General features: G+C 45.6%; 1 long non-coding RNA gene across 1 annotated transcript; it reads left to right on the top strand.

Moving 5' to 3' along the window:
* Nucleotides 1–5846: 5846 nt before the first annotated feature.
* On the top strand, nucleotides 5847–29077 carry LOC144492399 (uncharacterized). The gene is made up of 3 exons (XR_013497587.1): nucleotides 5847–5969; nucleotides 22262–22410; nucleotides 28318–29077. It is a non-coding gene; the product is annotated as an uncharacterized LOC144492399 (long non-coding RNA).
* The last annotated feature ends 36148 nt before the right edge of the window (nucleotides 29078–65225 follow it).

Raw genomic sequence — 65225 nt, 5'->3', positions numbered from 1 at the left:
ACCAGTATGGTAGCTTGCCACTGCCTCCACCACCACCAATCCCTTCCCCTCCCCACACCACCTCTATTACAGGGTAATAGCCACCTATTAAGTCTAACACCCAAATGGAATGCTACAATTCATTATTGAAAGGAAGGGAGAGTTTTGATCTTCGCAGCTATGATCCACCTATCACTGCAAGTCCTGTGATTTGTATTGATGACTGGAAGCGGTTACAGAAACGGTACAGATAAATGGAACCAATTAAGACTCTGTAATGTGAGCCTATTTATGGCTGGTTGCGACTGCCTCATGTGCAGTCTAATTAAGTCTGCTCTCATAAAATGCCCCACATGAGTGAATGGTGGTTGCTTCATGTGGTCTCAGTCATTCCAGTCAGAATGTGCCCTGGGGGGTTGAGATGTATTCGGTTACAAAGCCCCCCTCGTTCGTCAGGACTGAGGAAACACTTTTTTTTTCACTCAGAGGGTCTGTTAAAAGTTATATGTCGACGTCTGAACGGCTAACTTTTTGCTTTGTGAGCCGACTAAGTTTCTCTCAAAAAGGCGCAAAGTCAAGTGTGCAAAGTGTAAAAGTGAGAGCGACCTGTCCTTCCCAGGCATCTCACACTTGAGAATTATTCAGTGGCTACAGTAATGCTGCCAGATCTCATTTACTCAAAGCGACCCAGCTGGAGGAAGGTTAGCCTGATCAAACTTCTTCAATTTGCCAAAATGTGTATCAGTATCACCGTTGGATAGTCAGATAGAAAAGTCAAATATTAGGGGACATAGGTTTAAGGTGCGTGGGGAAAAGTTTAGAGGAGATGCGTGAGGCAAATTTTTTTACACAGAGGGTTGTGAATGTCTGGAACACGTTGCCCGGGGAGGTGGTGGGAGCAGGTACGATAGCGGCACTTAAGAGGCATCTAGGCGAATACATGAATAAGATGGGAATGGAAGGATACGGATCCCGAAGTGCATACGGTTTTAGTTTAGGCAGATATCAATATTGGCGCAGGCTTGGAGGGCTGAAGGGCCTGTTCCTGTGCTGTACTGTTCTTTGTTTCCATTAAACGTGTGACTGGCTGCGCGTAATGATTGCTGTTGGCGTTTGCTCATGAACATTTCACCCATTTGTACCACATTCCCTTCCTCCTTTGCTTTGGCTTTGGCCGTGAAGATGGGTAAAATAAACAGGCTTTTGACTGAACAACACAGGGGGAATTTAGTACAATTGCGTAAAGAGTTTGTTCAAGGACATTCACCTACAGTGACTTCTACTCTTGTGCCCACTAACACATTCATTAATTCAAGTTTTTTTTAATGTTGTTATCGGAACAGGAGAAAGCCATTCAGCCCCTTGATCATGTTGCACTTCTCTGTGAGATCTTGCCTGAACTCCATTCACCCGCTGTGGTTCCATCTCTTATACCTCTGGCTAGCAAAAATCTACCAATCTCAGATTTTAAAGATTGGGTTGGATGGAATCTACTTCATTTTTGGGACAGCGTTCCAAGCTTCTATCCTGCTTTGGCATGAGGAAGTGTTTCCTGACTTTGTCCTGAACATCCGAGCTCTGATTTCAAGATCATGTCCACTTCACCTGGGCATCCCCCAGCAGTTGAAAACATTTCTCTCTATCTACCCCATCAATTCCTTTCAATATCCCAAAATCCACACATACATCATCTTTTAAACTCCTGGGAATACAAACCTAGTGCAGATAATCCCTCCTGGTGATCATTCCATAACAGGGAATTGGATAACTTTTGAAGGAGAAGAGATTAAGGGGAAATGGGGAAAGAATAGGGAAATGGGACTAACTGGGCTTGCTCACTTTCATTCTAAATTCCATAATGCAGTATTCAATCATTCTTGATTCTGTGATAAATCAAACAGTTAGAACCCTGGTGGATCTGCACCATACTCCTTCCTAAGCCAATATAGGAACATAGGAGTAGTTGTAGGCCATTTGGCCCCTTGAGCCTATGTCACCATTGAACTACATCATGGCTAATCTTCTACCTCAACACCATTTTCCTGCACTATCCCTCTATCCTCTAACGTTATTGGTATCTAGCAATCTATTGACCTCTGCTTTGAACATACTCAGTGATTGAGCCTCCCACAGCCCTCTCTGATAGAGAATTCCAAAGACTCAACACCCTCTGAGTGAAAGAATTCCTCCTCATCTCAGTCCTAAATGGCCTACCTCTCATTCTGAGACTGTGTCCCCTGGTTTTAGACTCGCAAACCAGAGGAAACATCCTTCCTGCCTCAACCCTGTCCAGCCCTGTAAGAAATTGCTATGCTTCAATGCGATCAACTTCTCATTCTTCGAAACACTTGAGCATACAGACCCACAGCTCCAGGGACCTGGGTTCGATTCCAGGCTTGGGTCACTGTCTGTGTGGAGTTTGCACATTCTCCTCATGTCTGCGTGGGTTTCCTCCGGGTGCTCCGGTTTCCTCCCACAGTCCAAAGATGTGCGGGTTAGGTTGATTGGCCATGCTAAAAAATTGCCCCTTAGTGTCCTGGGATGCGTAGATTAGAGGGATTAGCGGGTAAAATATGTAGGGATATGGGGGTGGGGCCTGGTTGGGATTGTGGTCGGTGCAGACTCGATGGGCCAAATGGCCTCTTTCTGTACTGTAGGGTTTCTATGATTTCTATAAGATACCGCAATCTTTCCTCGTAGGAGAATCCCCCCATCCCCTTATATCCTTTTTCAAGTGTGGCACCCAGAATACACAGTACTTCAGTGGATAGAATCATAGGGACAATACTAAAACTATACAATAGGTTATACCTATTAAGACCGACTAAACAGGCTGGGCCTCAGTTTTCTAGAAAAGAAAGGGCCAAGGGGTGGATGAGTGGAGATCTTTAAGTTATTGTTAGGTTGATTTAGGGAAGGTTTTCCACTTGTGGGGGAGGCCAAGTGCAGAGGCCATGAATGTAAGATAGTAATAAATCCAATCAGAATTCAAAAGATAGCTCTTTACTCAGAGACTGGTTAGAATATGAAACACGGAGTTGTTGAGGTGAATAATATAGATACATTCATCAAAACTAGTAGCAGGAGTAGGCCATTCAGCCCTTCGAGATTGCTCCATTATTCATTATGATCATCAAGTTCAATATCCTGATCCCGCCTTCCTCTCATATCCCTTGATCCCTTTAGCCCGTAGAGCTATATCTAATTTCTTCTTGAAATCACACAATGTTTTGGCCTCAACTACTTTCTGCGGTAATAAATTCCACACATTCACCACTCTCTGAGTGAAGAAATTTCTCCTCACCTCAGTTCTAAAAGGTTTTCCCCTCATCCTCAAACTATGACCCCTAGTTCTGGACTCCCCCACATTGGGGAACATTCTTTCTGAATCTACCCTGTCTAACTTTGTTGGAATTTTATAAGTTTCTATGAGATCCCCTCTCACCCTTCTAAAGTTCAATGAATGCAATCCTAAGTGACTTAGTCTCTCCTTATATGACAGACCTGCTATCCCAGGAATCAGTGATTCATTCCCTCATTCGAGAGAAGCTAGATAAACACAAGGGGGGAATAAAGGAATTGAAGGAAAGGATGAGATGAAGAGAGTGCAAGGAGGCTCATGTCGCACACTACAGTGGCTTAGACCAATTTGGTTGAAAAGCCAGTAAATATTCAGCTTGTAAATTTGAAGCAAGAAGAATCTGAGTAATTAGCATGTGCTCGTGAGAATGATGTGATTTGTTTAAATTGGTGCCCGGGTTGTATTAAGCAAAAGATTGGTCTTTTATCTTATGATTTCCTTATTGTCCATTACAACAGCTCACATATAATAAATTACACGTTCGGCTTTAGTCATTGCATCTTGGCTCCATAAAATGATTCAAACCTGCAAAGTTGCCTCACGGAAAACAGAATCAAGCCATGTCCTGTTAATAATCTGGGGGAAACCTGGCACACATCATTCCTTTTCAAGAAAATTGTGTTCAAGCAGTTTCCTCATCATTATGGAATCTCAGATGTCAAGCAAGTCATATCACGGTTCTTTCTTACATGTTTTATGGCCATTTTTAACTCCCCCTACTTCTCTCATAACCATGTCGGAATGTATGTTTCCAATTAGCACGAAAAATGATGGCTTCTCTAGATAACAAAACAAACGGACTTTTTGGCAATCTCGGCCGTTAGACCAAGTTGTACCTCTTCCTTAACCTAAAATATCAGTTAGGGAGGCCAAATAGTGCGAAAAACAAAGATGTCTTTGATAGAATCAGCCTGGGGCTCAATGTCCACTTATATTAGATTAAGCTACCCTTAGCACTATTATTGTTTGATGCACACGTCAGATTTTCTAACAATTTTAATGCCCAACTTGACCTGTTAAAGGCCCCTTTAAGTTATGTTAATGTTCCTTTCAGAGAGTGAAGCAGTTTGGGATTTTTATTTCATTTGCATCCTTCGAATGCAGAATGTTGCTTCTTGTAAAAAAAAAAATCACTCCATCCTTAAAGTTACAAAACCTGCTCAGAGTGGACCAGGCAAACTCAAATCCACTTCTTGCTTGTTCCAAAAACCAAATTCAAATTCTAAATGATGGTTCTCACAAGAGAGACAAACAAGATCCAAGTTGATAAGTCATTTTTTGCCTGTCCACTAATTGTCCTGAGAATATTTGGTGCGACTGAGTCACTTGCTGGGTCACTTCAGAAGGAGGTTAAGAGTCAGTTAAAGTTAAAGTTTAGTTATTAGTCACAAGTAAGGCTTACATTAACACAGCAATGAAGTTACTGTGAAATTCCCCTAGTCGCCACACTCCGACACCTGTTCGGGTCAGAATGTGGGAGGAAACCGGAGCACCCGGAGGAAACCCATGCAGACATGGAGAGAATGTGCAAACTCCGCACAGACAGTGACCCAAGCCGGGAATCAAACCCCGGTCCCTGGTGCTGTGAAGCAGCAGTGCTAACCACTGTGCCACCATGCTGCTCCATTCAGCCACCTTCATGTGGGACTGGAGCTACATATAGGGCCAGACCGGGATCAAGATTTTACAGCATCTCCCAACTCCTTTTATCCCACCGCTCCCGCCAAGCATGCTTTCGGCTAAGGGGCAGTAAGGGAGGGGGTCACATAAAATGCAAAGGACGGCAAGCCCACTGCCTTACCACCCACCCCCAACCCGGTCGTCATTATACAGCACATGGACAGAGACTGACACTAACAGCAATAAGCCCCTCGTGAAATTTAGCCCTCGGTAATGATGGCAGATTTCCTTCCCTAAAGGACATTAATGGTCCAGTTGTTTTGTTTTTGTTCTTTTTAACTGATGCCAGCTTTTTGTTTCTAAATTTGTAAAGTGATGTCAAATTCTCAGAATGGAATTTGGAGACATGGGATCAAGGGTTTCTAGTCTCGCCCACCACCAGAATCATAGCAGGGGGCGGGGGGCACAGATTATTCGGTGGACCATTTAGAGGTCCATTGACCTTGGGCAGGAAGTTTCAATTTTGGGCACGCATGGCCAGAAAATCCCACTCATGGTCCCATGAATAGTAGTCCAGCAACAGAGCTACTACAATCCCATATTCTTATAATGGTTTTACTGTGTAGATATGCAGGATCATGGAATGGAATCGTATAATGGCAACTTCACGGAAAGAGGCCTTTGGGCCCATCACATCCATGCCAGCTCACTTCAATTTCCCTGTCTTTCACTGTAACTCTCCAATTTGTTTCCCTTCAAATGCTTATCCAATTCCCTCTTGAGAGTCATGACTGAATCAGCCTCTACCACTTCTACAGGTCATCACATTGGCTGCATTAAAAAGATTTTCCACTTGTCACATTTGGTTTGTTTGTGATTTTCATAGGCATGGTGGCTGCCTCACTACGCCAGAGACCCAAGTTCAATTCCAGCCCATTTGTGTGGAGTTTTCATGTTCCCCCTGTATCTGCACAGGTTTCCTCCTTGCAGATTAGGTGGATTGGCCATGGTAAGTGTATGGGGATTGGGTGGAGGGGGTGGGGTTGGGATGGGCCTGTGGGCCAGATGTTCTTCTGGGGAGTCGGTGCAGACTCAAACGGCCAGATACACTGTCGGGATTCTATGGTCCCAATTTTTATTCAGTCGTCACTACAGACCCAACAAATCAATTTTACCAACTGTGGTTGGGTTGGAATGGGGGTAGGCGGGGGTAGGTCTGTTTCAAGGAGAATAATTTGATTTGCGGTGAGGGAGGTGGGGAATCTTGGCTGGATCAATTTTCTGTTTGAGAAGGAAAGGAATTATCCAAAATGTTATTTCTGTCACTAAGAATGAAGGGTTAGTTAAATCACAGGGGAAATTTGACGAACATCAATGGTTTACTGAATAATAAAATCCAACTCATGAGATTTCACTTTTCTAGCAAGTGCAGATTGAGTTTTGTACATGACTTGTAATAGTCATGGGTTTCTGGGGACTATTAGACAGTTTCATTGTTCGAAATTGTGCCAAGATTTACAATCTTGAAGGTGCCAGAAGATACTTATTCAAAAACAACAACAACTCGTATTTAACTCATGAAATGTCCCAAGGCCCTTCACAGGAAGGTTATTCAAACAAAATGTGGCACCACCTACATGAGGAAATATTAGGACAGATAACCAAAAGCTCGGTCGAAGAAATAAGAAGTGTCTTAAAGGAGAGTTACGATGGTGAAGTTTATAAAATTCATATGTTTTAGGTCAGTACCTTTTGAATTGAAAGGAGGGGGCGGGTTACAGTTTTGGACGATAAGTGGGATTTTCCAGTCCCGTCCACCAATAGGATCGCCCAGTCCCGGCTGGGCTGCCGAATCTCCCACAATGGCTCCCGTTACGACGGGGCTGGAAAATCCTAGCCTTGATCTTTTAATTTAGAGTAAATGAAGGGGATCGTATGATCTGTGCAGGAGGCTCCCTGACTGAAACCACTGGGTGGCAATTAATAAAAATCAAAGGGAAGACTCAAACTGGAAGGGAGGAGATGGATATTTAGCTTTGAGGACACTCACAGCTGTTGCTATGTCAATAATCACAAGACTTCAAGTCTCCTAAAACCCATAAAGATGTAAGTGGCATCAGGATCATGAATACAGAACCAAAGTATTGTGGATGTTTGAAATCTGTAATAATAAACAAAAAACGCTCACGAAACTCATAGCAAGCAGTATCTGTGGATAGAAACAGAGGGGGCGATCTTCCCAGAATTTGGCTGAGTATCGGTTCCAGCGAGGAAAGTGGAATGAATCCAACCATAATTTCTGACCACACCTTGAGGCTCATGAACAGACTTTCTATGGCCACATGAGTCACACCACACTTACATGGAAACATAGCAAATAGGAGCAGGAGGAAGATTTGGCCCTGCCATTCATTGCGATCATGCTTGATCATCCAATTCAGTAGCCTGATCCTGCCTTTCTGCCATATCCTTTGATCCCCTTCACCTCAAGTGCTCTATTGAGCTTCTTCTTGAAGCCATTCAATGTTTTGGCCTCAACTACTTTCTTTGATAGGTCTGGTGACCTCCTCTTGCTTCTTTCTTGTGTTCTTGTGTAAAGGGCATCTGTCACCTCCCTAATACATTTGTAAGTGGCAGCCAGAGAGATGGCACACTTTCCTCCATGTGCTGCTCTGGAACAAACCACTAGCATAAAGGTTTAGAACGGCTGTAACATTAAAGGTCACAGGCACGGGTTCTCCTCCAGTCCCATGTGGTTTCAGCTCACGCAGTATGTGGCAGTGGCAAAGGTGGTCCCCCGGGACAGGCGCAGTCATGTTCGTTACTGCAGCTCAGACAATTGAAGGTAGGAACATCAATGCTGGAAGATCCTTGCCCACCACTGTCTCTGACGTTGTTCCTCCATGTGTGTTCCTGTTCCCTGGGCAGCTACAGGCCGCTGGTCCTGGCCACACACAGAGCACATTGTTAGCTCTGTTGCTGGTCTATCCTGATCAGTGGAATTGCCACTGATACAAGCTTGTTATCGTTCACTGTGTAGAGTGTGGATAGGAGCTTGCGATAGGTTTGGAGACAATGGCCGTGATTCTCCCATCCCGACCCACAGCTATTCTGACGGGTCGGGGTGGGAGATGCGCATCGATGGCCTTGTTCCGTAACTTGCGCATGCGCCGGGAACACATGCGCATCTCCACGAGTTGGAGAACAGTTGAAGGCCAGACCACACTGGTGACCGGGGGGGGGGGGGGGGGGGGGGGGGTGGGCAGGTAAGTAATTTGAATCTTCTTTTAATATGTTTTAAATGTTCTTTAAATTTAATCATTGGGATCTTACCAGTCCCAATTGAACCTCCCACTCCACCAGGAGTACTTCATTCTGACGGGGTTTAGAGTAGCTCCCCACATTCGGGGAACTAGCAGGAGACCCTGCCGGGATGAAGGGGGGGGCAATCAGGGCCCCCCAGTGGGTCAGGCAGCAGGGAGGGTGGTGCCCCCTGGGCAGGGGCACACTGGCAGTGCCAGCTTGTGCCCCCTGGAACTGCACAAGGGGCAAAGTGCCCATGCCCAGGGGGCACCTTAGCACTGCCCACCCGGCATCGGGCAGTGCCAAGAAGGCAGGGCCTATTGCCAGCGGGGCCTAGGGGTGATCAGTGGGGATGGGCGGTCTCGCTGCCATCTGCAGACAGGATCGGTCTGGGATGGAGGGAGGACAGCGATTGGAGTGGGCTGGGAAGAGGGGGGGAAGAGATGTGGTCTGCCGGGAGAGGTCTGCCTATTGGGGGGTGGGGTCTGACCCTGGGGGGGTGTCAGTGGGGGGATTTCTGCCAGGACGAGAGGGGTGGGGGGGATCGCCACTGATTGAGGAGGGGGGGGTATGCTGGACATCGGGGTGCTCCAGAATAGGGGGGTTCAGGGCTGGCCTGGGAATTGTTGTGGGGGCTGTGATTGGACCATGGGGGGAGCTAGAGGGGCAGCACTGCGGGGGTGCTAGGCTGGCCAGCGATCGAGCTGGACAGCAAATGAGGAGACTGATAGATCGGGGCCACTGAGCATGTACAGAATTCCAGAACTGTCAGACTCCGGCGTAAATAGGCCCGGCCCCCCTGGGTTTTTAATGAGATTTATGATTGGGACCTCTGCAGTGCACAGAGTGGGAAGATTCGAGTGAAAAGTTGAACTGACAAAACAGTTGGGATCTAGAACAGCTTTCCTGCCAATTCAGCGCCTTTGGGAGAATCACGGCCAATGTTTGTGAGGGGACAAAAAGACTGAAAGATTTGCCTAGTTTGGAGCGAGGAAGAAATCTAAAGTTACCCTCATGGTGAAAGGCAGTTACCCTGGGAGCATACTGGGAGCAAGCAGTCAATGTCTGTTCAAAGCCAGGACAAGGAGCAGAGAGCTATTAGAAAGGTAAGGGTTTTCTGATTTTTAAAAAAATCACTAGGCAAAAAATCACTGGGCAAATGAGGCCCAAGCTTGAGCTGAGGAGTTCACACACATGTCATCATAAATAAACATTGAAGCATTGCTTATTCAAAAGCTAATAGAAGAATTTCATGAAATCTTGGACCTCGGGGAATAGCTGGAACAATGAGCAGAAATCAAAGTGAATTCCAGAGAGCTGTGGCACAGCTTCAATTTGTTTTCAAAAATAAGTGAATGAAGCCTCAAGATCTTATGATGTGTAATGAATTAGGAAGCAAAAGGAGGGACTGGATTTATACTCTCAGTCAAGTATAATGTGAAGTCAGCAGTTGCTGCTTTGCTTAATTTCTTTTGTATATTCAGTAAAGTCAGTCTTTGTTAAAATTTGAAATCTTGTGGCATAGTTCTTTCATTTGAACACTGGGTGTTCGAATTTTTCTTCAAGCATTAACATTCTCCATGAAGATTACAACTGTTGGGAGAAAGAAAAGAGTGGAAAGGCAAGGAAAGGAATTCTGGGGCTTAAAGCCTTGGCAACTGGAGGATTTTTCTGACCGTGGTTTCATGGTCATCAGCAGATTCCTAATTCCGGATTTTTTAAAATTGAAATTAAGTTCCACCATCTGCAGGGGTGGGATTAGAACTCAGGCCCCCAGAACATCAGTTGACTTTCTGGATTCATAGTCCAGTGATGATACCACTAGGCTATCACCTGCCCTTCAGGCAGGCTGTCACTCAGAGGTTATTCTTGTCAGCAGATTATGCCTATTCCAGTCATCAAGAAATGAATGTATTGCTGTAAGATTGCAAAGATTTAGGTGGATTTGGTTCGGTCGAATTGCCTATGTGGGAAATCTGAAATTAACCAGATCCTGCCAAAGAGTTATTGACCTGAAAACTTTAAAAATTGTTCCTCTCCCTCACAGAAGCTGCCAGCCTTCTGAGTATTTCTAACATATTGGCCAGAATTCTCAAGCCATTTATGCCGGCAGGATTTTCCGGATCCGCTGACAGCTCCACCACGGATTTTCCGGTGGCATGGGGTTCAGACAATGGGAATCCCATTGACAGCGGCAGGGCCGGAAGATCCCCATGCCAACGAATGGTGCGCCACCTCCCACCGCTGAGAAACACGCTGTGGGGAGGCCAGAGAATCCTGTCCTCTGTTTTTATTCAGATATCGGAATTGCCAGGCTCAAGACCGTCTCCAATAAACGAGAAACTATCCATCCACCTTAGATACTGAATGGCAAAATAACAGCATCAAAGCACTCACCAACCGCATTCCCGAGGTCACCATTGAACAGAAACTGAACTGGATCAGCCACTGTGGCTGTCAGAGAATGCCAGAGGCTGGTAATTCTGCAGTGAGTAACTCAGTTGCTGAATTGCCAAAGCCTGTCCACCATCTACAAGGCACAAGTCAGGAGTGTGATGGAATACTTCCCACTTTCCTGGATGGGTGCAGCTCCAACAACACCCAAGAAGCTCAACATCATCCAGGACAAACCAGCTTGCTGGTTTGATACCTCATCCACCACCTGTAACATTCACTCCCCACAGCACTGCCGCACAGTGGTAGCAGTATCTACCATTTAAATGATGCACTGCAGCAAACTGTGAAGGTACTTTGATAGCACATTCCAAACCGGCAACCTCTACCTCCTAGAAGGACATGGGCAGCAAATGCATGAGATCACCTGTAAATTCCCCTCCAAGCTCGCACCATCCTGACTTGGAAATATATTGGCCGTTCCTTCACTGTCGCTGGGTCAAAATCCTGGAACTCCCTTCCTATCAGCACTGTGGGTGTACCTACACCACATGGACTGCAGCTGTTCAAGAAGGCAACTCACTACCACCTTCCCAAGAGCAAATAGAGATGGGGAAACAAATGGTGGCCTAGCCAGCCATGCCCACATCCCATGAAAGCATTTTAAAAATCCTGAGATCTGGTGTTGTGGTATGGACCCGTAAGTTTTCGACAGAAGTACCTTACTCCCTTTTGATGGTTACTATTGAACCCACCTTGTTAGGCAGTGCACTCTGTGGGAAAAAATAATTCTCATTCCCCCCCCCCCCCGCACCATACTTTTCTGTTAATCAACTTATATCTATGTTCGGAACAATTTTTGATTTAATTTGATTTGATTTATTATTGTCACATGTATTAGCATACAGTGAAAAATATTGTTTCTTGCGTGCTATACAGACAAAGCATACCATTCATAGAGAAGGAAACGAGAGATGCAGAATGTAGTGTTATAGCATAGCTAGCGTGTAGAGAAAGATCAATTTAGTGCAAGGTAGGCCCATTCAAAAGTTTGACAGCAGCAGGGAAGAAGTTGTTCTTGAGTCGGTTGGTACGTGACCTCAGACTTTTGTATCTTTTTCCCAATGGAAGATTTGATTTGATTTGATTTGATTTATTATTGTCACATGTATTTACAGACAGTGAAAAGTATTGTTTCTTGCGCACTATACGGACAAAGCATTTTGTTCATAGAGAAGGAAATGAGAGAGTGCCAATGTCGTGTTACAGTTATAGCTAGGGTGCAGAGAAAGATCAACTTGATGCAAGGTAAGTCCATTCAAAAGTCTGACAGCAGCAGGGAAGAAGCTGTTCTTGAGTCGGTTGGTACGTGACCTCAGATTTTTGTATCTTTTTCCCAACGGAAGAAAGTGGAAGAGATAATGTCTGGGGTGGGTAGGGTCCTTAATTATGCTGGCTGCTTTTCCAAATCAGCGGGATGGGTAGACAGAATTAATGGATGGGAAGCTGGTTTGCATGATGGATTGGGCTACATTCATGACCTTTTTTAGTCCCTTGCAGTCTTGGGCAGAGCAGGAACCTATCAAGCTGTGATACAACCAGAAAGAATGCTTTCTATGGTGCATTTGTAAAAGTTGGCGAGAGTCAAAGCGGACATGCCAAATTTCCTTAGTCTTCTGAGAAAGTAGAGGCGTTGGTGGGCTTTCTTAACTATAGTGTCGGCATGGGGGGGACCAGGACAGGTTGTTGGTGATCTGGACACCTAAAAACATGAAGCTCTTCACCCTTTCTACTTCATGGAAGAGAGAATGTCTGGGGTCCTTAATTATGCCAGCTTCTTTTCCGAGGCAGCGGGAAGTGTAGACAGAGTCAATGGATGGGAGGTTGGTTTGCGTGATGGACTGGGCTTCATTCATGACCCTTTGTAGTTTCTTGTGGTCTTGGGCAGAGCAGGACACATACCAGGCTGTGATACAACCGGAAAGAATGCTTTCTGTGATGCATCTATAAAGGTTGGCAAGGGTCGTAGCGGAGAAGGCCACTCAGCCCACCAAGTCTGCTCCTCCATTCAAACAGACCCATGTTCTCTGCTTACCAACTCTCCTGCAAGCGGAAATAGTTTCTTCTTATTTACTCAATCAAAACTTTTCATAATTTGCACTAAAAGAAAACACAATTCACAGCCTCAGGGCATCCCAGATCTCTTACAGCCAATGAAGTACTTTTCAAAGTGCCATTCTTGATGTAATGTTGGTAGCTGGAAATAAATGATCAATCTATATGCCACCACAGATTAAAATGTTCCCATTTTAAAAGCAGGAATGTAATCACGGTCTGGCTAATTTGTTTAATGTTAATACAGCACTAAACAATTAATGGGGCCCTGTGATTTTAAACTGATGACAACAAATGCATGAAGACAGGTTTTGTAGTCTGCCTCATATCTTAAACAGAATGGCCATGAACTCTCAACTTGGTGATCTGTGTGTTGACTCCAGATGCCCTTTGCAGGGGCCTTTTGACCTTTTGTCCACTTGAGCTAAAAAAAATCAAAGAGTCATGACTGTCCCTCCAACTTTCCCAATACTTGAGTACATCTCCTGGTGAGTTGCAGACACTAAATTGGAACATGCAAAATCAGAGCAAGAGTAGGCCATAAGGCACTAGGAGTCTTCTCTACTGTTGAATAAGATCATGGCTGAAGTTCTGTCTTTGTTTAAGAAGGGTAGCAAGAATAATCCAGGTAATTACAGGCCGGTGAGCCTTGCGTCAGTGGTAGAGAAATTATTGGGAGAGGATTCTTCGAGACAGGATTTACTCCAATTGGAAATAAGTGAACGTATTAGTGAGAAGCAATATAGTTTTGTGAAGGGGAGGTTGTGTCTCACTAACTTGATGGAGTTTTTTGAGGAAGTGACAAAGATAATTGATGAGGGTAGAGCAGTGAATGTTGTCTACATGGACTTCAGTAAGACCTTTGACAAGGTAGATAAATCTGCGGGACCTGATGAGGTCTATCCCAGGATGTTGTGGGAGGCTAGGGAGGAAATTGCGGGTCCCCTAGCCGAGATATTTGAATCATCTATAGTCACGGATGAGGTGCCTGAAGATTGGAGAGTGGTAAATGTTGTGCCTTTGTTTAAAAAGGGCTGCAGGGAAAAGCCTGGGAACTACAGGCCAGTGAGCCTCACATCTGTGGTGGGTAAATTGTTGGAAGGTATTTTGAGAGACAGGATCTACAGGCATTTAGAGATGCAAGGACTGATTAGGGACAGTCAGCATGGCTTTGTGAGTGGAAAATCATGTCTCACAAATTTGATTGAGTTTTTTGAAGGGGTAACCAAGAAGGTAGATGAGGGCAGTGCAGTTGATGTTGACTACATGGACTTTAGCAAGGCCTTTGACAAGGTACCGCATGGTAGGTTGTTGCATAAAGTTAAATCTCACGGGATCCAGGGTGAGGTATCTAAATGGATACAAAATTGGCTTCTTGACAGAAGCCAGAGGGTGGTTGTAGAGAGTTGTTTTCAAACTGGAGGCCTGTGACCAGCGGAGTGCCTCAGGGATCAGTGCTGGGCCCACTGTTATTTGTCATTTATATTAATGATTTGGATGAGAATATAGGGGGCATGGTTAGTAAGTTTGCAAATGACACCAAGATTGGTGGCATGGTGGACAGTGAGGAAGGTTATCTCCAATTGCAGCGGGATCTTGATCAATTGGGCCAGTGGGCTGACGAATGGCAGATGGAGTTTAATTTCGACAAATGCGAGGTAATGCATTTTGGTAGATTGAATCAGGGCAGGGCTTACTCAGTTAATGGTCAGGCATTGGGGAAAGTTACAGAACAAAGAGATCGAGGGGTACATGTTCATAGCTCCTTGAAATTGGAGTCACAGGTGGACAGAGTGGTGAAGAAGGCATTTGGCATGCTTGGTTTCTTCGGTCAGAACATTGAATACAGGAGTTGGGATGTCTTGCTGAAGTTATACAAGACATTGGTAAGGCCACACTTGGAATACTGTGTGCAATTCTGTCACTCTATTATAGAAAGGATATTATTAAACTAGAAAGAGTGCAGAAAAGATTTACTAGGATGCTACCGGGATTTGATGGATTGAGTTATAAGGAGAGGCTGAATAGACTGGGACTTTTTTCTCTGGAGCGTTGGAGGCTGAGGGGTGACCTTATAGAGGTCTATAAAATAATGAGGGGCAGAGACAAGGTAGATAGTCAATATCTTTTCCCAAAGGTAGGGGAGTCTAAAACTAGAGGGCATAGGTTTAAGGTGAGAGGGGAGAGATACAAAAGTGTCCAGAGGGGCAATTTTTTCACACAGTGGGTGGTGAGTGTCTGGAACAAGCTGCCAGAGGTAGTAGTAGAAGCAGGTACAATTTTATATTTTAAAAAGCATTTAGATAGTTACATGGGTACGATGGGTATAGAGGGATATGGGCCAAATGCGGGCAATTGGGATTAGCTTAGGGGTTTAAAAAAAAAAGGGCGACATGGACAACCCGAAGGGCCTGTTTCCATGCTGTAAACCTCCATGACTCTATGACCCTGATGGTAGACTGGTGCAGAAGGTGAAGTCGCATGGGATCAGAAGTAAGCTGGTATGGTGGATACAAACTGGCACGGACAAAGAAGACAGAGGGTAGCAGTGGAAGGGTGTGTTTCTGAATGGAGGGCTGTGACAAATGGCGTTCCTCAGGTCTCAGTGCTGGGATCTTTGCTGTTTGTAGTATATATACATGATTTGGAGGAAAATGTAACTGGTTTGACTAGTAGGTTTGTGGATGACACAAAGGTTGGTGGATTTGCGGATAGTGATGAGGACCATCAGAGGATACAGCAGGATATAGATTGGTTGGAGACTTGGGCGGAGAGGTGGCAGATGGAGTTTAATCCGGACAAATGTGAGGTAATGCATTTTGGAAGGTCTAATACAGATAGGAAATATACAGTAAATGGCAGAGCCCTTAAGAGTATTGATAGGCAGAGGGATCTGGGTGTACAGGTACAGAGGTCACTGAAAGTGCAACGCAGGTGGAGAAGATAGTCAAGAAGACATATGGCATGCTTGCCTTCATCGGCTGGGGCATGGAGTTTAAAAATTAGCAAGCCATGTTGCAGCTTTATAGAATCTTAGTTAGGCCGCACTTGGAATATAGTGTTCAATTCTGGTCGCCACACGACCAGAAGGATGTGGAGGTTTTGGAGAGAGTACAGAAGAGATTTACTAGGATGTTGCCAGGTATGGAGGGCATCAGCTATGAGGAGAGTTTGGAGGAACTTGGTTTGTTCTCACTGGAATGATGGAGGTTGAGGGGCAAATTGATAAAAGTTTACAAGATTATGAGGGGCAAGGACAGAGTGGATAGTCAGAAGCTTTTTCCCAGGGTGGAAGAGTCAATTACTAGAGGGCATAGGTTTAAGGTGCGGGGGCAAAGTTTAAAGGAGATACACGAGGCAGCTTTTTTACATAGAGGGTGGTAGGTGCCTGGAACTCGCTGTCGGGGGAGGTTGTGGAAGCGGATATGGTAGTGACTTTTAAGGGTCTTCTTGACAAATACATGAATAGGATGGAAATGGAGGGATATGGTCCCCGGAAGGGTCGGGGGTTTTAGTTCAGTCAGGCAGCATGGTCAGTGCAGGCTTGTAGGACCGAAGGGCCTGTTCCTGTGCTGTAATTTTCTTTGTTTGTTCTTTGAACTTTTCTGCCCTTTCCTCATATCCCTTGAATTTCTTTGTGTTGAAAAACCTATCAATCTCAATCTGCAAACGTACACATTCACTGAACAGCCACAGCTCTCTGGCGGTTGGAGACAACTTCCAAACCTCCCACAATCATCTGAGTGGAGGTTGATGGCCTAGTGGTATTATCACTAGAGTATTAATCCAGAAACTCAGCTCATGTTCCGGGGACCTAGGTTTGATTTCTGTCACAGCATATGGTGGAATTTGAATTCAATAAAAATTTTTTGGAACTAAGAATCTACTGATGCCCATGAAACCATTGTCGATTGTCAGAAAAAACCATCTGGTTCACTAATGTCCTTACCTGGTTTGGCCTACATATGATTCCAGAGCCACAGCAATATGGTGGACTCTCAACTGCCCTCGGGCAACTAGGGATGGGCAATAAATTCTGGCCAGCCAGCGATGCCCATGTGCAATGAACATTTAAAAATGTGAAGAAAATTCCCCACCTCTCACTCCTAAATGGCTGACCCTTATTCTTAGAAAGGAGTCTCACAACACCAGGTTAAAGTCCAGCAGATTTATTTGGAATCACGAGCTTTCGGAGCGCTGCTCCTTCATCAGGACTCAGCTGATGAAGGAGCAACGCTCTGAAAGCTTGTGATTCCAAATAGACCTGTAGGACTTCAACCTGGTGTTGTGAGGCTTCTTAATGTGCCCACCGCCACCCCAGTCCAACGCCTTATTCTTAGAATGTGACCTTTCGCTCTAGACTTTCCAGCCTCGGGAAATAGCATCTCGGCATTAACTTTACCAAGCATTCTAAGAATTCTCTAAATTCTTTCTGAACCCCAGAGATTATAGGCCTATTTTATTCAGTTTCCCCGAGATCTACCCCGGGGAGATGCTCCGTGTGGTGTAGAGTGTTTCATTGGTACATAAACAGTGAAACTTGGAAGATATATAATCTATAAAAATGCTGCAAAGCTAATTTAAACCTTGTAACGCGATGATAATGATCATCGCTCACAAGAGTGAAAACCCCACCAATCTTCCTTCTGTCGCCTTAGGGCACCATTGTCTATTTCCATCTGTGATATTCACTTGGACCACAGAGTTGCAAGTTCTGAGCAGAGAGGAACTGTCTTGCTAGAACCGGGTAGGATGTTAAAGCAACATTGTCTGCCTGGTCTTACCTGGTATGGAAAATTAACCTTAGCACCAAAAACCCACAACTTCCTCAACTAAATGGTTTCAGCTCGAGAAGCAAAGCAGCAATCAGTGGGGTTTATTTTTGCAGTTGGAGGGCCAGCGGTAAACATATATCAGATATCACATGAATCTCGCCACAGCTTCCTTCTACTCTGAATCAGCTGCGTTCTGTCGGATTTGAGCATCTGCTATTTTATTATCTCACTCTCTGCCTTACACTAAGAATATTGTCTGTAACTTGACGCTTTCTTGGCTCTTAGTTTTGACTTTATGGTTGTAATAAGAGTCAGGCTGTTGCCTCTGTTTTTTTTATGGTGTTGTTTCAAGAGTCTCTTCAGCACAGTAGGGGACCAACTGTTCTGACACACGGGAACAGAATCAGGAGGGTGCACCACCAGAACAAAGATAATTCACTCTTTCAAGTCTTTATAAATCATTGATAAATGTAAAAGTGGAGGCAGGTTGCCCGTGGCTCCAATCGCACGTTCAAGTTGCACACCGTAGAGGGAGGGTTAACACTGCACATGGCAAACTTCAGCCTGCTGTGGATTTGAGGAAATGGGGTGCACCCGTTCTTCCCAACCTGTTCTCATCCACTCCCAACAGAAGAAAGTTTTATCATTTGATGTTTGGGCATCCGTAGCTCTCTGGGGTAGAGAATTCCAAATATGCACCACCCTGCAGGTGAAGGAATGTCTCCTCATCTCTTTCCGAAATGGCCAGCTCCTTAATCGTAGATCATAGAATCCCTACAGTGCAGAAGGAGGCCATTCGGCCCATCGAGTCTACACCGACCACAATCCCACCCAGGCCCTATCTCCATAACCCCATGCATTTACCCTAGCTAGTCCCCCTGACTCTATGGGGGAATTTAGCATGGCCAATCCACCTAACCCACACATATTTGGAGTGTGGGAGGAAACTGAAGCACCCGGAGGAAACCCGCGGAGACACGGGAAGAACGTGTTGATTCTGCACAGACAGTGACCCTAGCCAAGAATCGAACCTGGGTCCCTGGCGCTGTGAGACAGCAGTGCTCACCACTGTGCCACCCTGCTGCCCTCGGACTGTCACTCCTAGTTCTGGGCTCTCTAACCCAGGGAAACAGTCCTTCAACAGCTACCCTGTCAAGACCTCATATGTTTCAAAGAGATCATCTCTCACTCTTTTAAAGTCCAGAGAATATGGAGACATTCTACGCAATCTATCCTCACAGGACTACCCTCTGCTCCCAGCGATCTTCCCCAAAGAGATGCCTGAAGTGATACATTGTGTTTAACAGATACTTAAACAATGAAACTAGGAAAAATATGGTAATCTATTTAAACAATTGGAAGCCAATTTAAAATTGTAACACGGTGGCACTGATTCTCATGGTGATTAGCAAGATAAATAAAGCAGTAGGTCTGTCCAACACTCGGTGCATTGGTCTTGTACTGGGTGCATTGCTTTTGATTTTGCAACGCTCTCTAGATCCTAGAGCAGTCTCCATGTATTGGAAGGTACAAGAGCGATGCTGTTCAATAAAGGAGAGAGGTGATACAGGAAACTGTAGGCCAGTGAACCTGACATCAGTCATAGGGAAGGTGCTCAAATCTATTACTATGTGGTAACAGGGAATTAAGGAAATAATAACATAATTGGGCAGGGTCAGTGTAGATTTCTAAAGGTAACATGTGTTTGCCAGCTCTGTTCATGTTTATTAAGGTTCTAACTAGTAGGGTACACAAGGACAGACTAGGATGTAGAGTATTTGGATTTTTGAAACGCACTTGGTGAAGTGCCACACAAAATTTATTACACAAAATTAAGACTCATGGGATTAGGGATAATATATCTTGCAGGAGTTGAGGATTGGCTAATGGACAGAAAACAGTAGGAATAAATAGGTAATTTTTGAATTGGCAGGTTGCAACTTGGGGGGCGATGCAAGGATCAGTGTTTGGACCTCAGCTATTTACAAGCTAGATTTACAATCGCTAGTGTTCAATTGTTCTGTGTTTGATTATGTGAGTTTTGTATCTGATCCATGTTCACTGTACTAGATTGATTAAGCCTGGATGTGGATTCAGAGCTGAAGTAAACGGCCATCACATCACGGAAGCTACACGAAGCTAAGGTTTAAGCAGATGTTTTATTGACTGCAGGGATATTTTAAGACTCAAGTAAACTTGCTGCATACTTGGAAACTGATGTCATCTCTGCACTGCTCTGAGATATAGGAAATATTTTAACACAATCTACCTCAATAACATCAGGTGTATAGTATGCAACTTTACTGGGAATCAAAGCTGCACAGGGGCTGCAAAAATAATTTGCAGGTATAGCAAGCAATTATAAGGCAAATATTATAAATATAACAAAGGGATTGAAGTATAAGATTAAAGAATTCTTCCTACAATTCTTCCTACAAGCAGCCAGGCACTCGGGTTTGATTCCCGGTTTGGGTGACTGTCTGTGTGGAGTTTGCACGTTCTCCCTGTGTCTGCGTGGGTTTCCTCCGGGTGCTTCGGTTTCCTCCCACAGTCCAAAGATTTGCAGGTTCGGTTGATTGGCCATGCTAAATTGCCCCTTAGTGTCAGGGGTTAGTAGTGTAAATAACGAGGGCCTGGGTGGGATTGTAATTGGTGCAGACTCGATGGGCCAAATGGGCTCCTTCTGTGCTGTGAGGATTCTATGATTCTAAAAGATCAACCATGATGTTAATGAATGGTGAAACAGCCTTGAGGAGCAGCATGGCCTACTTCTGTTCGCGTTTCTGATGTTTTTCTGTTCCAGCCTGTTCAGACATTCAGTTTGATCATGGCTGGTAGGTAGCTGAACTTCATTTATCTGCCTGGTTAATATCCCTTAATACTGACATCTACCAACAATTGATCAATCTCAATCGTGAAACTTCAATTTGACCACTCGTCTTAACAACTGTACCCTCTTGTTCTTGACCAGAGAAAATTGTTCTCACTGTCTACACTATCAAATCCCATAATCACCTGAAGCATCCATATTAAAAACCCATATTTGCATCCTGACCTCATAATCCAATCTGCGGGGATCTGCATGTTGGGTTTAAGGTTCAATCCTGACTTTAATCGACATTTAGAAGTTTAAAGTTTATTCATTAGTGTCACAAGTAGGCTTACATTAACACTGCAATGAAATTATTGTGAAAATTCTCGAGTCGCCACACTCCAGCGCCTGTTCGGGCACACTGAAGGAGAATTTAGCACGGCCAATGCATCCAACCCGCATGTCTTTCGGACTGTGGGAGGAAACCGGAGCACCCGGAGGAAACCCACACAGACATGGAAGAACATGCAGATTCCACACAGACAGTGACCCAAGCTGGGAATCGAACCCGTGTCCCTGGCACTTTGGGGCGGCAATGCTAACCACTGTGCCACCGTGCTGCCCAAATTGGCCAACCCATGGAAGAATGGGTCACCTATGTGTGATTGACAAAAAAGGTCTTGAAACACACTGATCGGGCAATACAATTCATCATAGAATAGAATCATAGAATCATAAAATCCCTACAGTGCAGAAAGTGGTCTACACCAACCACAATCCCACTGAGGCGCTCTCCCCATAATCCCACTTATTTAACCTACTAGTCCCCCTAACACAAAGGGCAATTTACTATGACCAATCAACCTAACCCGCACATGTTCGGACTGTGAGAGGAAATCGGAGCACCCGAAGGAAACCCACACAAACACGGGGAGAATGTACAAACTCCACACAGACCCCACGCACCCTGGACATTCTCTCTTCCACCTTCTTCCTTCGGGAAAAAGAGACAAAGTCTGAGGTCACGTACCAACCAACGCAAGAACAGCTTCTTCCCTGCTGCTGTCAGATTTTTGAATGGACTTCCTTGCATTAAGTTGGTCTTTCTCTATACCCTAGCTGTGACTGTAACACTACATTCTGCACTCTCTCATTTCCTTCTCTATGAACGGTATGCTTTGTATATCGCGCAAGAAACAATACTTTTCACTGTATGTTAATACATGTGACAATAATAAATCAAATCAAATCAGTCACTCGAGACAGTGCTAACCACTGTACCTCAAATTATGCTTTCCTCCAATGTGTGTCATCACTGACTACCGTCCATCTTTCAGACGGGACATTGAATCAAGTCCCCATGTGCGCTGTCAGGTGGAAGGAATCCACCTGGATTCTACATGGCATATCTCGGTGGAGAGCACACACTGGTGAACAGAAAAAGTGAACGCAAACTATGCAGGAATGATCTAAAAAAAAAATCTAATTGGATTAAATCACGCAGGGAAATTATTACAAAGCAGTGGATTTTCCCCAAGGAGACAGGATTGTTGTTGGCAGCCTGTAGAGTTCTCCAAGTCTGGATTACCTCATGTTGGTGGCATCTTCCATTACTCTGTGGGATGAAGATCTAATGATAGTTTATAATGTTGGCTCCTATTGAAATTCTTGTTCCACAGTCTGAATACAACCCTAATATTTAGACCTTTATAACTATTCCTATAGTCCCTTTGGCATTGCAATCAGTCTATGAAATAGATTACAGTCTTGAATCTACCTAAGAAAACATGGAACAAGCAAAGGTCATTTGGCCTCTCAAGTCTGTTCTTTGTGAGACCCTGTGCATGATGCAACCTGGATTTTCTCTAACTTCTGTGATTTTTCTTTTTGTTGCCTATGCAGATATGTGTGACTCAACCCCCTGCCAATCTTCAAAGGAGAATCGGGGAAACTCTCTCGGTGTCCTGGCCAACATTTCTTCCACAACTCACCATCACCAAACTAAAATACCGCAGATGCTGCTAATCCGAAATAAAGACCAGAAAATGCAGGTGATACGCAGAAATTCAGGCAGCATCTGTGGAGAGAGAAAAGCAGAGTTCACTTCTCAGGTTGATGGTCTTTTGTCAGAAATTATGGAGAGCACCAAAAAGCTGCTATGTTAATGCAAGTTGTTGTTGAGGACCAATGCAAATCACCTTCATGCATTCCTATGGGCAGCACAGTGGTTAGCACTGCTCCCTCAGAATGCCAGGAATCTGGGTTCAATTCTGGGTTACTGTCTGTGTGGAGTTTGTACATTCTCCCCGTGTCTACGTGGGTTTCCTCTGAGTGCTCTGGTTTCCTCCCGCCCTCCAAAGATGTGCAGTTTAGAGGGATTGACCATGCTAAATTGCCCCTTAGTGTTCAAAGATGCGTGGGTTAGGGGGATTGGCCGTGCTAAATTGCCCCTTAGTGTTCAAAGATGCGTGGGTTAGGGGGATTGGCCATGCTAAATTGCACCTTAGGGTCCAAAGCTGTGTAGGTTAGGTGGATTGGCCGTGCTAAATTGCCCCTTAGTGTTCAAAGATGCGTAGGTTAGGGGGATTGGCCATTCTAAATTGCCCCTTAGTGTCCAAAGATATGCAGGTGAGGTGGTTTGGCCATGGTAAATGTACAAGGTTATGGGAATAGGGTGGATGGGGAGGACCTGAGTAGGAAGCTCTTTTGGAGAGTCGGTGGAGATGTGATGGGCCGGATGGCCTCTTTCTGCACTGTTGGGATTCTGTGGTTCTATGGAAATGAGGTAATTTAATAAAACATGCACCTGACCCTGGGCCTCACACACTGGAACCTCACATACCACAGATTTAGGTTCACACTCAACCTCTCCATCATGCAGTGTTGCAGAATGCAAATTGAAATGAAGAATTCCCCATTTAATTTTGTTTTCTGTTACGTTAGGCAAAGTTCCAGAAACAGCAAGTTTGAATTGGATTTTGATACCCCAGCCCATCCTCAGCTGCAAGCCTTGTTGGAGAATGTTTTAGTGGTTACCAACTATTCACTGGCAGAGATTTTGTGTAAAGTCACCAAAGATAACTTCTTCCTGCCAAGATGTTCACCCAGAATTGAACCAGAGGGAATGGCTCATAGGATCAACAGTTCTGTTTTGAATCGACTGCTTCACCTTCAATGATTTAAAGTTAAAGTTTATTTATTAGTCACAAGTAAGGCTTACATTAACACTGCAATGAAGTTACTGTGAAATTCCCCTAGTCGCCACACTCCGGCACCTGTTCGGGTCAATGCACCTAACCAGCACATCTTTCAGAATGTGGGAGGAAACCGGAGCACCCGGAGGAAACTCATGCAGACACGGGGAGAACATACAGATTCCACACAGAGAGTGACCCAAGCCGGGAATCGAACCCGGTTCCCTGGCGCTGTGAGGCAGCAGTGCTAACCACTGTGCCACCAATGGTGTTAGCACGTTAGCAGATGCATTGGGTATAATGTGCAGAGTTATTTATTTATTCTTTATTTCTTGCTATTAGTGTCAAAGTAAGCTCACATTAACATTCATGGGAGGCAGTGACGCAGTGGTGTTGTGGTTGGACGAGTAATCCAGAGACCCAGGGTAATGTTCTGGGGACCCAGGTTCAAATCCCACCATGGCAGATGGTGAAATTTGAATTCAATAAAAAATCTGGAATTAAAAGTCTAATGATGACCGTTAAGTCATTGCCGGTTGTCTGAAAAACCCATCTGGTTCATGAATGTCCTTTAGGGAAGGAAATCTGCCATCTTTACCCAGTCTGACCTGCATGTGACTCCATACCCATAGCAATATGGTTGACTCTTATATACCCTCAGGAATGGGCAATTAATGCTGGTACACTGAGGGAGAATTTAGCATGGCCAATGCACCTAACAGTTACAGTGCACAAGGAGGCCATTTGGCCCATTGAGTCTGCACCAACTCTCCTAAAGAGCATCCCACTCATGTCCTCCCCCTCCACTCTATCCCTGTAACCCTGCACATTTTGTGGAGATGCCGGCGTTGGACTGGGGTACACACAGTAAGGAGTTTAACAACACCAGGTTAAAGTCCAACAAGTTTATTTGGTAGCAAACCTCACTAGCTTTCGGAGCACTGCTCCTTCGTCAGGTGAGTGGGAGATCGGCTCATAAACAGCAAACAGGGCATATAAAGACACAAACTCAATTTACAGAATAATGAATAATGATTGGAATGCGAGTCTTTACATGGTGAGTCTGCTGGTGGGATGGAACTTGTTGATGACATCATATAGTTGTTTCAGTGATTGTTCACCATGAGTCCAAAGGAAGAAAATGTCATTGATGTATCTAGTGTATAGCATCGGTTGAAGATCCTGTGCGGTGAAGAAGTCTTGTTCGAACCTCTGCATGAAGATGTTGGCATATTGAGGTGCGAATTTGGTCCCCATGGCTGTTCCGTGTGTCTGGATGTCTTCATCATGGACTGCTCTACGGAATCGGTTGCATTCTTGGACACGCATCTCCATTAAGGACGATCACCTCAGCACCTCACTGTACCGCAAGGCTACGGATAACCTCACGATGCTCCACTTCTCCAGCTTCCACCCTAAACACGTTAAAGAAGCCATCCCCGACGGACAAGCCCTCCGTATACACAGGATCTGCTCGGATGAGGAGGATCACAACAGACACCTCCAGACGCTGAAAGATGCCCTCATAAGAACAGGATATGGCGCTCGACTCATCGATCGACAGTTCCGACACGCCACAGCGAAAAACCGCACCAACTTCCTCAGAAGACAAACACGGGACACGGTGGACAGAATACCCTTCGTCGTCCAGTACTTCCCTGGAGCGGAGAAGCTACGACATCTCCTCCAGAGCCTTCAACATGTCATTGATGAAGACGAACATCTCGCCAAGGCCATCCCCACACCCCCACTTCTTGCCTTCAAACAACCGCACAACCTCAAACAGATCATTGTCCGCAGCAAACTACCCAGCCTTCAAGAGAACAGTGACCACGACACCACACAACCCTGCCACAGCAACCGCTGCAAGACATGCCGGATCATCGACACGGATGCCATCATCTCACGTGAGAACACCATCCACGGTACATACTCTTGCAACTCGGCCAACATTGTCTACCTGATACGCTGCAGGAAAGGATGTCCCGAGGCATGGTACATTGGGGAAATCACGCAGACGCTATGACAACAGACGAATGAACACCGCTCGACAATCACCAGGCAAGACTGTTCTCTTCCTGTTGGGGAGCACTTCAGCGGTCACGGGCATTCGGCCTCTGATATTCGGGTAAGCATTCTCCAAGGCGGCCTTCACAACACACGACAGCGCAGAGTCGCTGAGCAGAGACTGATAGCCAAGTTCCGCACACATGAGGATGGCTTCAACCGGGATCTTGGGTTCATGTCACACTATCTGTAACTTCCACAACTTGCCTGGACTTGCAAAGTCTCACTGGCTGTCCTGTCTGGAGATAATACACATCTCTTTAACCTGTGCTAATGCTCTCTCCAGTTGCATTGTCTGTACCTTTAAGACTTGATTAGCTGTAAAGACTCGCATTCCAATCATTATTCATTATTCTGTAAATTGAGTTTGTGTCTTTATATGCCCTGTTTGTGAACAGAACTCCCACTCACCTGACGAAGGAGCAGCGCTCCGAAAGCTGGTGGCGTTTGCTACCAAATAAACCTGTTGGACTTTAACCTGGTGTCGTTAGACACCCTGCACATTTACCATGACTAATCCACCTAACCTGTGCATTTTGGGACACTAAGGGGCATTGCCAATCCACTGATCCTGCACATCTGATGTCATATACATGGATTTTAGTAAGGCGTTTGATAAGGTCCCCCATGGTCGGCTTATGATGAAAGGAATGAGGTGTGGGATAGTGGGAAAGTTGGCCGATTGGATAGGTAACTGGCTATCTGATCGAAGACAGAGGGTGGTGGTGGATGGAAAATTTTCGGACTGGAGGCAGGTTGCTAGCGGAGTGCCACAGGGATCAGTGCTTGGTTCTCTGCTCTTTGTGATTTTTATTAATGACTTAGAGGAGGGGGCTGAAGGGTGGATCAGTAAATTTGCTGATGACACCAAGATTGGTGGAGTAGTGGATGAGGTGGAGGGCTGTTGTAGGCTGCAAAGAGACATAGATAGGATGCAAAGCTGGGCTGAAAAATGGCAAATGGAGTTTAACCCTGATAAATGTGAGGTGATTCATTTTGGTAGGACTAATTTAAATGTGGATTACAGGGTCAAAGGTAGGGTTCTGAAGACTGTGGAGGAACAGAGAGATCTTGGGGTCCATCTCCATATCTCTAAAGGTTGCTACTCAAGTGGATAGAGCTGTGAAGAAGGCCTATAGTGTGTTAGCTTTTATTAACAGGGGGTTGGAGTTTAAGAGCCGTGGGGTTATGCTGCAACTGTACAGGACCTTGGTGAGATCACATTTGGAATATTGTGTGCAGTTCTGGTCACCTCACTATAAGAAGGATGTGGAAGCGCTGGAAAGAGTGCAGAGGAGCTTTACCAGGATGCTGCCTGGTTTGGAGGGTGGGTCTTATGAGGAAAGGTTGAGGGAGCTAGGGCTGTTCTCTCTGGAGCGGAGGAGGCTGAGGGGAGACTTAATAGAGGTTTATAAAATGATGAAGGGGATAGATAGAGTGAACGTTCAAAGACTATTTCCTCGGGTGGATGGAGCTATTACAAGGGGGCATAACTATAGGGTTCGTGGTGGGAGATACAGGAAGGATATCAGAGGTAGGGTGTTTACGCAGAGAGCGGTTGGGGTGTGGAATGGACTGCCTGCAGTGATAGTGGAGTCAGACACTTTAGGAACATTTAAGTGGTTATTGGATAGGCACATGGAGCACACCAGGATGATAGGGAGTGGGATAGATTGATCTTGGTTTCAGATAAAGCTCGGCACAACATCGTGGGCTGAAGGGCCTGTTCTGTGCTGTACTGTTCTATGTTCTATGTTCTATCTTTGGTTGCATGTGTGGAGTCAGCTGCCAGAGGAGGTGGTAGAGGCGGGTAGAATTATAACATTTATATTCCATTTGGACTGGTACATGGATGGGAAAGGTTTAGAAGGATATGGGCCAAATGCAGGCAAATAGGATTAGTTCAGTTTGGGAAACCAGGTCGACATAGACGAGTCGGGCTGAAGAGCCTGTTTCTGTGTTGTATGACTCAATGATACCTATTCATAAAGTGAGATATTAGGCTAGTGTGTGATGTATATATATATATAAAATGTAGTATTTTGGGGTTTGGGGTGTGGACTGTCCTTTAAAGAGTATGTGTCAGCTGACCCCTGGGCTATTAGCTCTGTAAGAGTTTTAACAACACCAGGTTAAAGTCCAACAGGTTTATTTGGTAGCAAATACCATTAGCTTTCGGAGCGCTGCTCCTTCGTTAGATGGAGTGGAAATGTGCTCTCAAACAGGGCACAGAGACACAAAATCAAGTTACAGTTCGAATGCAAATCTCTACAGCCAACCAGATCTTAAAGATACAGACAATGTGGGTGGAGGGAGCATTAAGCACAGGTTACAGAGATGTGTATTGTCTCCAGACAGGATAGCCCACAAGTCCAGGAGGCAAGCTGTGGGGGTTACTGATAATGTGACATAACTCCAACATCCCGGTTTAGGCCGTCCTCATGTGTGGACCCCCCGCAACCGTGCCCCCCCCCCCTACCCACCCCCCCCGCCGGCCACCTCATTCATAGTCCCGTCCCCTCCCAACCTTCACTGTTATGTCCTCAAGGATTGCAACAGTCAAAACGCATTGTTCAAATGTTCTGAACCTCCTACATTTTCGCCAGGTTTGTTTGAAATGTCGGAACGTTCAAATATTTTCAATAATAACACATCCATTCATTTGGTCTTAGCTACTTTCTATTTATTTCTTCATAGCCTGTTGTAAAACCTGTGCAACATCATGTGGCACCTACTATTCTGTATGTACGTGGAGTCTCCCATGGTAAGTCGAAGCATGAACTGCTTTGTAAAGACAGGAATATTCTGCCACATAAAATGAAATGTAGCCTTTCCTCTGTTCTAAGGTTGGATTGTGCAATCACCGTACATTCTTGAAATGAATGTTGGGCTCATTTAAGGATCAAGTTGCAGATGAGAACTCTGGCTTTGTTTGACTGACAGATCAATTAAGAATTTATAGACACAGTGGAATTGTTCAGTTGCCAGAAAGAGTGAGAGAGAGACCTGAATCACAGAGCATGTGAAAATTGTCTTGAATCAGGAAGAAGGACTTTATGGGATGTGCAAAGCACACGCTATCTGAATTGCAAGAATCATTGCTGGTAAAACCGGAATCTCCGACGTTCATACAAAACTTGTCCCATATTTTTCATTTTAACTTTCTTCTTTGTGACATGTTCCAATTCCTGGGGGAGTACGAGTGAGGACCCTGGGAAGCAGGGCAAAGCTTCATTCCTGTGGGACAATGACACAATCAAGGATGATAGTAAAAACATTTTAAAGAGTGTAGCACTGTCCCATAATACCATAACATCATGACAGTGCAGAAGGAGGCCCTTTGGCCCATTGAGTCTGCACTCACTCTTTGAAAGACCATCTTGCCACAGCATGAAACTGATTCCTGGGCCTCCCGCTATATTCTGCGCTCCACCCCCCCACCCACCCCCACCCCTCCACCCCCATGCTTTCCATCAAACCTACTGGGCTTGGGAGAAATCCCCCCATTGTTCCAGTTATAATTTGACACCAGAAGTTGGCCATGTTATCTAAATGGGTTGAACCACACAGGGAGTGAGCTAATACAGTGAATTAACAAGTCATATTTTAGGGCTTCAATTTACATTCACTCCCGTTCTTGCTCTCTGCTAAATGTAAGAATCGTAAATGAAATGAGAACTCTGAACCAATTTTTACGAAATGTTTATGAAAAAAAACACTCAAAAATTGGTTCTTTACTTCAAGGTTGTATTTGTAAACATGGGGACTGTGAGCTCAGAATTCCAGCAGTTTTATACAGGTACTTACTCAGCCTGTACACTAGATGGTGGTGTTCAATGAATCTTTGGGCTGAATTTAGCCACCCAAAATTGGGTGGGTTTGGGGCTGTGTAAGAGGTTGAAAAGTAAATAAATCCTGAATCTGAATCTTCTTTGAACCCACCCACCATTGTCCTTAATGGACAAGGGGCCTATTGCATTGTGGGAAATGAGTTTGGAATAAGGCCGCAAGCCTTTAATTTAACATTGATTCTATTTATCAGCACAAAATGCTGGGATTCCGGGACTCGAAAAACCCAACAGGGAAAAAAGGTAAAAAAACCTTGGCCCATAGCCGGGGCCATAGATGTAGAGTAATCGGTATGCGTTATAAAGGGGAAAATGTTTGATCCTGGGGCAAGTGGAGGTCTGAAACTCGCTGCTTGAAAGGATGGCAGAGACAGAAATGCCACTGTTGTTAAAGGGATTTCCCATTGATTCCACCTCCCCACCCCCGTGGCCTTCCTAGCAAAGATGGTGAAGGGGGATGTCATCATTGACAGGACCAGAAGATCCCGTCAGTGAGAAGAATCGGAACATTGCTCAATGTTTAAAATGCACTTGGATGTGAACTTGAAGTGCCATATGTTGCAGGCGACGGACCAAGATCTGGAATGTGGGTTTAGGTTGGTGTGGACACAATGAGCTGAATGGTCTCCTTCCATGCTGATTTGATTTATTATTGTCACGTTCTATGGTTCTCTTGTCTCAATACATGAAGTAAGGGTCATCACCCTATGGCTTGTGGGCCAGGAGGATCATGTGTTCTTCCCCCTGGCCCAACAGGTTACCTGATAAACTGACCCTCTTCCCTTCAACTTCATCCCCTTGCCCCACCCCAAGAAAAGTCTTCCCACTCCGATCTATCTATGACCATCTGCTTTCTTCACCGCCATCCAACCCTGCTAGCCATCATTAACACTGCCTGCTTATGTTTGGGACACCATTGTCCATTGGTCTCTATGCTTTACAAACCAACATTGTTGCCCCCCACCCCCCCCCCCCCCCCCCCGCCCCCCACCGACCCCACCATCACCCCTGTCTCCAGGAATTGGGACTCCAATGTGCCCATCAGCGATTAGGGACCCACGGCTATCCAAAGCCTGACTCATGATCCTGACCCCTCAACACAATTGGGATCATCCTTGCTAATGGGGTCCTCCTCTTCACACTCTCTGGAGTCACACCCCCACCCCCCTCCCCAGTAAAACCACCTGTCCCCATAGGCATAGGTTTTCCTCAAACAGAGGAGGTTGAGGGATGACCTAATTATGGTGTACAAAATTGAGGAGCCTACACAGGGTAGACAGGAATGATTGTTTCCCTTAGCTGAGGGGGTATAGATTTAAGGTGGTTGGTAGAATTTGACTTGATTTATTATTGTCGCATGTATTGGTTTCCAGTGAAAAGTATTGTTTCGGGATGTATAGAGAGTGTCAATGTGTGGGAGGTTGGTTTGAGTGATGGATTGGGCTACATTCACGACCTTTTGTAGTTCCTTGCAGCCTTGGGCAGAGCAGGAGCCATACCAAGCTGTGATACAACCAGAAAGAATGCTTTCTATGGTGCATCTGTAAACGTTGGTGAGAATAACAGTGGAAATACCAAATTTCCTTAGTTTTCCGAGAAAGTAGAGGCGTTGGTGGGCTTTCTTAACTATAATGTCGGCATGGGGGGACCAGGACAGGTTGTTGGTGATCTGGACACCTAAAACCTTGAAGCTCTCGACCATTTCTACTTCGTCCCCATTGATGTAGACAGGGGCATGTCCTCCACTATGCTTCCTGAAGTCGTTGACTATTTCCTTCGTTTGCGGGGGGGGCATGAGGAAAAATCTTTTTATTCAGAAGGTGGTGGGTGTTTGGAATGCACTGCCTAAATTGATGGTTAATTAATGCAGCAACACATTTACAAGGTATCTGGATCTGCAGCTGAAGGGTTGGAACCTGCAAGGCTACAGACCAGGTGTTGGAAGGTGGGATTAAAATGAACGACTAGTTTCTTTTTCTCTCTCTTTTGGCTGGCGCAGACACGATGGGCTGAATGACCTCTTTCTCTGCCGTAACATTTCTATGGTTCTATGGTGAACCTTGACGTCGTGAAATAGGTTTCCCATCGGAGATGCCTCCACCCTGTCATTCAGACTCTGGTGAGAAGGAATCCCAAATGGAAAAATGTTCAGCAGCCCTGCAGTTAAATTCTACAGGACATTTAGAAAAATCTTCTTCAGGGTTTTCCATTCTGTCAAATGCCCCTCACTTCAACTCCTGCATGGAACCTATCTCCAGGCTGAAGGCCTGCCCTGTATCTCAGTTAGTAATTTCTTCTTTAATCCAATCCACTATTGGCATCAAAGAAGATGAGCGGGATTTTCCGGCCAAGCTCGCCCCAAAACCAGAACATCTCTCCCGAGGTCAACAAACCTTTCCATTGTCTGTCCGTCATCCGCTACAATTCCCGTGGCAGGTGGGATGGGAAAATTCCCCAGATGTCTCTTAGATGACTGGATGTGGATTCAGTTCCAGTTTAGATCTAGGGATGAAGTTCTCAGTTCCTGCGAATACACATTGGTACTTTTTCTTTATTCATTCATGGGACAAGAGCGTCACTGGCTGGTCAACATTTATTGCCCATCCTGAGTTGCTCTTGTCCAGAGGGCAGTTGAGAGTCAACAACGTGGCTCTGGAGTTACATGTAGGCCAGACCAGGTAAGGACGGTAGATTTCCTCCCCTGAAGAACATTAGTGAACCAGATGGGTTTTTCCAACAATCGACAATGGTTTCATGGTCATCAGTAGATTCTTAATTCCAGATATTTTTTATTGAATTCAAATTCCACCACCTGCTGTGGCAGGATTCGAACCCGGGTCGCCAGAATATTAGCTGAGCTTCTGGATTAATAGTCTAGCGATAATACCACTAGGCCATCGCCTCTCCGTCACTTCTTCACTTTGAAAGGACCAAATGTACTTTTTATTATCAAGTTGTCAGTGATGGAGATTTTGCTTTAATCGGACAATGGAGTGGCTCTGATTTGTAAAATAGAACAGAGGTGGCTCTGATGTGACCACTCTTGCCTCTAGGTTTGAGTCCTGTTCCATAATATAGGCTTCTAACCAATGCTTAACTCTGGGCTGCATGTGTTGAAGGAGAGACTCTGGAATTTTTGAGCGCTTCCCATATCTCTACAGCCACCTCTCTCAAAAGGCCACCATTAGATCAACTGCATCTGCTCAGCCTTCTACCAAATGATGGCAGCGAGTGTTTAATGACAAAGACCTCCGCAAGTCAAGAAAATCCTAGTGTATAGAGCAGTTGGCGTCACCACAGTCCTCTACTACAGTGAGACCTGGACTGTGTATCATTGATACAGAAGAGCACTAGAGAAATTCCATCAGGAATGCCTCTGCCACATCCTCTGGATACAATGTGAGGACACCCGATCAAATACTAGTGTTCTTATTGAAGCCAGTTCCTTGCTATAGAGGGAGTGCAGCGAAGGTTTACCAGCCTGATTCCTGGGATGGCAGGTCTATCCTGTGAGGAGAGATTAAGTCGGTTAGGATGATATTCACTGGGGTTTAGAAGAGCGAGAGGGGATCTCATAGAAATGTATAAAATTCGACCAGGATTAGACAGGGTAGATTCAGAAAGAATGTTCCCAATGGCGGGGGAGCCTAGAACTAAGGGTCATAGTTTCAGGATAAGGGGAATACCTTTTAGAACTGAGGTGAGGAGAATGTTTTTCACTCAGAGGGTGGTGAATGTGTGGAATTCACTACCACAGTAAGTAGTTGAGGCCAAAATATTGTCTGATTTCAAGATGAAACTAGATATAGCTCTTGAGACTAAACAGATCAAGAGATATGGGGGGAGGGGGGATCAGGATATTGAATTTGATGATCAGCCATGATCAAAATGAATGGCGGAGCAGAACTGAAGGGCCAAATGGCCTAATCCTGCTTCTAGTTTCTATGTAAACGTTTAAACAAAGCTCCTGCAAAATCAACTTTGGACAGAACACTATTGGCGGGGTTTTATGGCCTCGGTCGGGCGAGACCGGAAATTCCTGCCCAAGGACAAATGAGAGTTCTGTTATCGGACCCTTGTCGGCACCGATTCCGTGGTGGGTGAAGTGGTAGAGTTCCGCACTATGTCTGGATGCCTGGAAAATGTCTCCCTTACCAGGTCCATTTTTCAAATCTCAAATGACCACTGTTCCATGTGAGGTCAAAGAAAATGCTTCAAAGGCACTCTGAAGGTCTTTTTGAAGTGTGGCAGCATTGACATTAATGACTGGGAAGAGCTTGTCACCAATCACTCAAAATGTCAACAACTTGCCCATCAACTACATCTTGCTGTCATGAGTCATGACGTCTTAATGATGAAGCAGGGCAGTGGCAGAGAAGGAAAGAAAAGGAAACAAATCCTGTTCTTCGGATCCCACTACCTTGCCCAATGCATCCAACTATGTGGGCTAAGAACTGACCTATCCAGTCACATGAAAACCAACGGCAAAAGTTCATGACCCTGAGTAGATGTCAGCCACAGTGCAATAGGTCAAAAGGTGACATTGTTGGTCACCTTTTCAATAAGGTGTTAAGCCATCTTGCTTCATTCAGGGATAGAATGGATGATCAAATGGCACAATTCAAACACAGTGCACAACTTTTGTCCATTAACAAAAACAACTTGTATTTATGTTGCAACGTTAACTGAGGAAAACCTACCAAGGTGCTTTGCAGCTGTGTTTTCAGTTCGAATTTGACACATGAGGAGATATTGTACATGTGACCAAAGGTTCATCATGGAGTTTGATCTTAGGAGCATCAGGGCAGCATTGTGGCACAGTGGTTGGCACTGCTACCTCAGAGTGCCATGGTTCGATTCCCGGCTTGGGTCACTGTCTGTGCGGAGTCTGCACGTTCTCCCCGTGTCTGCGTGGGTTTCCTCCAGGCGCTCTGGTTTCCTCCCACAGTCCGAAAGACGTGCTGGTTAGGTGCATTGGCCAGTGTACCTGAAATGACGCCAGAGTGTGGCGTCTAGGGGATTTTCACATAGACTTCATTGCAGTCAGCCTACTTGTGATATGAATAAACTTTTTAAAAATCTTAAAGAAGTGAGCGAGATAGCAAAGCAGAGAGATTTAGAGAGAAAATTTCAGAACTTAGGGACCAGACAGCTAATGACACACACAGCAATGATGGAGCGCAGGAAATTGAGGATATGTAAGAATCAGAGGAGCATAGAGATCCTAAAGGAAGAGATGACTGGTCCTCTGTCTCATTTATTTGATGTGGGATCTTGCTGTAAAGATGTTGATCATTGCATTTGTTAGGGACCAGATCAGAAACTCCAAGATATTTCATGAAGTTAGCCTAGACCATAACTTTTAAGTTTGATCTTGGCATTAGGGTGAGCATAAGGAGTTTCACTCCAGGTATGATTCAAGTGACCCATTAGGGAGCTTTTATCAAAACAAACTTTATTTAAGAAAACAGTTACAATATAACAAAAATAATTAGCATAACTTTTACCAATTAAAATACTTAAACATGACAAAGTATAATTCTTAACAGCTAGCTATCTCTATTGTTCCAATTTAGCAGTATCCTCCATAGACATAAATCCCTTCTTTAGAACCAGTTAGCATAGAAACCAAATATGCTTATCTGGTTACTAGATTTCTAGCCTTTTGACAGTTCTGGGGAGTGATCCAGACAGACACTTGTCTTCTAATTCTCACGCAGCAACTTCCAGAGAAAGCTCCACAATAGGGAATCTCAGATTCCAGGCCTCAGAGAGAGTAAGAGATGCAGACAAAGCAACCTCTCTTTAAAGATTCCTAAAAGCAGACTGATTTGTGTCCTCTGTGAAAGCCTAGCCTCACCCAGTCATATGACCTTACCCGTCAATCAACCTAATCAAGCACAACCCAGGGAAAAACACAAAATAACAGAACCCTGCATTAGTTCAGAATAAAACAAATAGGGTAGCAATTAAGATCAATTATGTTGCTGCAGTAACAATACAGTGCTGCTAGATCCAGACAAAATGGCTCCGGTAAAATGGAAGGGACTAGTAAAAACATTCAGCACAGAAAAATGACTAAAATATATTTCTTAACGGTATAGTATCATCACACATTTGCCATTAAAACTTTATTGGCAATTAAGAGCACTGAGCCTTCCTGAGAATTTGAGAGGTGATATAAAAATGCAAGTTTTCTTCAGGACATCTCATTCAGTTGTTAACATATATTGCAGCTGGCACCTAATAAGAACAACGTGAACGGTTTATGAAGACATGGAAGTGTGAAACTCAAAATAAAATTTTGAGATAGCAACCAGAAAGTAACATCCAATTATGCTCATGATGGTAACAGTGAATGTTAGAGACAGGTCCAACATGTGCTGTTCTGAAATTTACTGACTCTATCAAACATGTTATTCACGTAAAGTTTATTAATTTGCATTATGTACATTTGTCATTATGTATGTTCATGTTCCACAACTCTGCAGACGGAAAATCCACAAACAGCAGCGAAATGTGGAAGCGCTGGAAAGAGTGCAGAGGAGATTTATCAGGATGCTGCCTGGTTTGGAGGGTAGGTCTTATGAGGAAAGGTTGAGGGAGCTAGGGCTGTTCTCTCTGGAGCGGAGGAGGCTGAGGGGAGACTTAATAGAGGTTTATAAAATGATGAAGGGGATAGATAGAGTGAACGTTCAAAGACTATTTCCTCGGGTGGTTGGAGCTATTACAAGGGGGCATAACTATAGGGTTTATGGTGGGAGATATAGGAAGGATATCAGAGGTAGGTTCTTTACGCAGAGAGTGGTTGGGGTTTGGAATGGACTGCCTGCATTGATAGTGGAGTCAGGCACTTTAGGAACATTTAAGTGGTTATTGGATAGGCACATGGAGCACACCAGGATGATAGTGAGTGGGATAGCTTGATCTTGGTTTCAGATAAAGCTCGGCACAACATCAAAGAACAAAGAACAATACAGCACAGGAACAGGCCCTTCGGCCCTCCAAGCCTGCGCCGCTCCCTGGTCCAAACTAGACCATTCTTTTGTATCCCTCCATTCCCACTCCCTTCATATGGCTGTCGAGATAAGTAAAAAGAATCGTGAGCCGAAGGGCCTGTTCTGTGCTGTACTGTTCTATGTTCTATGTTCTATGAAATGAATGATCACCTGTTCTGCACTGGCTGGCTCAGCTCGAGGGAGCAAATGTTTTTTTTATTTGTTCATGGGACATGGGCATCGCTGGCTGGCCAGCATTTATTCCTCGTTGCCCGAGGACAGTTGAGAGTCAACCACATCACTGTGGCTCTGGAGTCACATGTAGGCCAGGCTAGGTAAGCACGGCAGATTTCCTCCCTTAAAGGGCACCAATGAACCAGATGGGTTTTTCTGACATTCACCAATGGTTTCATCAGTAGATTCTTAATTCCAGATATTTTTTATTGAATTCAAATTCCACCACCTGCCACGGTGGGATTCGAACCCGAGTCTCCAGAATATTAGCTGAGCTCCTGGATTAATAGTCCAGCGATAATACCACTGGACCATCGCCTCCCCTACTTTAAACCCAAGAGCTATATCTAACTTCTTGAAAACATACAATATTTTGGCTTCAGCTGCTTTCCATGGTAGAGAATTCCACAGGCTGACCACTCTCTGTGTGAAGAAATTTCTCCTCATCTCGGTCCTAAATGGTCTCCAACCATTATCTTGTAATTGAGTTTGTGTCTATATATGCCCTGTTTGTGAACCAAATCCTGCACTCACCTGATGAAGGGGCAGTGCTCTGAAAGTCCGTGCTACCAAATAAACCTGTTGGACTTTAATCTGGTGTTGTAAGACTTCTTACTGTGTCTACCCCAGTCCAACGCTGGCATCTCCACATGAGTCCTAAAAGGTTTAGCCTGTAGCCTTAGACTGTGACCTTTACCCTGTAGCCTTAGACTCTGCCACCACTGAGAACATCCTTCCTGCATCTACTCTGCCTAGTCCTGTGAGAATTTTGTAGGTTTCTATGACACCCCACCCCTCTTTATTTTAAACTTCAGCAAATATAATCGTAACAGACTCAATCCCTCCTCATATGTCAATCCTGCATCCCAGGAATCAGTCTGATAAACCTTTGTTGCACGCGCTCCAGAGCAAGAACATCCTTCCTCAGTAAAGAAGTCAAAACTGTACACAATATTCTAGCTGTGGTCTTAGCAAGGCCCCATATAACTGCAGCAAGACATCTCTGCTCCTGCTCTTGAATCCTCTCACTATGGAGGCCAACATACCATTTGCTTTCTTCACTGCCTGCAGCATCTGCATGCTTACCATCAGCACCTGGTATACGAGGACACCCAGATCTTGTTGCACATTTCCCAAACTATAGTTATTCAGATAATAATCCACCTTCCTGTTTTTGCTACCAGAATGGATAACCTCACATTTATCCACATTATGCTGCATCTGCCATGCATTTGCCCAATCACTCAACTTGTCAACTTGATATAAGAGAGCACATGACCCTCATTGAAGGGTCACTATAGTGTTGGACAAAGCGTGTAGACAAGCAAGCAAGGAGACAGCTCCTAGTTGAACTCTGCATCGTATTTATGTATATTGTTCTTGTAGTTAACAAACAGTCAACCTACTTAAGGACATGAACATTTCATTAAAACCTGCCAAATAGTATCCAACACCTTACAACAGTGATAAGGTGGAAGACAAGAGAGATTTAAATGACAATGGGGATAATGGTACCAGGCAAAACGGACAAGTAAAGATACAAAAGATTTGTCTAGATGAGCTGTAAATGGATTTCGCAGAATCATTAATTGAAGTGGCTGTCTGCAAAACGGAAGGAATGGCCATTGTCTGAAATTGGTAAACTCAGTGCTGAGACTGGAAGGCTGTGAAATACTTCATGGAAATATATAGTGCTGCTCTTCAAGCTTCCGTGGCACTTCATCAGAATGGTGGAGGACACAGGGTGGGAGTGTAGAATTAAAATGGCAAGTCAGCAAAAGCTCTGGGTCATGCTTGCTGACTGCACAAAGGTGTTTACCAAAGCAATCACTCACTCTGCATTTGAACTCCCCAGTATAGAACTCATGTAAGCAGCAGGAAGAGCATGGCAAAGAAAAAGAAGCACAATAATAATCGTTTCAGTTGGAGCCTGGGGTCGTGGGAAGGAGGAAGGTGAAGGGCATGTGTTTTATCTCTTGTATTTGCATGCAGGGACGGGAGTTGCAGGGTGTTAAGGACGTTGTGGAGGGAATGGACACTTTGCATGCTGAAAGGGAAAGGAAAGGTATATTGCGCGGGGAAACTACACTGAAGGTGGCAGAATTGGTGGAAGATTGATTCATTAATGCCTCTTTAGAGAAGGAATCTTGGCTTCCTTATCTGCCCTGGCGAATATATTACTCCAGTCGCACCCCCAACATGATTTACGTACGGTGGCACAATGGTTAGAACTGCTGCCTCACAGCACCAGGGACTCGCGTTCGATTTCCAGCTTGGGTCACTGTCTGTGCGGAGTCTGCACATTCTCCCCGTGTCTGTGTGCTCCAGTTTCCTCCCACAGTATGAAAGACATGTTGGTTAGGGTGCATTGGCCATAGTAAATTCTCCCTCAGTGTACCCGAACAGGCACTGGAATGTGGCGACGAGGGGATTTTCACAGTAACTTCATTGCAGTGTTAATGTAAGCCAAATTGTGACATGAATAAAAAAATATATACTCCTAACTGCCCTCATTTGTATCACAGTTCTTCAGGTCAGGAAGAAAGCTCACCACCTTTCTCAGGCTAACTACTGATTGCCAAGAAATACCAGTCTTGTCAGTGACAGCCACATCCCAAGAATTAATGTTTAAAATCTGCACCTCAAACATTAACCTGTTTCCTTCTCTCGCTCTCTCTCTCTCTCTCTCTCTACTTCCACCGCCTCCTCTGGCAGCACATTCCAGGCATTCACCACCTCTGTGTGAAAAACCTGCCCCTTATATCTCTTTTAAACTTTCCCCCTCTCACTTTCAACCAATGCCTCCGAGTAATTGACCCTTCGACCTTGGGAAAAAGACTCTGACTATCCACTCTATCCAAGCCCGTCATAATCTTGTAAACCTCTATCAGGTCCCCCCCTCATCCTCTGATGCTCCAGTGAAAACAATCCAAGTTTGTTCAACCTTTCTTCATAGTCCATATTCTCCAAACCAGGCAACATCCTGGTAAATCTCTTCTGCGTCCTTTCCAATGCATCGACATCCTTCCGGTAGTGTGGCGACCAGAATTGTACACAGTACTCCAAATGCGGCCTAACCAAAGTCATGTACAGCTGCAACATGATTTTCCAATTCCTATACTCAACAACCACTCCCCCACCTCCGCTACCCCATCGATGAAGGCCAGCATGCCATACGCCTTCTTGCCCACCTTGCCCACCTGAGTTGCCAACTTCAGAGAACAGGCTTGATGGGCCAAAGGGCCTGTTCTTGTGCTGTACTGTTCTTTATTCTTTGTTCTCTGGTGTTTATCATGTTTCTAGCATGTTCTATATTAAGATTACTATATAAGGGGTGAAACTGAAGGTTAAGATCATCATAAGTGTGCCCCACTTCTGACAATGCAGCCCTGGTCAGTACTGCATGAGTGTCAGAACACAGATTGCTTTGCCTGATTGTTGGCCTGCTTTAAGAATAAGTAATCAGGAGTTACATCTTGATTGGAAGAGCAATGTGTAATGGTTGTCTTTATTTAATAAGTTATGGCTCATGCACAATTGAAAAGCTGTTTCTCGTAATGTTTCACAGGCAGAATTATGAGTAGTTGGGCGTAAGTGAAAAGGCTGCAGTTTAACAGGATTCACGTCTAGAAAGTCTCAATTTATATGGAAGTAAAGCAAATCCCACCATTAACGAGCGCTGTTTTACACGCTGCATGTATTCTTTTTATATAATATGTGTAACCACAGTCAGAGTGAAGTGAAGACAGTGATAAAGGCAGTTTGTCATGTGTTGAACTGCAAGGCGTAGTGCTATATGGTGCACAGGCACGTAGATTGGTAAGATTAGAGGAACTGAAAGCTCATTATTTATAATATATGCCACGCTAACAGCAATTATTGACAAATAAAGGCTGATTACATCTGGACAGAGATTAACAACAGGCGGCATGATGGCACAATGGCTAGCACTGCCGCCTCTCAGCTCCAGGGACCCAGGTTCAATTCTGGCCTTGGGTGACTGTCTGTGTAGAGTTTGTACTTTCTCCCCGTGTCTGTGCGGCTTTCCTCCGGGCGCTCCGGTTTCCTCCCCCAGTCCAAAGATGTGCAGGTTAGGTGGATTGGCCATGCTAAATTGCCCTTTGGTGTAATTAGGGGGAATTAACAGGGTAAATACGTAAATACGTAAACTAGAACTAGAGGGCACAGCCTCAAAATAAAGGGGGGTCAGTTTAGGACAGAGTTGAGGAGGAACTTCTTCTCTCAGAGGGTGGTGAATCTCTGGAATTCTCTGCCCACTGAAGTGGTGGAGGCTACCTCGTTGAATATGTTTAAATCACGGATAGATGGATTCCTGATCAGTAAGGGAATTAGGGGTTGTAGGGATCAGGCGGGTAAGTGGAACTGATCCACTTCAGATCAGCCATGATCTTATTGAATGACGGGGCAGGCTCGAGGGGCTAGATGGCCTACTCCTGCTCCTATTTCTTATGTTCTTATGTTCTTATGTAAGGTTATGGAGATAAGGCCTGGGTAAAATGCTCTGTCAGAGAGTCGGTACAGATTGGATGGGCTGAATGGCCTCCTTCTGCACTGTGGGGATTCTATGTATTCTCATGAAAACAATTGCTATATACAAATTAACAAAAGGTAATCAATTTATTTGAGTCCCAAATTTGAAAATTATTCAATGATGGAAAGACAAATTTACATTTTGAAGCCTAAGGTTGGGGGAGTGCCCCATTTACACAGATGGCTCTTTTAAGTCGACTTCAGTTTATCCCTGTCATCTCCAGCATGTACCCTTCAGGACTTCACTGGGAGTATCAGGCTAAATATTGTCAGGAGTGGAACTTGAACCCACAACCTTCAGGACTTTGAGGCAAATGAAATACCAACTGACCCAGAGCTGGCACCCTTTGGCTTTTTGAAGATTCTTGAGTCCCACCCATCCAAGGTGTTATGTCCCTGGGTTACATTTAAAACCCTGTGTCTGCATGGGTTTTTTCCGGGTGCTCTGCTTTCCTCCCATAAACCCGTTGGACTTTAACCTGGTGTTGTTAAACTTCTTACTGTGTTCCTCCCACAGTCCAAAGATGTACAGGTTAGGTGGATTGGCCATGCTAAATTGCCCCTTAGTGTCCCAAGATGTGTAGATTAGATGGATTAACCATGATGGATGCGCAGGGTTATGGTGATAGGGTGGAGAACAGTGGGACTGGGTAGGACGCTCTTTTGAAGAGTCAGTGTAGAATCGATGGGCTGAATGGCCTCCTCCTGCATTGAAGGGAAACTATGTTATTCAACTGTCCAGGTCGTGTGGCTTCTGCTGGGATATGGGGCTGATTAATGGAAGATGTCTTGGCTCCAACGGCACCAGCACCGGGATAGATGAGCGATTTGAGTCAGTTAAATCTAACAGCCTAATAACCTGATCTTCCAAATACACAGGGGTGGAATTTGCTTTTTATTAACATATCAAACACCACTTGCATGTGTATTCAGACTGATGAACAGCTGAACCCAATAGACCAGGAAAGAGTCACATTGGACTTCCAATCTGTTCTGAGTCATCTGACCCCGGCAGCAGTACTGAGCGCAACACTACAATTGTGCCTCAGTGGCCCTTAGTTAGAGGGATGTCAGATTGGCAGAAATTTCTGTCCTTGACAACCAGACACATCCCTCCACAATTAAGTAGTATTCCAGTATGAACCGCGGTTTTCAAGGGGCACTGAATGTAAACACCTCCTCGCACCACGGCCCCCCCCCCAACACCCCCCCCCCCCCCCCCCACCCCCACCGTCCTCCACCCTCCCAACAAGGGGTGTTGAATTAATTTCAGTCTGATTCAACTCATATATTGTCAAAGATCCAAGAAATTCCGGTTGGGCTGATGTGTGGGTCCAAAGATGTGTGGGTTAGGTTGATTGGCCATACTAAATTGTCCTTAGTGTCAGGGGGATTAGGAGGTTAAATATACGGGGTTATAGGACTTGGGTGGGATTGTTGTCGGTACAGGCTCGATGGGCCAAATGGCCTCCTTCTGCACTGTCGGGATTCTATGGTGGCGCACGTTAGTGAAATTGGGTTCCATTTGGATTTCAGTGGACATTTTTTGCTGTTGCTGATTCAATAAACTGCCCTCCGTTCTCAGTGACAAAGTAGTGGAGTGGGGAGTGGGAGACATCATCCCTTCATCGTGTTGCTTGTTTATGGATGGATATCTTGTTGGCATGGTGAGTGGGAGGTGCTCTACTGGGGATGGGCTGCTGAAGAACATTCGTGATGGATCGAGTTGTTCCACTATCACCGACCCTGAATTCTCGAACTCAATGTGAAGGAGAAGTGCTTTCTGTTTTAAAAAGTAGCTTCTCGCTTTAATGAGCAGTGAACTGCAGGAGACACTTCATGAGAGCTGACAGTTCACCCACCAGTAGCAAGGCACAGTCGGCCGGCCCCGTGTGTTGTATATGTACCATTCTGGTACTTATCTGCTGTAAACACTGCTAAAGTGGGAAGGGTGCATGAGGTCACAGAAATTTGTGTTGCTGCTGTTTATTTATGTCGAGTCTTGTTTTCCTTGCCAATTTACTCTGGCAGCTCTCTCCTCTTCCCCCCACCTCCCAAATGTGTTGATTCGTGACTGGCGAATGGCTCCCACAGCACTAGTTGTTCTTTGTTATAGTTCCCAAGTGCCTCTTATTATCTAAACATGGCAGTTAATACTGGGATGCTACTTAATCGTGGAGGGATGTTTGTGGTTGTCAAGAAGAAAAACTTCTGCCATTCTGACACCCCTCTAACCAAGAGCCACTGAGGCATAATTGTAGTGTTGCGCTCAGCACTGTTACCGGGGTCAGGTGGCTCAGAATAGATTGGAAATCCAATGTGACTCTTTCCTGGTCTATTGGATTCATCTGCTCATTAACCATTGCAGCAGCAAGGTCTAGTATTTTTAATGGTCTCTGACATCTGAAGGAGTATGTGGGGCCTCAGTTCAAAGCTTCATCTGAAAAACAGCTCGTCTGACAGTGCAGTACTCCTTCTGTTCAGCATTTGGGAGTGCCCGCTGGATTATGCTTTCAAATCTTGAAAGGCAGCTTGAGCCTAAGACCTTCTGACTGAGAAGCCAAAGTGCCACCACTGAACCATGGGCTATGTGTGAAGGTTCGCTAATGTTCTTTAAGGAAGAAAATCTGCCGTCCTTACCTGGTCTGGCCTACATGTGACTCCAGAGTCCCAGCAATGTGGTTGACTCTCAACTGCCCTGGGGCAGCTAGGGATGGGCAATAAATGCTGGCCAGCCAGCGACGCCCAGGTCCCAAGACTGAATTAAAAAAGGTCAGATTCCAATTTATCCGATTAGAAAACCAAGAGAAAATGTAGACTCATTCTTCCCACATTATCAACATGGATAAAATCCTGGCTGCACCCATCATCCATCTACCTATCAACACCACAACCAATAGGGAATTTGTAAGAAACCTCTTGACTCAGTGTGGTTAGAATGTGAAACTCATTACCACATGGAGCTATTGAAGTGAGCATGATGCATTTAAGGGAAGCTGAATAAACACATGAGAGACAGAGAAAGGAAAGACATGCTGCTGGAGTTGGATGAATGAGGGGTGGGAGGAGGCTCTTATCTAGACCTGTTGGATTAAGTGACCTGTTCCTGTGAACTCCCCGTAACTGCAATGCATTTTCTTATGAGCAACAGTGTGAGAAAAGCCTCCTTTTTTCATACTAGGTTGCCAGGGGAACAGGCATTCACTGGGTTCCTGGAGTTCAGGCGGAATTTTCCATTCTCTGCACCGAGTGCTGGCTGAGGTGGGAAAACCAGCGAAGAGCTCACAGGCTGCACAGCCGGCTTTCTTCTGCGGATAATCCAGCACTCGGCAGAAACAATCTGGAGGAATGGCCCACACCGACAGGCGGGCCGGAGAAAGCCAGCAGCCGGGAATCCCAAGATCAGGGCATTGCCTGTTAAAGTGCAGCACGATTTCTGATATAAAACACAGGAACACTTCGTCCCACGTGGAAACCACACCCCAGTAAACACGTGGACCCCCTCCCCCCCCCACCCCCACCACATCTACAAGGGGAATCCCCCCCAACCGATAAGGAGAACTCCCCAAATGGAGCTTCCCAGAAGCCCCCTCCGGCACTATCCCTGGCATTAGAGGGACTGCCTCCTGGCATCCTGACACTGTCCCCAATGCCAAGGTGGATTGGCCATGCTAAAATAGCCCCTTAGTGTCCAAAAAATGTGTAGACTGGGTGGATTAGCCATGATAAATGTGTGGGGTTACAGGGATCGGGTGGAGCTGGGTAAGACACTCCTTCAAAGAGTTGGTGTAGTCTTGATGGATCAAATGGCCTTCTGTACTATAGGCATTCTATGGAATTCACAGCGGGCAGTGCCAGGGTACTGTCCGGGAACGTCCCTCTCTTCCCGGACGCTCAACTAAGTATATTCAAATTTATTGACGTGGGTTTCCGAACTTCCCAGGTGGGAACCTTGTCACTACATCTGTGAGGGACGGGGAGATTCGGGAAACAAGGACAAAATTCTCCCGTCTTGTCTGCCATGGGAATTGTAGCAGGAGAAGCAGAAAATTCGGTGGACCATTTAAAGGTCCGGAGAGTTCGGACGGGAATTTCCTGTCTTGGGGCACACATGACTGGAGAATGCTGATCTTATCTGGCCTGTGAGATTCTTGTCTTCCAAGTCTGATGAGGTTTGCGCTCATGTTACCACTTAGCTCACAGCAAGCATGTGCACAAAATCGCGGCCAATGATTGCAATATTCCTGCACTTGGACCCAGGCTCATGGAATCATAGAATGCCTACAGTGCAGAAGGAGGCCATTCGGCCCATCGGGTCTGCACCGACTACAATCCCAACCAGGCCCTATTCCCATAACCCCACATATTTAACCTCCTAATCCCCTGACACTCAGGTCAATTAACCATGGCCAATCAACCTAACCCGCACATCTTTGGATTGTGGGAGGAAACCGGAGCACCCGGAGGAAGCCCACGCAGACACGGGGAGAACGTGCAGACCCTGCGCTGCCACCCGAGACCGGAATTGAATCCGGATCCATGACGCTGTGAGGCAGCAGTGCTAACCACTGTGCCACCGTGTCGCCCTCATGTATTCTCCAGGTGCAGGGACAGAGACCTGTTCGTGCCCCTTCTATGTTGTCAAAGGAATACTGTAGCTCCCCCAAAAATCCTTTATGGACAACCAGAACTCAGAAACACTGAGTGATTTAGGTCATTGCAGGCCAGAGTGAATTCCCGGTCAGTTCCACCTGTTGGTGTCCAGATTCAGGGTAAAGTCTAATACGACAGGCCCAGATTTTCACTACGAAGGGTAGCATCTCCATCACAACAAAAGTGGTGCAAGTTGCTAAAAATCATAAGTTCCGCCCCCTCCTCGAACACATCGCTTTCCATTTCTGAGGGGGGGCAGGAATGATGGGGACAGCGCGTTCCGCAGGTGCATGTTTTATGGCGACGGGCCATTTAAATCTTTAGCTGCCTCCCGTGACTTTGGTAGGCCAGGAGTGTGAAACATGAAGTTTGCAGAGTAGTCCACGTAAGAGCAGGGCCGAACTTCATGGATTTATTTAAATAGTCTTTTTGAGAAGTATGAAAACCTTTTGGATCTGGTCTGGGTACATCTTTGGTGGAATCAGCTGCCCTTTGGAATTTATTGACATGGGTTTCTGAACTTCCCAGGCGGGAACCTTGTCACTACATCTGTGAGGGACGGGGAGATTCGGGAAACAAGGACAAAATTCTCCCGTCTCATCCGCCATTTTGGTAAAAACCAGCATAAATGTGCGTAAAAAGTCCACCAGCTCATCATTGTCAAGCTCATTGGAACTGTCAAAGGACCTGTAAAAAATCAACCATCAAAACTGTCAGAAGGAGCTGCCAAAGGGACCTGTGAAAGAAAGCTGCCAATCTGTTGAGGTATTCAAACGTCCTGTCCTTTAAATCTTTGAACAACATTGTGCCACCGTGCCATCCTTGTATTATTTCCTACAATTCAGTCCAGAAATTAGAGCTTACCTTGATACTTTCTTGATCTGATCAGTAAAGAAAATAAATAACTTTCACTTAGCTTTTCAGGCCCGATTCTCCCATCCCAATGTGCATGTTTTTTGGCGGGTGGGGTTTGGAGATTGGCATGTCGGCCATTTTGCGGGATTCGTGCATGCATCAAGAATGCATGCGCGTCTCCCACAGCCGGACAGCAGGTGCAGTTGGGATCACGCTGGAAACCGGCGGGAAGACAAGGTAAGTGATTTAAATCTATTTTTAATCTATTCTAAATGTCATTATCGGGCCCGGGACTGAATTCTTCGGGCCCAATAGCATCTTCCACCCCACCAGGAGTGTTTCACTTCGGTGGGGGTTTAGAGTAGTTCCCCACTTGCAGGGAACTAGCGGGAGACCCCGCTGGACTGAAGGGGGGCAATCGGACCCCCTTAGGGGGTCGGGCGGTTGGGGGGGCGTGGTGCCCCCTGGGCTTAGGCACCCTGGCAGTGCCAACCTGTGCCCCTGGCACTGCCCAAGGGACAAAGTGTCTATGCCCAGGGGGCACCTTGACACTGCCCACCGGGCATTGGGCAGTGCCAAGGGGCGGGACCCAGGAGATGGGGCCCATGGGGCGGGACAAATGGGGCAATTGGTGGAGGTCTGCATAACAGGGGGGGGTGTCAGCAGGGGAGGTGGGGGAGATCGTCACTGCTTGGGCAGGGGAGGAGTGGTTGCAGATTGCGATGCTCCAAGATGGGGGGTGAGGGGGGGTCAGGGCTGGCCTGGGAATGCTTGTGCAGACTGCAATCGGGCCACAATCAGGCTGTGGGGGTGTCGCGAGGGGCAGCAGTGCGGGGGGTCCCGAGCTGGCCAGCAAAATGGAGTCTGACAGTTCGGGGCCACTGCACATGCGCAGAGTTTCGGGAACTGTCAGACACCACCGTGAATAGGCCCCCCTCACCCTGAGCTTTTAATAATATTCACGATTGTGACCTCTGCAGCGCAGAGTGTGGGAGATTCGAGTCTGAACTCCAACTGAAAAAACAATCCTGAATGGCACCATTTTTCCCGCCAATTCACCACTTGGAATTTTTTTGGGAGAATCAGGCCCTTCATGTCCTCAGGATGTCCCAACGTGGATCACAGTCACTTAACTATTTTAATGGTTGTACTGCAGGCAGATATGGGAGCCTTAAAGTGCATAGCACAATTCCATCAAACAGTAAATGGAATAAATGACCAGGCAACCTGGGATGGCATGGTGGCACAGTGGATAGCACTGCTGCAACACAGCGCCAGGGATCCAGGTTCAATTCCGGCCCTGTCTGTGTGGAGTTTGCACACTCTCCCTGTGTCTACGTGCGTTTCCTCCCACATCAAAGATATGCCGGTTAGGTTGATTGGACATGTTAAATTGCTCCTTAGTGTCCCAAGATGTACAGGTTAGGGGAATTAATGGGGTAAACATGTGGGGTTACAGGGAAAGGGCCTGGGAAAGATACTCTGCTGGAGAGTTGGAGCAGACTTGATGGGTCAAATGGCTTTCTTCTGCAATGTAGGGATCCTATGATTCTATGAACCTGCTCTGTTGATGTACGTTGAGAGGGACATTTGCACTTATTAAATAACAGCACCAACTGAACAAGGAGAAAGAAAAAAAGAAGTTGGAGGAAGAGCAGGTGATGAAAGCAACATCTACGTCGCTGCGGGTTCCTCTCTGAGACTGAAGTTTTGACTTCTCGTCATAGAGTCATAGAGGTTTACAGCATGGAAACAGGTCCTTCAGCCCAACTTGCCCATGCTGCCCCTAAGCTAGTCCCAGTTGCCCGCGTTTGGCCCATATCCCTCTATATCCATCTTACCCATGTAACTGTCTGAACGCTTTCTGAAAGACAAAATTGTACCCACCTCTGCAAGCTGGCAGCTTGTTACAGACACTCACCACCCTCTGTGTGAAAAAATTACCCCTCTGGACCCTTTTGAATCTCTCCCCTCTCACCTTAAACCTATGTCCTCTAGTTTTAGACTCCCCTACCTTTGAGAAAAGATATTGACTATCGAGCTAATCTATGGCCCTCATTATTTTATAGACCTCCATAAGATCACCCCTAAAACTCCTACGCTGCAGAGAAAAAAGTCCAAGTCTATCCAGCTTCTCCTTATAACTCAAACCATGAAGTTTATTTACTTCAAGATCATTGCTGTCTGATGAAAGGAGAATGAGACAGAGATAGATCCTGCAGTTGGAGGGAAGATTGAGTACACATGGAACAGAGAAATAAACCTTGAGATCCAACTGGGCTGGGCCAGAGAGGTATGTAAACACGCTGTAAGGGAGGGATATCGAAAGAGATTCTTTCCAGATATAAGGTGAGAGAACGTGAGAATGACCCCTGTTGAATTTGGTGAGAAGAGTGTAGAATTATCATATAGTGGGGAGAGGAGAAGCAACAAGGGTAATGTTAGTCTTAAGCATGAGTGTAGAATGGACAATATCAGATTAGTTAGAGTGTCCTCATTTTATTTTCTATTGTTACAAAAAGCAGAAAAGGTGCAAGATGGCCAGTTGATCAGACAGTGTTCATCTTAGACTGTAGGCCATTGTCAAAATGACTTCCAAGGTATTTACATGGAGAAGGAGGCCTTTGAAGGGGCAAGAGGGAGAGAGTGTGCAATATGGGTGAGGATGGATCGAAGCCCTGTTGTACTGGGGGAAAGTGAACGCCATCTGCTGCGCATAGGAGAGAGAGTTGCTGGTTTTTAAGGTTAAATTTATTTATTAGTGTCACATGTAGGCTTACATTAACACTGCAATGAAGTTACTGTGAAAATCCCCTAGTCAGGCGCCTGTTTGGGTACACTGGGGGAGAATTTAGCATGGCCAATGCACCTAACCAGCACGTCTTTTGGACTGTGGAAGGAAATCAGAGCACCCGGAGGAAACCCACACAGACACAGGGAGAACATGCAAACTCCACACAGACTATGGCCCAAGCTGGGAATGGAACCCAGGTCTCTGGCGCTGTGAGGCAGCAGTGCTAACCACTGTGGCACTGGTTTTCACCTTGCATTTTACTTTATTCATTTGTGGGACATGGGCGTCACTGGCTGGCTAGCATTTATTGCCCATCCCTAGCTGCCAGAGGGCAGTTAAGAGTCAACAACATTGCTGTGGCTCTGGAGTCAAATGTAGACCAGACCAGGTCCCTAAAGGACATAAATGAGCCAGGCGGGTTTTTCTGACAATCGACAATGCTTTCACGGTCATCAATAGATTCTTAATTCCAGATATTTTTTATTGAATTCAAATTTCACCATCTGCCATGGTGGGATTCGAACCCAGGTCCCCAAAACATTAGCTGAGTTTCTGGGTTAATAGTCTCGCGATAATACCACTAGGCCATTGCCTCCCCATTTGAAATCTCTGACTCATCTTGAGAGCAATGTCATAGGAGATCCACAAGTATTATTACATGATCATTTAATTTGTGGTGTCACCGTTAACTCTGGGGAATTTCTTTTCCAGCCTGAAGTACCGTTTTTCCTCTGCCAATGGTGTCTTTCTGAGAAAATTCCCAAAGATATTCTTGTCGAATTGTTCCTTGGCAAGTCACTTAGCACTCCACTCCAGACTGCTATTTAAGTGCCAGATGGATAGATGAAACGCAGCTATGACAATTACTGAGCTCAACCTACTTCGATCTGCACAAATTCCTAGCTTAAAAATGAAATGATGGGGTGGTGTAACCTTACATCTCGCTCTCATTACAATGACCACACTCAACCCTTGTGATGAAACTGGCCCAGAACTTGTAGCTTAAGTAAGTGCCGACCGACTGTTTTAGTTCCTGCGCTCCAGCAGGTGATGCTCAGATCCTTCTCGCGGTCCCTTAATGCACCAAAATGTCAGAACTGTCAGCGACGTAGCTGAGGGCATTGGAAATCACAAATCCTCACTTCTCATTTAGCATTTTTGCGGAACGCAATCTGTCACATTACAGCATACTCGGGGGCCAAGCTGCTGACAGTGCCAATCACCCTGGCAACCTGCAGAGAGAGTGGGGCTGACAGACACCTTTCATTAGCAATTAATTGCTGGTAGGCAACTTGCACTTTGGTGGAAATGGAAGGCAAAAAAAAATAAAATTAAACGGGAGCAGTGAAAACGTAAATCCATTAGGAAGTGCTAAATGAGGATCATAATGAGGGACACTGAAATCTGCCAGATAGTTTAATCACTTTCTGATTCAAGCGGCCTCACATTCCTACTCTTTCTGAAAGTAATTAAGCAAGTGACAATGAGGATGTTATTCCCAGACACAGTAATGAGATGCTATGGGCGCGCAAGTCCCACCAGAAGGGATTTCTTATTAAATATTTATTGTGTGTGCGGTTCCATTGCTCGTTCCACAAAGCAAAAAGCTCTTTCAGTGAATGCTTGTCTCCTGCTTTACAAAAAAAAACCCAGCGCCATCCTTCTAGAAATCAATATTTCATTGTAGATGCTAATTGTTCGCAACAAAGGAAAAACACTTGGCGTGACACCTGCTGCACTTCAAAGCATGCCACGACATGTTGTGGGTGGAGAGCGCTGATATTCAGTCAACTTAATGGCTCGACAACAATAACTGCTTCCCCTTCCCAGATGCGTTACAGGCAGTGTGGGCCATTAAGAGCAGTTATCCTCTTTTGGCTGCCTTGCCCGCTGCTGTAGCTTGCCCCTCATTATAATGCCCTCCATGCATAGAATCATAGAATCCCTGCAGCGCAGAAGGCCATTTGGCCCATCAATCCCACACCGATAACAATCCCACCCATTGCCTATCCCTGTGTATTTACCCTGCTAATCCCCCTGACACTCAGGGTCAATTTAAGATAGCCAAACAGACTGATCCGCACATCTTTGGACTGTGGGAAGAAACCGGAGCACCCAGAGGAAACCCACGCAGACACAGGGAGTATGTCCAGACTCCGCACAGACAATCACCCCAAGGCGGGAATTGAACCCGGGTCCCTGGCGCTGTGAGGCAGCAGTGCCAACCACTGTGCCACCCACTGCTGCTGAAACCCCATGATTGCCTTGGTTAACTCTAAAGTTTAAGGTTTATGTATTAGTCACAAGTAGGCTTACATTAACACTGCAATGAAGTTACTGTGAAATTCCCCTAGTCGCCACACTCTGGCGCCTGCTCGGATACACTGAAGGAGAATTTAGCATGGCCACTTAACCAGCACATCTTTCGGATCATGGGAGGAAACTGGAACACCCGGAGGAAACCAACGCAGACCCGGGGAGAATGTGCAGACTCCGTACAGACAGTCACCCCGAGGCTGGAATTGAACCCAGATCCATGGCATTCTGAGGCAGCAGTGCTAACCACAAGTTGCATTCGTAAGGAGAATTGTGAGAGCATCCATTTAACAGCGAGATCTTTGGATTTCTGGCTCATTCATTCACTCAAATCAAATAAAGCACAAAGGAAAAGCATTTAACAAATTAAAGTGAGTGCAGCAGTCTTTCCGTTATATTCTTCTGCTTTGCATATATGATCTCGCCCTTCATTTTATCCAATTAATTCAGAGTGTACAGTGGGAATTACTGGCACCTTCTGTTTTGTAAGGCGATGCATAGCTCATTATTTTTAGCACCAGTATCTATGTTACAATTAATGGGACATCAAAGCATCTGTACTGATATTTTTTAATGCACCAATCTAAGTATAGTATTTTCATTTTGATCGACTTTACATAAAACATTTGCAATCTTTCTCTGGTTTTACAAAGGCATCAGTTAGCAATTACGTATTTGATAACAGATTTTAGGCACAGTGATATAGAGGGAGGATTTCATGGCCAGACGATGAAACACAGACAGAGTGGTGCAACGGACAGACACGCAGCGGATGAAATTTAATGCCGGGAAATGAACAAAGCGATATATTTTGGGAGGAAGAACGAGGAGAGGCAATATAAACTAAACAATATTAACAAAATGCCACCATTCTAAACAGGTCACAGGAGCAGAGAGTCCTGGAGTGCATGTGTGTGTGAAGCTTTGAAGATGACTGGACAAGTAGGGACGGCACGGTGGCACAGTGGTTAGCACTGCTGCCTCAAAGCTCCAGGGATCCAGGTTTGATTCCTGGCTTGGGTCACTGTCTGCGCAGAGTCTGCACATTCTCCCCGTGTCTGCGTGGACTTCGTCCGGGAGCTCCGGTTTCTCCCCACAGTCCGAAAGATGTGCTGGTTAGGTGCATTGGTCATGCTAATTTCTCCCTCAGCATACCCGAACAGAAGCCGGAGAGTGGCAACTCGGGGATTTTCACAGTAACTTCATTGTGGTGTTAACGCAAGCCTACTTGTGACACTGATAAATCAACTTTAAACTTAAACAAGTTGAGAAGACTGTTATTGGATTCCACAGCCTATCGATTACAAAACCAGCAAGTTATGCCTAAATCTTTATTTATTACCTGCTAGGCCTCAACTAGAGCATATAATCTAATTCTGGACATCACACTTGAAGGAAGGATGTCAAAGCCTTGGAGAGAGTGCAGAACGGATTTATCAGAGTTATATCAGGGATAAAGGATTTCACTTTTGTGGAGAGATTAGAGAAACAGATTGTCCTGAGAGTAGATAAGGGTGAGGAGAGATAGGGAGGTGTTTGAAATTATGAGAGATTTAAGAGAGGAAATAAGGAAAAATTACTTCCACTGGCACTAAGAGCAGTAACCAGACAACACAGATTCGAGGTAATGGTGAAGGAAACTGTGAGAATGTTTGTTTATTCAGTGAGTTGGTCTGATCCAAAATGTTTTACCTGAAATGACAATGGAAGCAGATTCAAGAAATGGAATTGAAAGGAAGAATTCCCACGGTGGAAAGACAGGAGAGTGTGGAGTTAATGGGATAGATCTTTCAACCATGTTGGGCCAAATGGCCTTCATCATTCAGTGATAGCGAGGCACACGGGTGCCGTATTCAGGCTCCAATCTTTTCAGTGTGTGAGTTAGAATCCCACCACTGCCAAATACCATTTAGCCTGGATTTTCACCCTCAAGGTGAAGGAATGGGAGATGGGAAAATTCCCAGCTTGACCCCTCCATCTTGGGAGAAAGTACCCGCCAGCATGTGACTTCCATTGGGGTGGGAGGATGGAGATGCAGCCTGGAATCACCCAGAGGACCCATGGAAATATTCAGGGGCAGCAACAGGGCCTGCCAGGGAAACAGAAAAGCCATTTCTCCCCTCAACCCCTACCCCACAGACTCCCCATTCCCATCCATGATACCTTATGCTCCCCACCACCCCATCCATCCTTTATTGGCCCTTTCGCCTCCCCCCCCCCCCCCCCCCCCCCCCCACTTGCCAAGTGTAGCAGGGGATGCTGAAACCCCTGCTTATTAAGAGGCTTTTAAAACAAAGTAGTACTAAAGTAGGGACTAAAGTAAACTCTCACAGCTAACAATCGCTAACGCTGCTCTTTTAAATTTCCTCGAGATCCTCCGACCTCTGAAGGAAGACCCTGACCTGGCAAAGACCCAGCGGACCCCGATACACGGACCCGACCACCGGCTCATCCGTGACCGCGACCCCAAGGACATCATCCACTAACCGGCCTTCGACCCATCCACACCAGAGCGTGGTCTGGATATCCACCAAGTGGCGAAGCCAAAGTGCACCCAACCGTGCAGATCCAACTACTGATGCAGGAACTGCAAGCAAGGCAACAAATCCTCCATCCACACATCGACCAGAGTGAAGAACCTCATTGGACACAACCATACCCTTAACACAGCAAACCACTCTCACCATCTCCCAAGCTCAAAAAGAAGCAGACCCTCCAGGAAGCATGGAAAACTTGCAGGCCTGCAGGTGAGAGGGAAACAACACGGTCCCAAGGCCCCCCTCCCCATCTTATTGCTTGCAAATGTCCAGTCTCTGGAAAACAAGCTAGATGGACTTCGAGCCAGATTCACTTTCCAAAGAGAACTGAGGGACTGCTGTGTGCTTTGTTTCACGGAGATGTGGCTCACTTGTGCTTCACCGGACAGTGCCCTACAGCCAGAGGGCTTCTCAATCCATCGAATGGACCATACAGCGGCCTCAGGCAAGGCTAGGGGAGGTGGGGTCTGCTTCCTAATCATCACCTTGTGGTGCCTAGATGTAGCAACACTGGCAACTTTCTGCTCACCAGATATAGAATACCTGATGCTAAAATGCCACCCTACTATTTTCTGCGGGAGTTCACCTCTGCTATCCTGATGGCAGTTTACATCCCACCCCAGGCGGACGTGAAGATCGTGCTGGACGAAATAGACACCACTACAAATAGCCTTGAGACGAAACATCCCGAGGCCTTGTTCATTGTGACCGGGGACTTCAATCAGGCCAAGCTCAAGGGTGTACTACCAAGTTACCACCAACATGTCTCCTGTTCCACCAGATGCCCAAGCATCCTAGACAACTGCTACATAAACATCAAACATGACTACTGCTCTATCGCCCACCCACATTAGATTTGTCTTATTTCTTCTGGGCAAGACAAGCCTGGGCAATTTTTCATGTTGTAGGGAAGATGCCAGTGTGGTAGCTGTACTGGAACAACTTAATAAGAAGTCTCACAACACCAGGTTAAAGTCCAACAGGTTTATTTGGTAGCAAATACCATAAGCTTTCGGAGCACTGCTCCTTCGTCAGATGGAGTGAAAATCTGCTCTCAAACAGTGCAAACAGACACAAAATCAAATTACAGAATACTGATTAGAATGCGAATCCTACAGCCAGCCAGGTCTTAAAGGTACCGACAATGTGGGTGGAGGGAACATTAAACACAGGTTAAAGAGATGTGTATTGTCTCCAGACAGGACAGCTAGTGAGATTCTGCAAGTCCAGGAGGCAAGCTGTGGGGGTTACTGATAATGTGACATAAATCCAACATCCCGGTTTAGGCCGTCCTCATGTGTGCGGAACTTGGCTATCAGTTTCTGCTCAGCGACGCTGCGCTGTCGTGTGTCATGAAGGCCGCCTTGGAGAACGCTTACCTGAAGATCCAAGGCTGAATGCCCGTGACTGCTGAAGTGCTCCCCCACAGGAAGAGAACAGTCTTGCCTGGTGATTGTCGAGCGGTGTTCATTCATCCGCTGTCGTAGCGTCTGCATGGTTTCCCCAATGTACCATGCCTCGGGACATCCTTTCCTGCAGCGTATCAGTTAGACAACGTTGGCCGAGTTGCAAGAGTAGGTACCGTGTACCTGGTAGATGGTGTTCTCACGTGAGGGGATGGCATCCGTGTCGATGATCCGGCACATCTTGCAGAGGTTGCTGTGGCAGGGTTGTGTGGTGTCGTGGTCACTGTTCTCCTGAAGGCTGGGTAGTTTGCTGCGGACAATGGTCTGTTTGAGGTTGCGTGGTTGTTTGAAGGCAAGAAGTGGGGGTGTGGGGATGGCCTTGGCGAGATGTTCGTCTTCATCAATGACATGTTGAAGGCTCCGGAGGAGATGCCGTAGCTTCTCCACTCCGGGGAAGTACTGGACGACGAAGGGTACTCTGTCCACCGTGTCCCGTGTTTGTCTTCTGAGGTGGTTGGTGCGGTTTTTCGCTGTGGAACAACTTTAACAGGTTGACACTTCAGTTATAGGTGTGCCCGGTGCTGCTCCTGACCTGTACTTATACACTCTTCATTGAGCCTTGATTGTTTCCCCAGTTTGATGGTAACAGTATAGTGGGGGGGAGAGGGGGGGGTGGAGGAGGGTTTAGTATGCTGGGCTATGAGATTACAGATTGTGATTGAATACAATTCTGCTGTTGCTGTAGGCCCATAGCACCTTATAGAATTTATGGTCTAGAGTAGCTGGATCTGTTCAAAATCCAGCCTATGGTGTTAATGTCACTCAACGTTGTATAGAACGTTGGTTTGGCCGCATTTGGAGTACTGCGCCCAGTCCTGGTCACCACACTACCAGAAGGACGTGGAGGCTTTAGAGAGAGTGCAGAGGAGGTTTACCAGGATGTTGCCTGGTATGGAAGGGCTTAGTTATGAGGAGAGATTGGGTAAACTGGGGTTGTTCTCACTGGAAAGATGGAGGATGAGGGGGTGACCAAATAGAGGTGTATAAAATTATGAAAGGCATAGATAGGGTGAACGGTGGGAAGCTTTTTCCCAGGTCGGTGGTGACGTTCACGAGGGGTCATAGGTTCAAGCTGAGGCGGGGGGGGGAGGTTTAACACGGATATCAGAAGGACGTATTTTACACAGAGGGTGGTGGGGGCCTGGAATGCGCTGCCAGGCAAGGTGGTGGAGGCGGACACACTGGGAACGTTTAAGACTTATCTAGATAGCCACATGAACGGAGTGGGAATGGAGGGATACAAAAGAATGGTCTAGTTTGGACCAGGGAGCGGCGCAGGCTTGGAGGGCCGAAGGGCCTGTTCCTGTGCTGTATTGTTCTTTGTTCTTTTGTTTGTTCTTTGTGACAACACATTGGAGGGTACCTCCGTGTGAAGATGGGGCTTTGTCTCTACAATAACTTATGGCGGTCACACCTGCCGATACGATCATGGACAGATGTACCTGCAGCAGATAGATCGGTCAAGTATTTTTTTCTTTCTTGTTGGTTCTGTAGTCATCTCCTTCAGAATTAAGCCCGCTCAGACAGTAGTTTTATTAACTTACAGAATGTGGGGGTCACTCGCAAAGCCAGCATTTTTTTATTGCCCATCACTAATTGCCCATGACAAGGTGATGGTGAGCTGCCTTCTTGAACCACTGCAGTCCATGTGCTGTAAGTCCACACACAGTACTGTTAGGGAAGGAGTTCCTGGGTTTTCGCCCAGTAACGGTTAAGGAATAGTGATATCGTTCCAAATGGTCGAACATTTAGGTGGTAATGTCCACATGTATATGCTGCCCTTGTACTTCTAGGTGGTAAGTCGTACAATCAAGCCACTCTTGGTGATGGTCTATGAAGGTCCCTACCCAGAGTATATTTTGTGCCCTTGCCACCCTCAGAGTTTCCTCCAGTTGGTGTTCAACATGGAAGAGTATCGATTCATTGGCTAAGTGGGGATGGGAAATGATAATCAACAGGACATTTCCTTGCTCAAATTTAACCTGATGGCATGAGATCCAGAATCAATGTTGAGGACTCCAAAGGCAACTCCCCCCTAACACCGTGCCACTGTGCTGCCATCTCTGGTGGGTCAGTTCTGTTAGTGGGATCGGACTTGATTATGCTGGCTGCTTTTCTGAGGCAGCAAGAAGTGTAGACGGAGTCAAGGGATGGGAGGCTGGTTTGCGTGATGGACTGAGCTTCGTTCACGATGATTTGTAGTTTTTTGCAGTCTTGGGCAGAGCAGGAGCCATACTAAGCTGTGATACAACCAGAAAGAATGTTTTTTATGGTGTATCTGTAAAAGTTGGTGAGAGTTGTAGCTGACATGCCAAATTTCCTTCGTCTTCTGAGAAAGTAGAGGCGTTGGTGGACTTTCTTAACGATTGCACCATCGCGGAGGGACAAGGACAGGTTGTTGGTGATCTGGACACCTAAAACCTGAAGCTCTCGACCCTTTCTACTTCGTCCCCGTTGGTGTAGACAGGGGCATGTTCTCCACTACGCTTTCTGAAGTCAATGACAATCTGCTTCATTTTGCTGACATTGAGGGAGAGATTATTGTTGCCGCACCAGTTCACCAGATTCTCTATCTCTTTCCTGTACTCTGTCTCATCATTGTTTGAGATCTGACCCACAACAGTGGTGTCATCAGCAAACTTTAAAATTGAGTTGGAGGGGAATTTGGCCGCACAGTCGTAGGTGTATAAGGAGTGTAGTAAGGGTCTGAGAACTGTGTTTTACCACCTGCACTAAGGTTCCCTTTTAGGCACATTTATTGGTAATGTTTGCCAATTTTGACAAGGATCCACACACCTGATAATCAGCTTGTCTGTTTCGCTCTACTGAATCTGCCTGAATTGCTCCACTGATGCGGCCTGATTTGCTCTATTGATTCTGCCTGATTTGCTGAAGGCTTCCAGCAATTTTACTGTTTTTCTTTCAGATTTTCACGTTTGTGGGTCCAGAAAAATATTTCCATGCAAAGATTCTGAACGAATGTGAAATTTGCCATCACAGGAGGCTGTGAGTACACAATCGATTAAGAAGTTCCAAAGGGAGATAGATACTTACTTTGGGTGCACCAAAGAATTGAATTCTGTAGAATTGGGACTTTAAAAAAACCTTTAACGAAATAGCAGAAAAAATTTGACAGGGCAACTTGCAACGTTTCCCTAAGTATCCTGTTAATCCAATCTACAACAACAACAGATTGCATTTATTTAATGTCGTTAACATAGTGAAACACTCCAAGGTACTTCATGGGGACAGCATCAAAAATGAGTTGTGCGATATTTTCCAGAACCTTCTCGGCAAAGGAGGAGGCCCGCCATTGTCCTGTGGCAGGATTTTCCAGTCTTGCCGATGTCTATGGAGGTTTGCATGTGCTGCCCCCTCCACCTCCTGGGATCACGTTGTGGCCGAGCGATCACTACTGCCGGGACCAGCAGATCCCATCGGCGGGCCAGAGAGTTTTGTCCGTTGACATCGAGCCAATAAGGGGACATTAGGGCAGGTAACCAAAATTAGTTTTAAGTAGTGCAGTGCAGAAAAAAAGAGATGCAGAGACATTTTGGGGAGGGAATTCCAAAGCGTAGGGTCTGTCAGAAGCTGAAGAACAGCATTGATGATGAAGTGATTCAAATCCAAGGTGCCTGTCAGGCCACAATTGGAGGAGTGCAGAGATTTTGGAAGGTTCTGGGGCTAGAGGAATTTATCGCAGAGGCCATGGAAGGAATTGACAATGAAGTTAAGAATGTTTAAATTAAGGTGTTGCCAGAGCCAAGGCCAATGAAGATCAGCAAACCCAGGGGTGTTGAGAATTAGGGTATGGGCACGGAGTCGGGATTTTATGCCGAGGTCAACAGATCTGGTACTGGCCAATGAGCCTGGACAGGTGTCGGATCTCTCAGTGGGGGAGCATCTTGGGGATAGTGATCATAACTCTATCTCCTTTACGCTCGCATTGGAAAGAGATAGGATCAGGCAAGCTAGGAAAGTGTTTATCTGGAGTAATGGGAAATATGAAGCCATCAGGCAGGAGATTAGAGGCGTAAATTGGAAGGAGGCATTCTCGAGGAAAAGTACCGAAGAAAGGTGGCAGGTTTTCAAGGAATGTTTGTCTGGAGTTCTGCATGACAACGTTCCGATGAGACAGGGAGGTTTTGGTAGGTTACGGGATCCATGGTGCACGAAAGCTGCGCTGAACCTAGTCAAAAAGAAAAGGAAAGCGTACAAAAGGTTCAGAGAGCTCGGCGTTGATAGGGATCTAGATGAGTAAACGGCTTGTAGGAAGGGACTTAAGAAAGAAATTAGGAGAACCAGAAGGGGTCACGAGAAGGCCTTGGCAGGTAAGATTAAGGAGAACCCTAAGGCGTTCTATAAATATGTGAAGAGTAAGGATGAGATGTGAAGAAATAGGACCTATAAAATGTGAAGGTGAGAAAGCCTGTACAGAACCGGAAGAAATAGCAGAGGTGCTTAATGAATATTTTACCTCGGTATTCACGGTGGAAAAGGACCTGGGTGGTTGTACTACAGGATTGAGGCGGACTGAAAAGATTGAGTATGTGGACATTAAGAAAGAGGATGTGTTGGAAATTTTGAATAGCATCAAGATAGATGAGTCGCCGGGACCGGATGGGATGTACCCCAGGTTACTGTGGGAGGCGAGGGAAGAGATTGCAGAACCTCTGGCGATGATCTTTGCATCGTCGATGGAGATGGGAGAGGTTCCGGAGGATTGGAGGATTGCGGATGTAGTTCCTACATTCAAGAAAGGAAATAGGGATAGCCCAGGAAATTACTGACCGGTGAGTCTAACCTGAGTAGTTGGTAAGTTGATGGAGAAGATCCTGAGGGACAGGATTTATGAATATTTAGAGAAGTTTAGTATGCTCAAAGGTAGTCAGCACGGCTTTCTCAAAGGCAAATCGTGCCTTACGAGCCTGGTGGAGTTCTTTGAAAATGTGACTCAACACATTGACGAAGGAAAAGCGGTAGATGTGGTTTACATGGACTTCAGCAAGGCGTTCGATAAGGTCCCCCATGCAAGACTTCTCGAGAAAGTGAGAGGGCATGGGATCCAAGGGGCTGTTTCCTTGTGGATCCAGAATTGGCTTGCCTGCAGAAGGCAGAGAGTGGTTGTAGATGGGTCTTTTTCTGAATGGAGGTCGGTCACCAGTGGAGTGCCCCAGGGATCTGTTCTGGGACCCTTGCTGTTTGTCATTTTCATAAATGACCTGGATGAGGAAGTGGAGGGATGGGTTGGTAAGTTTGCCGACGACACGAAGGTTGGTGGTGTTGTGGATAGGTTGGAGGGATGTCAGAAGCTGCAGCGTGACATAGATAGGATGCAAGACTGGGCGGAGAAGTGGCAGATGGACTTCAACCCAGATAAATGTGTAGTGGTCCATTTTGGCAGGTCAAATGGGATGAAGGAGTATAATATCAAGGGTAAGACTCTTAGCAGTGTAGAGGATCAGAAGGACCTTGGGGTCTGGGTCCATAGGACTCTTAAATCGGCCTCGCAGGTAGAGGAGGTGGTTAAAAAGGTGTATGGTGTGCTGGCCTTCATCAATCGAGGGATTGAGTTTAGGAGTCGGGAGATAATGATGCAGCTTTATAAGACCCTCGTCAGACCCCACTTGGAGTGCTGTGCTCAGTTCTGGTCGCCTTATTACAGGAAGGATGTGGAAATGATTGAAAGGGTGCAGAGAAGATTTACACGGTTGTTGCCTGGATTGGTTGGCATGCCTTATGAGGATAGGCTGAGGGAGCTCGGTCTTTTCTCCTTGGAGAGACGAAGGATGAGAGGTGAACTGATAGAGGTGTACAAGATGTTGAGAGGTATAGTTCGGGTGGATTCTCGGACGCTTTTTCCCAGGGCTGAAATGGCTGCTACGAGAGGACACAGGTTTAAGGTGCTGGGGAGTAGGTACAGAGGAGATGTCAGGGGTAGGTTTTTCACTCAGAGGGTGGTGGGTGAGTGGAATCGGCTGTCGTCAGTGGTGGTGGAGGCAAACTCGATAGGGTCTTTTAAGAGACTTCTGGATGAGTACTTGGGACTTAATAGGATTGAGGGTTATCGCTAAGCCTATATATAAGCCTAGGTAGGTAGGGACATGACCGGCGCAACTTGTGGGCCAAAGGGCCTGTTTGTGCTGTATTTTTACTATGTTCTATGGATCTTTCCACTGTCCGCCCCTCACCCGCTTTGTTTCCATGGCGGGCAGGGCAGTAAAATTCCAGCATCAGAATTTTGGATGAGTTTTAAAGTTTATTCATTAGGCACAAGTCGGCTTACATTAACACTGCAATGAGCTTCCTGTGAAAATCTCCCAGTCGCCACACCCCGGCGCCTGTTCAGTTTCACTGAGGGAGAATTCATCATGGTCAATGCACCTAACCAGCACGTCTTTCGGACTGTGGGAGGAAACCGGAGCACCCGGAGGAAACCCACACAGAGAACCTGCAACCTCCCCACAGACAGTGACCCAGTGATCTCAAGTCTTTGAAGGGTGGAAGGAAGATATTGTAAATTTGATCAAGAGAACATCATCCAAGATGCTAAAAAACAAAAGCAAATGACTCGAAAATACTGTTATTTTTTAAACCTGGCTTCGTGTATAAGATTTGCAAGCACAAATGCCAGGTGATAAATCAGTTATTTTATTAATAAAAAGGAAGGCAGCTGCTCCACAGGCTGATGTTTTTAGAGTGGGGCGGGTTGAGTAAAGCTAAAATTTGTATCGAGAAATTAAATGATTCCTTGCAAGACGGATGGAGTTCATTAAAAGCACTGTTCTGTGAAATTTAATTTTTGATAACCAGACATACAGCTTACATAAGCTAACAAAATAAACAAAGCCTTGATTGTTTTTGTCTACTGTATTTTCCAAAGCATCATTTAACAAGTATGAATTTGGCAATAAACAGATGTTTATAATTTTCACTTACTACCATTATTTCGTAACTATAATTCAAGGATAATGGATGATTTACACGTCCAACATTAAACATGTGGAAGATAATCCAAAACCATAGCCGATAATGCAGAACCTCCCAAGTACCACCCTGATAACTTTGATAAAAACCGTAATTAAAAGACAACATTGTTTTAATGCATCCTCCAAGATTATGTATATGCTTTCATTGTTCAATCAAAGCTTCTGATTAAAAATGTAAATTTCTTTAAAAACTTTTTTTTTCTCTGACCATGGCACGCGCATGTGATTTTAAAATGCAAAGTTTATTTATTAGTCACAAGTAAGGCTTACATTAACACTGCGATGAAGCTACTGTGAAATTCCCCTAGTTGCCACACTTTGGCGCCTGTTCGGGTCAATGCACCTAACCAGCACGCCTTTCAGACAGTGGGAGAAAAGCAGAGCACCTGGAGGAAACCCACGCAGAGACAGGGAGAACGTGCAGACTCTGCTCAGACAGTGACCCAAGCCAGGAATTGAACCGGGGTCCCTGGCACTGTGAGGCAGCAGTGTTAACCACTGTGCCACCGTGCCGCCAACTATAGATTGACGTCTTCTCCTACATGGCTGAGGACACCTTGTTGATTAAATTACTGCCCGGTATCAATGTATAATTCACACTTGATGACTGCAGCATTGGACCACGACTTGATTTTAATTGCCTTTATATAAATAAGACAATTGGAACCTCTTCAGTGTTAAGAGTTAGATAAACAGCCCTCCAGACATCACATAACAAGCCAACGTGAGGACATCAACACTGACGTGATCTAAGGGCAAATCATCATTAATGGCATCAACGGTGAAGTGATTAGTATCCGAGGTGCCTGACAGGCCAGAATTGGACAAGTGCAGTGATTTTGGAAGGTTCTGGTGCTGGAGGAACTTACCACTGAGGCCATGGAAGGATTTGAGATTGAGGACAAAAATGTTTAAGTTGAGGTGTTTCTACAGCAGACGCCAATGTTGATCAGTGAGTGCAGTCTGTGCAGCAGCTATCTCTCTTTTTATTAATACAGGCAGAAAATGACTGATTCATCAACAAGTCTGCCATTTTCTCCTGAGTTGCTGCTTCAAGCCCTGATACTGTATGTAAATGTGCAAGTTCTCTAGAAAGGAAAATAAGGAGGGAAAGATGGGAAAAATCATAGAATCACAGCACAGAAAGAGGCCATTTAGCTCATCATGTCCATGCTAGCTCTCTATAAGAACAATCCAACTATTCCCACTCCCCCACCCTTTATAGCCACATGATTCATTTCTCTTTAGATACAAAGTCAACTTTCCTTTGAAAGACATGATTCTGCCTCCACCACACTCTCAGGCAATGCATTCCAAATCCTCACACCCTGCTGTTTAAAATCAAAGTTTATTCTCATATGGAATTTTGTTCTTTTGCTTTTAAATCTCAGGCCATTGGTTCTCTGCTAATAGGAAGAGTTTCTCTCTCTCTTTCCACCCTGTCCAGAACCTTCATGATATTGAATGCCTCTCTCCTTTCAATCTCTCCTAAAGAGAGTAGTCTCTGCGTCTCCAATCTGTCCTTTCAACTGAAATCTCTCATCCCTGGAACCCTTCTTGTAAATTTTCTCCACAGCCTCTCTCAGAGCTTGCCATTCTTCAGAAAGTCTCGAGTGCAGAATTGGAATTGCTCGGAAAGAAAGAAATTGCGGGCGCGATCTTACCGGCCATTCACACCACGCCCCCGCTGCAGCGAGGTCAGGGAATTTGGCAGCCAACCAAATCTCTGTTACTACGGCGGGATGGGGAAATCCCACCCAGCGTGAACGGTGGTAAGATTCCAACATGCATTTATAAGACCATAAGCCCATAAAACAGAGGAGCAGAACTAGGCCACTCGGCCCATCGAGTCTGCTCCACCATTCAATCATGGCTGATATTTTTCCCATCCCCATTCTCCTGCCTTTTCCCCATAACTCCTTATTCCCTGATTAATCAAGAACCTATCTATCTCTGTCTTAAAGACATTCAATGACCTTTCCTCCGCAGCCTTCTGCGGCAATGAGTTCCACAGATTCACCACTCTCTGGCTGAAGAAATTCTTCCACCTCTCTATTTTAAAGGATCCTTCTTTTAGCCTGAGGTTGTGCCCTCTGGTTCTAGTTTTTCCTACGAGTGGAAACATCCTCTCCACGTCCACTCTATGCAGACCTCGCAGCACCCTGTAAGTTTCAATAAGATCCCCTTCATCCTCCAAAACTCCAGGAGTACAGACCCAAAGTCCTCAAACGTTCATCATACGACAAGCTCTTCATTATATTGTGCCTTTTGTGACCTTAGGATGTCCCTTTATAAACCAATGAAGTACGTTATAAAGTGTCATAATCTGGGAAATGTGGCAGTCAATTTGCGCATAGCAAGTTC

Source organism: Mustelus asterias, chromosome 4 (genome assembly GCF_964213995.1).
Source record: "Mustelus asterias chromosome 4, sMusAst1.hap1.1, whole genome shotgun sequence".
Taxonomy (NCBI): Eukaryota; Metazoa; Chordata; class Chondrichthyes; order Carcharhiniformes; family Triakidae; genus Mustelus; species Mustelus asterias.
The sequence above is the reverse complement of the archived record's forward strand: the minus strand, read 5'-3'. Positions and strand labels throughout refer to the sequence as shown.